General features: G+C 37.2%; 1 pseudogene; it reads left to right on the forward strand.

Moving 5' to 3' along the window:
• The first annotated feature begins 32,163 nt into the window (after positions 1 to 32,163).
• Positions 32,164 to 32,293, forward strand: LOC125777934 (small nucleolar RNA U3; annotated as a pseudogene).
• Positions 32,294 to 72,089: the final 39,796 nt, after the last annotated feature.

The raw sequence follows: 72,089 nt of genomic DNA on the forward strand, positions 1-72,089 counted from the left end.
CAATTATATATAGGCATGTCGTTAATCTGACGATTTAAAAGTGGAAGAATTCTGTTTAGTTCTTGTTTTTGTTACAGGATGTAATAAATAAATATAAATATATTGAAACGTTAATATAATCAGAACATTTCTTTTATTATAAGAATTGAAAGAATAATTTTTTTTTCAACATCACAATTTAATACAATATAATAAATAATCTATTACATTAACACTTACTCGTCTATTGTATCAACAGCCCCTATTATGAAAGTGCTAGGAGTAGATATCTCTACTAACAACAACCACGCTATGGTGATCAGTACACTTGACCTTTTGTCGACGATTTTACCTGTATCGTCCCACGGAAACTGTCAGATTATATGATTTTCGTGATTCTGACAGAATTACCTTTAAAATGAAAAAAAAATCTATCGCGCTCGAGTATTTCAAGGTGACGTTTTTTTCCTCAAACTGTCAGAATATTGAAATATACAATCGTCTTCATGCATTTATCTTACCATCTCTTAATCTCTTAATCTTACCCGAGTTTCCCGAAGGATCGATTTTTTTTCTCTAATCTGACGAACCCGCCCAAACGCACGCCTCCATATTAAGGGCTCATATTTGGTAGGGGTACATAAAAAGGTGCAATGTTTCTCCCCATATAGTTTTCTGACACGCTTAAGTAACTGCAAAAATCCCCTCTTGGGCTCCCCTACTATAAGAATTGCATACGTGCGCAGGTCAGGTCAGGGTTGCAATCTCGCATTCGGCCTTCCTGACTTATTCGTTCGGCCCGAACGAAGGTTTTCATCTCTTGTCATGTAACCAGAATCCTCTACCCTCGCCGACCTTCTCGACCTCATACCTATCGTGTCCTAATACCTTCGAAATATTATATGGACCAAAATATGTTGGCCTTAACCTAAGCCCGCTCCCATACTGAGTCCGCTTAATGGCGACTAATTCGTCCAGTCTGTACTTTGTTGATTCTTTCCTCTTTCTGTAAAAATTTTGTTTGGTTTTCCTTTTGTATAAGTGTAATATTTTCTTTTGCCTGATCCCTTGTCGCTTGTCGGTCTGAATCTAATTCATTCAAGGCAGCGTTTTTTATCAACTCATTTATTTCTGTCGTACCCGAAATCCTCATCTTTATCTCAGTGAATCTCAGTAATCTTTAAAGAAATTTCACGTGAACGCAGCACCTCTATCAGTTAAAATACGCCGTGGGTTACCGAAAACAGCGGCTTGTTTTTCGAGACGATCAACGGCTGCCTCGGCTACAATGGTTTTTACCGGATACCACCACATAAGCTTTGAAAAAGCATCTACCACAACAAGAATATCGTTATACGCTTTCTTCGTCTGTTCCATGGGACCGACATGATCTAAGTGATAAGTGCTTAATGGCTGATCTTCCTTATGTATTGGATTTAATAATCCTTCTTTCCCCTCTGTCTTTGAATCAGTCATGATGCATTCGATGGAATTTTTCACAATTCTAATTACTTTTGAGCCTAACTGAGGAATCAAAAATGTCTTTTGAACTGCTAACTGTGTCTTATTTGCAGAGAAGTGTCCCCGTTTATGCGCCGTCCGAATTGTTTCATCCTCCATCAGCGATGGAACTACTATAAGCTCTCCTGTGGATCCTTGTATAGTAGCCCATGCTTCAAGTAGAAATCTTCGTATTCAGTTGCTTCCAAGACTTTGCACACTGCCCGAACCATTCATCCTGTAAAAGATATACTATCCACTTCTCAAGTGCTTCAGCAATCGCTAACACCTCTAATTCATACGAATGGTAGTTCTCTTCTGCTGGCTTTGTCTTCCGGCATAGACTGGATTGGGTGAAAGGGCAAGTCTTCGCTGTCCTTTTGTAAGAGTACACCACCATATCCATGTATCGAGGCATCCGTATGAACTTTAGTTAGAACCTTCGGATCGTGCAACCGTAATACTGGTGCACTAGCTAGGGCAGCTTTTAGTTTGTTTCGTCGAAAAAAGACCTTCTTTTATGAATTTTTTTAGAAAAAATTATTGCTGTAGGTTTGTTTTACTTATTATTATATGAAAGTACAACATTTGAAGGATACTTAAAAAAAGTTTTATCGAAAAATAGTGAGGATTAACGGATTTATCGTCGATCTCTGCAGGCACCTCGAAAAGAAGTGCGGTGACCAGCCTACAGCATCACTGGATCATCTGAAACCAAAAAATCAAAATGCTTTTTTTAGTTTATTAGTTTATCTTTCAATTGACGTCGAGTTTTTTTTTTAATTTTTCAATTTTTGGTACCATTTTCAAGCCAAAACCTATTTGTTATTATAAAATTGTTAGTAATTAAAATTTTTGGAAAAACTCGACGTCATTCGAATATTATAGAATATTTGTACAAAATTTCTAAACGATCGATGTAGTAGTCTGTAGGCTGGTCACCGACTTTAAAAATGACATATTTGAGAAAATCGATTCAAAGTTTTGTACACTCAGCGCAGGTAGCTGGAAGGCGCGCAAACCTAAGTTAGAGGTACCGTTATTCAACCTGCTTAACTTCGTTAGTTTTTCTCCGAATGACCTGAAACTTTAACACAATATTCTTGAGATGTTGATGGTTCAGAAAAAAGATTTAAAAAAATGGAGAAAAAAAGTTGTGAAACCTTACACAACCCCCCCACCCCCTTAATAGATAATTCTTTGAAAACTACGCTGCCAAGGGGCGCCATTCGCATCAGTTCAAGCGTATTAACCCTTGTACCCTCGTTTTTTACCTCCGTTCTCTTCTTTAGGCACTCTGCAATAGGATGTCCTGACTGATTACACCCAAAACACTTTGATAGTCGTTGCTGTTTGTAAGTATTCCCCAAATGGTCCGCTTCCCCACACCTATAACAATGTTTTATTGTCTTCACGCTTGTTTTGAAATTACTCACATTGGGTTGACGCCCTGAGCGAACTTTTTCATAAACAGGGAATTGAGCTTTTAATTCTTCTATCGAACTTGCCTGATACAAAGTAGCTTTGTTTGGTCTAGTGTTTGGGATCCCTTCTACAAAATATTCGATGAGACTTCTTTCGCCTAGCTTTAGTGGCCTTATTATGTCCATAACGCTATAAAGATACTCGCGGTAATCTTCACTTTCGGGCGCTTTCGCCGATTTCTAAGTGCCCGATGTACTTCGATTGACGATGTTACTACTCCAAATTCTTTTTGCAAACATTGTTTAAGTGTACTCCAACTAGTTATGTCACTTTGACAGCGACCCAAAATTTTCGCGGCACCCTTCAATAATTGTTTCTCGTTTGTAAATCCCCCCAACGAACTGCCATGGCATTAGATTCAAAATCATCGAGCCACTCCTCGACTGGGCGTTGCTCCGTACCACTAAAAGTTGAAGCATATCCTTCGAGATCGCGTAGAGTGAAAACCGGAGACCCGGACCCCATCGGCGGCAACATGTTGTTTTGCACTGAGCTAGTGTCACTGTCTGAGCTATCGTCTTCAGCATCTACAGTCAATCCAAAATGCTCACAAAGTCTCTTCTGTAATGTGGCTTTACCGTCATTTTTCGACAGACCCAGTGCCAACAACTTTTTTTTCAACTCGTTCACTGTCAATAAAAAAATCAGTTGCCTGTTCATATCGAATGTTAACAAAAGCACAGTACAGCATGCTAGAATGGTATAGCATTTTGACTAACGCTCAAATTAAGGGTATTTTCTGGATTTTTTAAGGTTTAAAAAAAGAGCAATCAATTTAAAATTTTTACAGTTTATTTATACACTTATGAAAAGTACAAAAATATTTTTTTGAAGTTATACTTCTTATACGACGCCGGAAAAGGTTGCGATAGATTCTGGTTGCGCAACTTTCCATATAAAAGTAACGCAAAGTTGCGCAACCTTGCAACCTCGCAACCTTGTTAGAACCATCGTATGTTTCTTGCATGCATAACCAAATCATACTTAAGTCAACGCAACCTAAGTGTAGATAAGCGCTTAGATAAATTAAAAGTAAATTCTGTTGGGATTCGAACCAGTGTTCACATCGTCACAGTCTAAGCGCTTATCACCAACACCACCATTGACACTTAGCTTTCGTTGACTTAAGTATGATTTGTAGAACATTTGCTTTCGCAATAAATTTATCACAGCAATATACATATACATAATATGTATATACATATACAACCTTAAATTTATTGCGAAAGCAAATGTTCTACAAATGTATATGTACATATATTCTATACTTAAACAAAATTTTTAGAACCATCGTATGTTTCTTGCATGCATAACCAAATCATACTTAAGTCAACGAAACCTAAGTGTCAATGGTGGTGTTGGTGGTAAGCGCTTGGAAAGTCAAGATGCTACGAGTGCCACAGGTTAGAATCCCGACAGAATAAATTTTTAATTTTTTGCTTTTATTTATTTATTTTTCTTTATTTTAATTTTTAAATTTATCACAGCAATATTATGTATACATATGTATATTATGTATATTGCTGTGATAAATTTAATTTCTATTAGTAAGAAAAATATTTATTTGTATAGTATACGATGTTAAAAGGCATACATCTTCTATCCTATCTTGTGTATCTGCACATGCTCATATGAGTGTATGTATATGCATGTGCGCGTTCAGAAATTGAAATCATATTTTCATCACTTATCAATATACTTATTACATGTGCGCGCATTGACTTGCATGTTCATACATTCATATATACTTATATGTACATATATTTGCATACATTGCCGAAAAAATAATGCACAAGCATACAAACACATAATAAATTTATAAAATGTGAATTTAAGTTTTCTAGTTTTATTTTATACTAAATGATATGCATTTCTGAATATCACTAAGAAGTATAACTTCATCCGCGCGTAGGGACTCCACGCACCTTTTTTTTACATAAAAAAATGGAACAATATTAAAAATGGGGTCCAAAAAAAGCTTTCTTAAAAAATGACTCCCGGTGCCGTTGTTGATTTTGACTCTTCTGAACATCTGGAATATAAAAACCAAATAAATTATTACTACAACCAAAAAAAATTTTGAAAATTAAAAAATTTACGCGCTTTTGAAGTTCAGATTCTTAGAAGCTAAAATAATGTGAATATTCTTCCAAAAATTTAACAGTATATTCTCAAAAGATTTTTTGAAAATTCTAGACCACCGGGACCCCTTAAGACAACTAATTTTCACAATTAATATTTGTGACAACTTAGTTAGATTTTGTTTATTTCAAGGCTTATAATTTGATTTAAAAGTTCATTAAAATTCTTAGTAGTTTTTTTTCTTCGTTTTATAAATGTAATAGTTCACATGGGTTTAGTTTCCCAAAATCTACATATATCTATGTATGTATATAAATAAAAATGAATCGCCAAAATGTATGTACGCTCATCACTTTCATACGACTGAACCAAATTTGATAATTCTTTTTTTAAAATGTTCGTTGAGGGTCAGGGATGGCTTATGCGGAGAAAAAAACTCGAAAAATTGCCGGAAAACCCCTAAAAACGGCCCTTTTCTTTTTCCTATAGAAACGAATGAATGTTTGTTTATTAGCAACGCTAAGGGAACGACTGAACCAATCTTGATGAAATTTGCAGAGAATGTTCTGCGTGGATTGGGGAAGGTTTAGAAATAAAATAACCTATATGCTTTTTTTGAGGAAAAGTCGGAAAATTGGACAATACCAAAAAGTTAATTTTTTCCATACAAATTTTTTTTCAATTTTTTATTGTTTTGTTTTTCAATTATTTGAATCGTTCAAATTTGTCGTTTGCTTCAAAAATTTTTGAAAATTATTCAGTGAAAATGTTATGTGTTTTTCACACAAAGTGATCAATTACAGATTGAAATTTGTCACGATGCCACGAAGAGGTCGCGCTAACATCGGTTGGCGTTCTTTTTGGCGACGATTCTTTCTACCTTCGGTTGCTATTGATAAATGTACGCGGTTCGACTTCATTTTAGTCATTGCGTACTGTGAATGATACGGTGCGTGCAACCTTTTGACAAGCAAGCCAGCAATCACAATGATAATCACTGGAATGCAAATGCCTTCAAAGCCGCGTCTATTATGGGATACGAACAAAAATGGCATTGTCGAAGACATTTTACATCGTATTCGCTAATAATTAGAAATGGGTCAATTCCGGTTGATTCTTCCGGTAGTTTGTTATCAATTCCATCTGCCTCTTATCAATTCACGAAAGACGAACTCATGGCGAATGTTTATCCGAACATTGGCCAAATTATCGTAACTATAATTCCTTAAGTGCACGCGAAATGTTAGCTGCCAAAAATACCGATGTTGATGACTTAAACTGGAATATTTTGATTTGTAAATTATTTGAATTCAATTCAATTTCGGTCGCTTGCTTTTTTATTCCGGCTATTCAAAAGAAAAATTATTGAAAATTATTCAGTGAAAACTTTACGTGTGTTTCACACAAAGAGGTCAATTGCAGGTTGAAATTTGTTACGAAGCCACCAAGAGGTCGCTCTAATATCGGTCCATCAAAGTATGGCAGCCCAAGACAAGGCAAGGCAAGAAGTACTCCCAGGATGCGGTGACATACGTGCGGAATTATGGATCGCGGTCAATAAGCAAGCGATCGTCACGATGTCACAGCACGACTTTTCAAACAACAGTTACGATGTTTCATGGACTTTATCTTGAAGCAACGTACATATATATGGTGCTGTTAGATGCTATATGTACTCTGTTGAGTGGCAAAAGAAAGGTTTGCGCACGCACACATTCTTTTTTGGATGGTGGATGATTGTCACACCAGATCAAATTGATGAAATCATTCAATCATGTGGCAATTCCTGATGCAAAGAAAGATCCAGTATTATACGAAGTGATGAAAACCAATAAGGTACATGGACCTTGCGGACACCACAATCACACTTCGGTTTGTATGTCTGACAATAAATGCACGAAATATTATCCATGTGCTTTTCGGAAACACAAACTGGAAATGATGGATATTCACTCTATCGGCGTTGCTCACCAGACGACAATGGCAGACATTTAGCATTCAATTTAGAGGCGTAAATATCGAAGTTAACAACACATCAAAGTTGACAACACATGGATCGTACCATATTCGCCACTATTGTCTAATTCACATTCTAAAGTCATGTGAATGTTGTGTATTGTAGTTTGGTGTAATCGATAAAATACGTTTGTAAATAGGTCACCATAGGAAGCAACATGGCGGTTAGTGGTTTTGAACGATACGGTCGATACGTGAACTGAAATAAAGCGCTTTATAGGATATTTCTTTTGCAATTCATGAACGTTTTCCGACTGTTGTGCGTCTCGAAGTTAATTTGAAGAATGACCAAAGAGTCTATTTCAACCCAGAGAATACAGTACAGTCAACAGAAACACCACCAGCAACAAAATTAACACTGGCGAGTTTTTTCTCAACTTCCGTCAGTGATCCGTTTGCGAGAACATTGCTCTATTCGAAATACATTGATATTATACATTTGATTCATCATCAAAGAAATAGTTGCGCAGAAAGCAGGGTCATCCAGTAGATAGACATCCAGGTGTGTTCTCAACTAATGCATTAGAACGAATTTACACAATCCACCTTAAACTGGAAAATTCAAAGTCAAATTCCAGGAGACTTGCGGTCATACAAATCGATCGATCGTCTTGACAATGAAGACGACACCGTGAATTACCAGTCGAATTTCTGAATTCTTTGGAGAGGCCTGATATGTCACCGCACCATTGCAATCTGATTGTGACGCACCTATCAAATATAAGGGTCAGAATGCTTGATTCTACGGATTTTTTTTGAGTTCTGATTTGCCATTTCAGTTCATAGGTATTCCGTTTCCAGTGAAAATTGAATTTAAAATGACGATCAACAGGATAGTCGCATAGTGGGTGACATAAATTTGGAAATGCTATGTTTTTCACACGGCCAGATATACGTGGCGTGCTCACGAGTTGGAAAACCATCTTCTCTGTATATTTACGCACCGGAACAGAAACAAAAAAATTTTGTTTATCAAGCTGCGTTACATTGAAGAAAAATGTAGACAAATAGCAAATACATAAATGATTATCAATAAAATATGAATTTTTTTCTTTTCATTTCAAAACACATAATTTCACGCAGGACAACGGCTGCGGGGTCAGCTAGTTTACAAATAAAAATGAATCGCCAAAATGTATGTACGCTCATAACTTTCATACGACTGAACCAAATTTGATTATTCTTTTTTTATAATGTTCGTTGAGGTTCAGGGATGGTTTCTGCGGAGAAAAAAATTCGAATAATTGCCGGAAAACCCCTAAAAATAGCCCTTTTCTTTTTCCCATACAAACGAATGAATGTTTGTTTATTAGTAACGCTGAGAGAACGACTGAACCAATCTTGATGAAATTTTCAGAGAATGTTCTGTGGGGATCGGGAAAGGTTCAGAAATAAAGAACCTGTATGTCTTTCATGAAGAAAAGTCGGAAAATTGAACAATTCCAAAAAGTTAATTTTTTCCATACAAATGTTTTTATTCAATTTTTTTGTTTTGTTTCTCAATTATTTAAATCTTTCAAATTTGGCGTTTGCTTCAAAAATTTTTGAAAATTATTCCGTGAAAATGTTATGTGTTTTTCACACAAAGTGATCAATTACAGCTTGAAATTTGTCACGATGCCATGAAGAGGTCGCGCTATATCGGTGGTCGTTCTTTTTGGCATCAACATACATTAGCAGCCCAAGCCACATGAACGAGTACTCCCAGGATGCGGTGATACACGTGCGGTATTATGGGTCGCGATCAATCAGAAAGCGATCGTCACGATGTTATCTTGAAGCAACGGATATATGGTGCTGTTAGATGCTAGATGTACTCTGTTGAGTTGAAAAAGAGAGGTTTGCCGCACGCACACATTCTTCTTTGGATGGTGAAAGGTGGTTACACCAGATCAAATTGATGAAATCATTCAATAATGCGGCAATTCCTGATACAAAGAAAGATCCAGTATTATACGAAGTGATGAAAACCAATAAGGGTCATGGACCTTGCAGACACCACAACCCCACTTCGGTTTAAATGTCTGTCAATAAATGCACGAAACAGTATCCACGTGCTTTTCTTTCGGAAACACAAACTAGAAATGATGGATATCCACTTTATCGGCGTTGCTCACCAGACGCCAATGGCAGAACATTTAGCATTCAATTTAGAGGCGTGAGTATCGAAGTTGACAACACATGTATCGTACCATATTCGCCACTGTTGTCTAATTCACATTCAAAAGTCATGTCAATGTTGAGTATTGCAGTTTGGGGAAATCGATAAAATACGTTTGTAAGTTCGTCGCCAAAGGAAGCAACATGGCGATTATTGGTCTTGAACGATACGGTCGATACGTGAACTGCAATATAGCGCTTTGTAGGATATTCATTTTTGCAATTCATGAACGTTTTCCGACTGTCGTGCGTCTCGCAGTTAATTTGGAGAATGCCCAAGGAGTTTATTTCAACCCAGGTAATACAATACAGCTGGTGGAAACATCGCCAGCAACAAAATTAACATTGACGAGTTTTTTCTTAACTTTCGTCAGTAATCCGTTTCCGAGAACATAGCTCTATTCGAAAATACCTTGATATTATACATGGAATGCATCGTCGAATAGTTACGCAGAAAGCAAGGCCAACCAGTAGATTGGCATCCAGGTGCCTTATCAACTATTGCATTAGGACGAATTTACACAATCCACCCGAAAAACGCCGATTGTTTCTACCTTCTTCTTCTTCTTCTTTACTGGCGTAGACACCGCTTACGCGATGATAGCCGAGTCAACAATAGCGCGCCAGTCGTTTCTTCTCTTCGCTACGTGGCGCCAATTGGATATTCCAAGCGAAGCCAGGTCCTTTTCCACTTGGTCCTTCCAACGGAGTGGAGGTCTTCTTCTTCCTCTGCTTCCCGCGGCGGGTACTGCGTCGAATACTTACAGAGCTGGAGTGTTTTCATCCATCCGGACAACATGACCTAGCCAGCGTAGCCGCTGTCTCTTAATTCGCTGAACTATGTCAATGTCGTCGTATACCTCGTACAGCTCATCGTTCCATCGAATGCGATATTCGCCGTGGCCAACGCGCAAAGGACCATAAATCTTTCGCAGAACTTTTCTCTCGAAAACTCGCAACGTCGACTCATCGGTTGTTGTCATCGTCCAAGCCTCTGCACCATATAGCAGGACGGGAATTATGAGCGACTTATAGAGTTTGGCTTTTGTTCGTCGAGAGAGGACTTTACTTTTCAATTGCCTACTCAGTCCGAAGTAGCACCTGTTGGCAAGAGTAATCCTGCGTTGGATTACCAGGCTGACACTGTTGGTGGTGTTAATACTGGTTCCTAAATAGACGAAATTATCTACAACTTCAAAGTTATGACTGTCAACAGTGACGTGAGTGCCAAGTCGCGAGTGCGACGACTGTTTGTTTGATGACAGGAGATATTTCGTCTTGCCCTCGTTCACTGCCAGACCCATTTGCGTTGCTTCCTTGTTCAGTCTGGAGAAAGCAGAACTAACGGCGCGGGTGTTGAGACCGATGATATCAATATCATCGGCATACGCCAGCAGCTGTACACTCTTATAAAAGATTGTACCTGCTCGATTCAGTTCTGCAGCTCGAATAATTTTCTCCAGCAGCAGATTGAAAAAGTCGCACGATAGGGAGTCGCCTTGTCTGAAACCTCGTTTGGTATCGAACGGCTCGGAGAGGTCCTTCCCGATCCGGACGGAGCTTTTCGTGTTGCTCAACGTCAGTTTACACAGCCGTATTCGTTTTGCGGGGATACCAAATTCAGACATCGCGGCATAAAGGCAGCTCCTTTTCGTGCTGTCGAAAGCAGCTTTGAAATCGACGAATAAGTGGTGAGTGTCGATTCTCCTTTCACGGGTCTTTTCCAAGATTTGGCGCATGGTGAATATCTGGTCGGTTGTTGATTTACCAGGTCTGAAGCCACACTGATAAGGTCCAATCAGTTTGTTGACGGTGGGCTTTAATCTTTCACACAATACGCTCGACAGAACCTTATATGCGATGTTGAGGAGGCTAATCCCACGGTAGTTGGCGCAGATTGTGGGGTCTCCTTTTTTATGGATTGGGCATAGCACACTTAAATTCCAATCGTTGGGCATACTTTCGTCCGACCATATTTTGCAAAGAAGCTGATGCATGCACCTTATCAGCTCTTCGCCGCCGTATTTGAATAGCTCGGCCGGCAATCCATCGGCCCCTGCCGCTTTGTTGTTTTTCAGTCGGGCAATTGCTATTCGAACTTCTTCATGGTCGGGCAATGGAACGCCTGCTCCATCGTCATCGATTGGGGTATCGGGTTCGCCTTCTCCCGGTGTTGTGCTATCACTGCCATACAGCAGGTTGGAGAAGTGTTCCCTCCATAATTTAAGTATGCTCTGGGCATCGGTAACTAGATCACCTTGGGGGGTTCTACAGGAGTATGCTCCGGTCTTGAAACCTTCTGTAAGCCGCCGCACCTTTTCGTAGAATTTTCGAGCATTACCCCTGTCGGCCAGTTTATCGAGCTGTTCGTACTCACGCATTTCGGCCTCTTTCTTCTTCTGTCTGCAAATGCGTCTCGCTTCCCTCTTCAACTCTCGGTATCTATCCCATCCCGCACGTATTGTGGTCGATCGTAACGTTGCGAGGTATGCAGCCTGTTTTCTCTCCGCTGCGACACGGCACTCCTCGTCGTACCAGCTGTTCTTTTGCACTTTCCGAAAACCAATGGTTTCAGTTGCAGCTATACGTAAGGAGTTTGAAATGCCGTCCCACAGTTCCCTTATACCGAGTTGTTGACGAGTGCTCTCAGAGAGCAGTAGTGCAAGCCGAGTAGAAAATCGTTCGGCTGTCTGTTGTGATTGCAGCTTCTCGACGTCGAACCTTCCTTGTGTTTGTTGGCGTGCGTTTTTTGCTGCACAGAGGCGGGTGCGAATTTTGGCTGCAACAATATAGTGGTCCGAGTCGATGTTAGGACCTCGGAGCGCACGCACATCTAAAACACTGGAAACGTGTCTTCCGTCTATCACAACATGATCGATCTGGTTGGTAGTTTTTCGATCCGGAGACAGCCAGGTAGCTTGATATATCTTCTTATGCTGGAATCTAGTACTACAGATAACCATATTTCGGGCCCCAGCGAAGTCGATCAGCATCAACCCATTTGGGGATGTTTCCTCGTGGAGGCTGAATTTACCGACCGTAGAGCCAAAGATACCTTCTTTGCCCACCCTGGCGTTGAAGTCGCCAAGCACGATTTTGATATCGTGGCGGGGGCATCTCTCATAAGTGCGCTCCAAGCACTCATAAAAGGCATCTTTGGTCACATCGTCCTTCTCTTCCGTCGGGGCATGGGCGCAAATCAGCGATATGTTGAAGAACCTCGCTTTGATACGGATTGTGGCTAGACGTTCATTCTCCGGAGTGAATGATAGTACTCGGCGACGGAGTCTCTCTCCAACCACGAATCCAATACCAAACTTGCGCTCCTTTATATGGCCACTGTAGTAGATGTCACAAGGACCTACTCGTCTCTGTCCTTGTCCCGTCCATCGCATTTCTTGGACGGCGGTTATGTCAGCCTTTATTTTCACGAGGACATCAACCAGCTGGGCAGCGGCACCTTCCCAATTAAGGGACCGGACATTCCAGGTGCATGCCCTCAAATCGTAGTCCTTATTTCGTTTGCCATGGTCGTCATCGAAAGGGGGGTTTCTCATCCGAGGCTTATAGTTAATTTTCATTGGGGGTGTTTTTTTGCGTGGCGGGTCCCAAACCCAGCGCACAACCCTATGCAGGGGATGTTTCGCCTTCTCACGTTAGCTCGCCTTCAAACGGATGTTCTTAGGCTACCCAGAGGATACTTGGTCAAAGACCGGAAGTCGTGAGATGCTTGAGTCACATGTAAAAGTATCGTTTCTGGCCACTCCCAAGTGAATGGCAATCAGAGAACTTTCCTCACTTGCGTGAACTTCTACAAATGACTCCATCCTCCAATCCTTTCTATCTTCGGTTGCTATTTATTAATGTACCCGGTTGAACTTTATTTGAGTCATTGCTTACTGTGAATGGTTCGATGTGTGCAAGTTTTGGAGAAGTAAGCCAGCAATTACAAATGCTGGAACACGTTAATCACTGGAATGGAAATGAAGTTCGCATACTTTTCGATATAAACATTGACATTGTCAAAGACATTTTACATCGTCTTCGCTAAAAATTGGAAATGGTACAATTTCGGTTGATACTTCCGGTGTTTCGATATCAATCCCATCTTCCCTTTATCAATTCACGAAAGAAGAACTCACCACAAATGTTCGGACATTGGCCAAATTAGCGTAACTACGATTCCTTATGTGCACGCGAGTTACGCCATCAGATGACTCCACCACTCCCAAAATATTATTTAATGTAATTTAATACTAATTGTAAATATGTGTATTTTGCAACTTTAAATACATATATACAAAAGTTGCAAAATAGCATAACCAAATACGGTACCATGATCGTGTATATACAAACACACATTTATATATATAAACGAATAAACGTTCTTGGTATCGTATTACCTAAATATTAAATTGATTACTTAAGTTATGCCGGGTCGTTGACAGTAATAATGAAATGTCGAATCAGCACAACGGCCCTAAGTAAATTACGCTGAGCATAGTTTAAGAATGAAATAATAATTTAATAATAAACTGAACGGCAAGCCGCACCGTACGGAAATACCGGAGTTTTTTTATTCAAAATAAAACATTTTCTGTGCCGTCGCAGAGAACGTAACTGGCGCAGTCGGTAGTTCGGTAAATTACGAAAATAATAATGTAATAGAATTAAATTTAAATCAAATATTCAACGACGACGACATACTGTGAGCGTCAAAAATAAGTAAACAGCAATTCTATCAATAAAAGTGTATATTACAAATACATACTGTACATAGCGCAGAAGCGGACAGTACATACTTTATAAAAATAACAGAAAATGCAATGAACATATATAAAAATCAACTTATAATTCAAAGGGCGCAAAGGCAATCAATTACGAAGAAAATAATACATCAAAGGAAAATAAGAAGCATAATAAACGTAACGCAAATTCCATAAATCAACAAGGAGATTAAATTTTTCCAGCTAATTTAAACTTTAAATCAACAATAATAATAACAACATTAACAAAAGCAACAACAACATTACCAAAAACAGCAAGAACATTAACAATAACAACGACACCAGTAACAGTAACAACAAAACAACAACAAAACCAGCAGCACCAACAGCAAGGTAAAATAATATTCAACTACTAATTTAACAACAACAACGACTCCAGTAACAGTAACAACAGTAACAACAACAAAAACAGCAGCTCCAACAGCAAGGTAAAATAATATTCAACTAATAATTTAAGTAGTAGTTTTATTTGAAGTCATTACTTTCTTTGTAAAAAAAAAAAACAAAAAAAGAGTCAACGCAGAAATTATACTCACTAAATGTTTCAATCAATTCAAAAACAATAAAGTTAGAAAAAGAAACGAACAAACGAGAAAAGAAACAAGCTAACAGAGTTGCAATTGTTTTATAATTTTTGTTGCAAAAATAAAATAAAAATAAAAAATATGGCAGAGCAAATAGAAATGCTAACTCGATGCTTGGCATCTTTAACACAGATAACTGCACAAAATGCAGCAATAAATCAACTTACTATTAGGCAAAGAGTCGAAAAAGACTTAAGGTATGTATCTCCCTTTGAAGGAATTGTAAAAAAATTGCCATCTTTCATTGACAGGGTACGAAGGGACTATGTAGGACAGGAAGAAATAGTATTCAGGGTTATTTATGATTTGAAAATTGGTGGATCAGCAAAAAATTTTTTGCAAATAAACCCACCTGAAAATTGGGAAAGTTGCAAAACTAAATTAAGGCAACATTATAGATCCACAAAAAATCAAATGATGATCACGAAAGAAATTTCGGTTCTGAAAGCAAATAGTATAGCGGAATTAAGTAAAAGATTAAACGAAATCGTGGATGATATAACAGAATATAGTGCACTAAGCGAAAATGGTGACACTATGAGAGACATTTTTTCGGGAATGCTAATTCAGCGAATAAAACAATTAGCATCAGGGACATTTGCATATACAGTGCAATCGGTCACATCATTAACGGAAATGGCGAATGAAATTTATAAATTTATTGGGTTGGATGAAGGCAATCTAAATCCTTAATACCAAAAATAATGGTGTTAACAACAAAAATTTTTATCCAGGACAATGTCGTTCACAAAATCAAAATTTTTCTGAACAACAGTATCGTCCAAAATCCGGACAACGTCAAATAAACCTTCATGGACAACAATCCAATCAAGCAAGACAGCCTCGATGGCAAAATCGTACAAACTATTCAGAACAAGTTCGAACAAATCAAAATCATTATAATTATTCACAACAGCAAAGAAATTCAGTAAATAGTAGACAACAAGTACAAAATAGGGGACCAGAACCCATGGACGTGGACACAATGAGTAGGAGAGGTGATCCACAAGAATCAAACACGAACGAGGAGTTTTTTACAAATTAGCCTCGGAATCATCAAACAAAATTATAATAATATTAACATTTTTTGAGAAAAAATTGTATGCTTTGGTCGACCCAGGTTCAACCATAAGTATAATGAAAAAATCGAGTTTCGAAAAATTTAAATTACCAGTGCTTGAAAGGGAAAGCACTTTGGTAAATACTTTAAACGGGATAATTAAAACGCCAAATGTTAAGGTAAAAAGCTCTTGTCACAAAGAATTTAAATACCCGGAAAACGCAAAAATGAGATGGTTATTAATGGATTTTAATAAACCATATGATTTGTTAATAGGAAATGATTTCCTTTTCAAAAACGTTAAAACCATTGATATCGAAAAAATGACAATAATTTTGAAAAATGGTGTGAATCTTCCATTCTATATGAAAACTAGGCAAGAGCAAGTTAATTCATTAGATATAAGTGAAGTAAAGAACATCAACCTCGATCATTTAAAATCAAATGAGAAAGAGGAAATCGAAAAATTATTAAAGTATTTCAATAAACTTATTTATAAAGAAGGGGACAAGCTCACAAATGCAAAAGCATTTAAAACAGTTACGAATCAACAAATAAATTCAAGAATTTATAGATTACCTCCAAAACATGAAGAAGAAGTAAGAAGACAAATTTCTGGATTAGAAGAGCAAGGGATAATTAGAAAAAGTCACAGTAGATATAGCTCACCTATTCTAATAATACCGAAAAAGATAGATAATTCAGGAATACAAAAATTCAGGCTAGTGGTTGATTATAGGAGGTTAAACCAATTGACTGTAGACGATAAGTATCCTCTACCGAATATCGAAGGAATCTTAGATAAATTGGGCAAAGCACGGTACTTTAGCACTATAGATCTAGCAAAAGGTTACCATCAGATTTAAATGGCAGAAAGGGACATCCAGAAAACAGTTTTTGTCACTCCGGCAGGACTATATGAATACGTCCGAATGCCTTTCGGGTTGAAAAATGCCCCAGCTACTTTTCAGAGATTTATGAATGACATATTGAGGGAATATATAAATAAAATATGTGTCGTATATTTAGATGACATATTAATTTTTTCAACTTCATTAGAAGAGCACATAGACTCATTAAAAAAAATTTGTTTGAAACTACAAGAGAATAAATTAAAAATACAGGCAGATAAATGCAGTTTTCTTCAAAGAGAAACTACATTCCTAGGACACATTTTACAAAAGAAGGCATCAAACCTAATCCAGATAAAATTATAGCAATTCAAAAACTACCAATACCAAAAACTGAGAAACAGTTAAAAGGATTTTTAGGAGCTACGGCCTATTATCGAAAATTCATAAAAGATTATTCTAAAATAGCTTACCCCATGATAAAATATTTGAAAAAGGGTAATAAAATAAACGCTAAAGATCCACAATATATTGAAAGCTTTGAAAATTTAAAAGCACTCATTTCATCTCACCCAACTCTCAAATTCCCAGAGTACGACAAAGAATTCAGTATCACAACTGATGCTAGTGACTATGCCATTGGAGCAGTGCTTTCACAGCAAGGCCAACCAGTATGCTATATTTCAAGAACTCTAAATATCATGAGCAAAAATATTCAACTGCAGACAAAAAATTTTTAGCGGTAATTTTCTCTATTACATACATATTTTCGACCATATATATATGGCAATAAATTTAAAATAATAACTGATCACTGTCCGATCAAATATCTTGTTAATAAATATAAAGGAAAAGAATTTTCTCAACGCCATCAGAGATGGTTATTGAAATTGCAAGAATACAACTTTGAAGTAGAATATTTAAATGGAAAACATAATGTTGTAGCTGATTTCTTGAGTCGAATTGAAAACTCACCAAAAATATAAGAAGGTAACGACAATGAATCAAACTTAGAATGGTCGGAAACAATTCATTCAGCAGATGAAGAACTGCTTGAACACTTTCCAATTAAAGAAGAAATTGTAAATAAATATAAAATTAAATTATATTAACATATAGACAAAAAGAGCAAATGCAAAGACTCCATGGAAGAAAAATAATTGAAATAAACCCAATGGATGAAAAAGAAGAGAACAAGGAAACATTAAAAAAATATATAAAAGAAAACGGAATAGTAGGAATATTTTCAGAAGTATCTGAAGCAGATTACCATAAAATACAAAAACTACTTATTGAAATGTTTGCTCAAGATAGAAGTTTAAAATTTATAAAATGCACAAAAAGAGCCTCAGAAATAGAAGAAGAAGAAGAATTACATAAGCAAATATCACTATACCATATAAAAGAATCTATGCATAGTGGCATAAATGAAACCTATAACACATTAAAAGATAAAATATATTTTCCAAAATTCAAAGAAGAAATAAAATTGATAGTAAATAATTGCCAAAAATGCCAACAAATCAAATACGACAGGAAACCCATTAAACCTAAATTTCACCTAACTGAAACTCCAACCAATAAAAATGAGATACTTCATGTAGATATATTTCATTTCAATAAGCAATCATTTGTAACAGTAATTGATAAATTAACAAAATTCGCAGCGGCTTACAGAATAACAGACAGAAATTGGAGAGCTAAAAAGACAATAATTATGGAACATTTTGCGAAATTCGGTAAACCTAAAAAAATTATTATGGATAATGAGTTTAGAGCAGAACAATTAATAGAATATTTAAATGCCGAAAATGTAGAAGTCCATCACACAAAACCAAATAGCCATACAGGAAATGCAGACATTGAGAGACTGCACTCAACCTTGTTGGAAAAACTAACAGGAATTGAGGACTCTAGCCTTTCAACAGAAATGAGAATACAAATTTTTATATGCAACTATAACGATAGGTACCACTCAACTATCAAATGTTCTCCAAGGGACGCCAAAAAAAACATTTGTCCATCCATATTACAAGATAGAATAAATAAAGTAAAACAGAAAACAATAACCAAATTAAATCAAAACAGAGAAGAATATATAGAAAACGGACAAATAGGACCAATTAAAAACTACAAAAGAGTAAGGCATAAAAATCAACCATATTTCAGAATATTTCCCTTACAAAACGTCCATCCGGCAAATATAAAAAGACCAATGAAATTGGCAAACATAGAAAATCCTAATGAGAATGATGACGATACATTTAGTTTAAGGGCATTTAATGGGGATAATAGCACATAAAAAAAAATAAAAGCTGTATATTTTCAAATATTTTCAAATACACTTAACGAAGTAGTGAAACAAACTTCGAGGATAGAAAAATCGCACTAAATAATAATTATGTAATTAAATTTGTAAATTGTAAAATAGAAATTTTAATCTAAAAATAATAAAACAAAGTATATTCATACCTTTGTGTATCTTGTCGAAAGATTAAACCAGAGCTACACACCAAAATTGACATTTTATGATATCGCATTAAAAAATATTGAAAATGGAAAAAAAAATTGAAGAATTAAAATACCATAAAAATGCAACATTTGGTATCAACCTAATATTAATAACTGGCTAAATGAGATAAGCCGCCCCCCCCTAATGCCACTACGCTAATACACCACCAATACACCACACACACAGAACCTACATTCCACTACCCACACGCGAGAGGACATCCACACACATACCACAACTGTCAAAAGGGTCAACTAAAAAGTTTTTTCTTCAGTCTTGTTTTGACCTACATACGGAGCTTACGCATCGCCGCTTGACCTCGCGCCTTTTTCGCTCATCCGCATATCTTTTCAACTTTATAGTAATTAAAATTAACGTTTGCTTTTGATTGCCCCTTATTCCGGCAATACTATTCAAAACCCTCGATTTACCGAATTTGTGAACACGTAAATCAATAGCATCATTAAATTGAATTTGTGAACACATAAATCCATAGCATCATTAAATTACTTGTATACCTTAACCGAGTGGTTTTATTTAAAAGTAAAAGTGGTAAGTGTGCTAAAGGATAGAAGGTGAATGGACACTGCTGCTTTAAACATTGGTCCTTCGAGCCGTAAAGAAAGGCACTATTTGGAAAAAAAAAATATATAAAAAAGAAAGATTCAAGCGGCAAAAGAATTAAAAAGTGACATGTACAAATATCCAAAAACTAAAAGGTGCGGTGACATATAAATATAAATATATACGCATAAAAAAAAATTTCTTAAAAAAAAAAAAAAAACAAAAGTTCCGTGAGGTGAAATATACAAAAAAAAAAAAAACGGTTTGAAAAACGGACACAGTTCCGTTGTGTGACACCCAAATCAAAATCAAAAAAAAAAAAAAAAAAAAAAGTGCAAAAAAAATATAAATATAAATATAAAAACAAAGCAGTGCTTAAAACAAAAAAAAAAAAAACCAAACACCGGGCGCGAAATATTATTTATCAAAAAACAAAAGAAAAAAATCCCCACGGGCGCGAACTTAACATATATTTAAAAATTTGTTTTAAAAAAAAAAATCTAATTTCCTGTGAAAAACCAAAATAAACGTGAAATTAAAAACACCAAAATAAATAATTATAAAAATAATAATAATAAAAAGAACAGCCAACCAACGAAGGAAATCAAACCAACGGGGGAAAGCCAACCAACGAAGAGAAACTTAAACCTGCGGAACAAGCAACCTAAAGGAAAGGAAACAGAGAGGAACCAAATTGGACGCAGTGGCAAACTACTCCCACTTCCCCATTCAAAACTATATATAAAGCCCTCAAACTCCCTTGAAGCGGCACAAAGTGAGTGTATCAACTCCATTTATTTTTTTAAACAATTTATACTTATTTGCATATATGTATGTTAATATTTACAGTTGATCTCTCTAAAACTGTATACGATCCTGTAAATTTTAATAGAACGGTTGCTACCAAACTGTCTGAACTTACGGTTGATTTCCGGGAAACCGAAAACAGTTTGGTACATTATATATGTACATTCAATATATGTATGAACGGTATATAGTATGACATATATGTATATATATATATATATATATATATAGTTATATATACCGGCATATACATATCTGTTAAAAGGCCTACTTAAGCTTACATTTGTGTATCCAAACACACAACATTAAAAAAAAAAAAAAAATCAAAAAACAAAATTTCAAGTATTCACTTGACAAAATTTTCCGGCAATACCCCTTATACTCAAACTAGTATAAGCAGGATTGCGCAAAAAGTAAGCTAGGGCAATTGCGAAATTAAAAAAAAGAAAGTAAAAATAACAAAACCAAACATACATATATGCCAATTTAGTAACCACTTTCATATGTACATACCTTTCATATGTCCGAAACAAAGTGAGAAACGAAATTAATGCGACATACACCCACATGTATGTATAATCAGCAAAACTACAATCAACCAAAAGTGCATACCTGCACTTCACGATTTTCTATTCCCGCGATATCCGTACGGCAAATATTATTTACATACATACATATCAATATACGGCATACAATTTGCCTATGCCGGCATATACAACGTACACAGGGTACTAAATTAAACTAAAATTTTACAATTTTTACAAAATTCCGGAAAAATAAAGCGGCAAATGCGAAATTTTAATTTATTATAAAAATTTTAAAATTTGTTATTTAAACAAAAAAAAAATTAATCACGGACAAATCAAACAAAAAATTTTAAACGTTGGTAGAAAGAAAAAGCAATTAAATACGTATTGCCATTTTCAAGTATTTACACACACTTGCTTATATTCAAAGACCAAATCGGCACCTGTCCAGCAATACCCCTTGTTCTTGTTAAAGCACAAACAAGCAGGATTGCAAACAAAACAAAACAAAAAATCAATTTTTTGCATCTTACGTATGCACATAAACACGCACATATTGTGCAAACTTATATACAAAGGTCATCAACCTTTTTCTCCTTTTTGCATTATCGCTCGTATACGCAAGTATTTGGTAACGAGTACGAAACATTAAATAAAATAAAAAACAAAAACAAGAACAAACTAGTAGCTAAATACATAAGCACCGGGAATAAGTAAACAGAAATACGCGTTCGCTATTTGATACATTGCGTATACAACAAAAAAAAAAAAAAAAAACAAAACCTTTTTATCTTAAAGATTTCACGCGTACTTATTGTTATCAAAAGTACACTGAGAGAATTTTTCTTTTCTCATATATATATTTCAATATTATCACATTGTCTAAATGAACGGAGATTCTAAGGACAACACAATATTTAAAAGTACAAAAAATGATTTCAGAAGAAAAGAGCCCATGTACACCTGCTGATGCTTCACGCTCGAAGCAAGGTGCTACAGAGCAAAAAAAGATGAAAGATATTTCCTATACTAAGTTTATTGCTGAGAGTGACAGTCTATTTTGATACTGCACTCGATTTTCATCTTCACCGATTCAAGATAACTCTGAATCGGTATTAGAAATCAAAAAAGAAAATCTAAGCAATTTCTAGACACGTCACCAAGCTGCGTATGACGCAATTGTAGAATCTGACGAATCAGATCTACCTGAAAATTTCAAATCTTCAGCATACTCCAAATATGAACACTGCTTAGACCAGTACGAGGAAACGAGAGCTATGATCTCCGATCAATTGAGATTAATTAAAGCAATTGCACCTACTCCACAACCGAGAGTAGAGCTGCCACAAGTGCAAAGCCAAGAGGCGAGTTCAGGCATCCACCTCAAGGTGCCCGCCTGTGACACTGAAATTTTTCATGGTGGTTATGAACAATGGCCGTCCTTCCGCGACATGTTCACAGCCGTTTACATAAACCACCCAAAATTATCTAATGCACAAAAATTGTATCACCTCCGATACAAAACAAAAGGTCAAGCAGGGGTATTAGTCAAACAGTTCGCTCTTAATGACGAAAATTTCAATTATGCTTGGGAAGCCCTAAAAGCTCGTTACGAGAACGAAAGGATATTAGTAGACAAACAAGTCACAATATTGATGAATTTACCAAAAATTCAAAAAGAAACAAGTGAAGAATTTATAAAACTTCAATCCACTGTTTCTAATTGCTTGTCGGTTCTAGCGACACAGAATATTCCCACAGACAATTGGGACCCCATTCTGGTAAATATATGCACATCAGCATTACCAGAAAAATCGTTACTTTTGTGGGAGCAATCGCTCTCATCACGAGGAAAGTGCCCAACGTGCAACAAATGAACGATTTCTTAACTACCCAATACGAAATTGCAGAAAGGGTAGATAAAAAAATGGTCAGAACTAAAAACGTTCAACATGACCTAAATCGAAGCTTCAGTAGGCCCCAAGCGAGTAACAACAACAACTTAAATCGTAGTTTTTTCAAAACACAAGCGTTCACCTCCGAACAAAATAAACATACGTCATGCGAACTGTGTAAAGGAGGGCACAGGCTGAAATCTTGCGAGAAATTTAAAAAACTAAACATTAACGAAAGAAACAATTTCGTAAGAACAAAAAAACTTTGTACTAATTGTTTGTCTCATGCGCATGCGCTCAAAGATTGTGAAAGCAAATTTAATTGCGTTTATTGCCATAAACGACATAACTCAATGCTTCACATTACAAATTTTTCCAGCTTAGCTCAAAACAACGCTAATGTTAAAAGAGCTACGGGATTAGTTGCAACAGCAAATCCCGACTTACAAAATTCAGAAAATTGCCACGAAGCACCATGCTGCTCAAAGGCTTTAAAAACTCAGACGCTACACAGCGAAAACCAAAGCAGTGTATTATTACCCACAGCAGTGGTCTCCATCATGCACCGAGGAGAACTGTTTAAACTTAGGGCCTTAATAGACCAAGGATCTCAACGATCCTTTATAGCGTCAAGGGCACAAAGTAGGCTACAACTGCCAACAAAACTAGCTAATTTTGAAATTACGGCAATGGGCGAAAGAGTAGTACAAAACTCAAACAAAATCTGCCCCATTACCCTTATTTCCCCCCAAGCGGATAAGCGCATTCAAGCAGAAGCTATTGTCTTACCGCAACTAACAAACATGCTTCCAAGCTATCATATAAATAGCAAGCATTGGCAAAAGGTTTCACACCTTAAGTTAGCAGACCCCAACTGCAACACTCCCGCTCAAATAGATATTCTATTAGGTAGCAATCTCATACCTCAAATTATTCTCGAAGGTGTTGAGAAAATTACAAAAACACTTCTGGCGCAAAATACCATTTTCGGATGGGTCCTAAGCGGACTAGTTGCGGAACCAGTCACAACAATGACAACTCAAGTTGAGGAAATCTCAAACGAATACCTCAATACACAACTCAGGAAGTTTTGGGAGTTAGAAGAACTTCCCCCCATATCAATCACAACCCCAGAAGATCGATATTGTGAGGATTTTTACAAATCCACAACTACTCGATTAGATAATGGCCGGTACGTCGTTCGACTACCACTAAAGCCAGAATTTCCCCACACACTCGCCTTAGGTCATTCTCGTACCTCTGCTATCCAACAGTTTTTAAGTATGGAAAAAAACCTACTTAAAAAAGGCGAGCTAAAACCAGAATACGATAGGGTTTTAGAAGAATACCTCCATTTAAACCACATGGAGGAAGTCAGCCCTGGCGAAAAAATTATAAAAAGTAAATACAATTCTTTTTACCTGCCACATCATGCAGTAGTAAAGCCAGACAAAAAAACCACAAAGGTAAGAGTTGTCTTTAATGCATCAAAATCATCAAGTTCGGGGAATTCCCTAAATGACATTTTATTTACGGGACCCACGCTTCAGCCAGATTTAATGCTCCTCATACTAAATTGGCGTATATACAAATACGTTTTCAATGGGGATGTTGAGAAAATGTATCGACAAATAGTCGTACATGATGATGATCAAGATTTTCAGCGAATTATTTTCCGAAAATCTCCCAATAGTCCACTACGCGACTTTAAATTAAAAACAGTTACCTTTGGCGTAAACTGTGCCCCATACCTCGCCATTCGTACACTCCACGAGCTGGCAGAAGACACAAAGTCAGAATTTCCTCTGGCAACACAAGTGTTGAAAACACAAACGTATGTAGACGAAATTCTGTCCGGAAGCCACAATCTTCCACAGGCATACGAGTCACTAGCACAAGTGACACAAGCGCTCAATACAGCAGGGTTTCCGTTGAAAAAGATAACGGCGAACCACCCTAATATTTTAAAAGACATACCTAAAGGAAATCTTTTAGACACTAATTTCCTTAAATTCGAAAAGGAAAGCACAACAAAAACTTTGGGGATACAATGAAATGCGATATCTGACCAGTTTTCATACTTTATTGAGTCAATATACGCACTATCAGCTATAACAAAAGGGCAATTTTTATCCTCGCTGGCAAACTTTTCGACCCCGCAAGATGGCTTTCGCCAATTATGATACAAGCAAAAATTCTAATACAAGAATTGTGGCTAGACGGAACTGACTGGGATGAACAAGTAAAACCACTTCGTTTCGAAAAGTGGTCCCAGTTCGCGGGTAATCTGAATGATATCTCACAGATACAAATCCCGCGATGGATAAATTATGCCCCAGAGCACAAAGTCGAACTACATGACTTCTGTGATGCCTCTGAAAAGGCATATTGTGCCACCATCTATGTGCGCACACAATCTGACACAGCGACCACCAGTCACCTACTGGTAGCCAAAGCAAAGGTGGCTCCGCTAAAAACAATAAGTCTGCCACGACTGGAACTATGTGGTGCGCTACTACTAGCCAAACTAGTATCCATGGTGCAAACGCATCTAAATATGACCAAATATAAATTGTATCTCTGGTCTGATTCCGAAATTGTATTAGCCTGGTTAGAAAAACCTCCACATGCATGGAAGACGTATATTTCCAATCGAACGTCTCAAATCCTTGACCTAGTGGGATCAGCCACTTGGCGACACGTGGCCAGTGCTGACAATCCTGCTGACCTAGGTACAAGGGGGTGCAAGCCTCTGCACCTTGCAACCACCACACTTTGGTGGAATGGCCCTCGATGGTTAATAGAATCCCCAGATTCTTGGCCACGATCGCCTATACGCAATATAATTGCCCCCGAAAGTCGGAAAATCGACTCCTTTCACACGGCATTGGATGATACTGACATCCTTGAGCGATTTTCATCATACCCTCGAGCCCTCAGGGTAATCGCTTATATGCTCAACTTCATAGAGCGACTCAAACTTAGAATTAAGGGAATACGCACAGTATATCCCCAAGGCGATACATTGACGCACCTAGACCTAGAAAAGGCAAAGGTCGCTCTTATCACTTATACTCTGTCGCGCCACTTCAGCTGCGAGATGTCACTACTAAGAGAATCGAAGCCGATTGACAAAAAGAGCTCACTCTTAGTACTAAATCCATTTCTGGATACGAAAGGTCTGCTTCGTGCTAATGGTCGGCTTGCTAACTCAAGCCTGACATATAACGAACGCCATCCTCTAATAATACCAGAGAAGTCTCGACTTGCAACATTGTTACTCAAGTATATACATATACTAATGTTGCACGCGGAACATCGCCTAATGCAATATGTAATCCGCCAAGAGTTTTATATTCCCCGACTTAAGCCTCAAATAAAAAAGTGCATTTTCATGTGCAAGATCTGCACTATGCATAAACAGAAGATGAGGACGCAGATTATGGCAGCACTTCCACCGGAACGCTGCAACTTCGCTCTGCCTTTCACTATCACAGGTGTTGATTTTGCTGGGCCTTTTCAGATAAAGGCGTCCATGCTAAGGTCTCCTACCCTAATGAAAGGCTACGTGGCTGTCTTTGTCTGTTTTACGACAAAAGCAGTGCACCTCGAGCTATGTACTAATCTGACAAAAGAGGCTTTACTCGCGGCATTTGCTCGCTTCGTCGGACGACGCGGTTTTCCGTCCAAACTTATGAGCGACAATGGAAAAACCTTTATCGGAGCTCAAAGAGCCACAGAAAAACAGTTTGTGGACTTTATTAAACAAGTCTCCCCTGAGATTGTACAAAAGTACTCCCCCCCAGGAATTAATTGGCAATTCTTCCCCAATAGAGCTCCTCAAATGGGTGGTTTGTGGGAAACAGCTGTAAAAAGCTTCAAATCCCACATAAAAAAGTAGCTGGAAACTACAAATTTAATGACGAAGAATTTACGGCACTATTAATTCGCATTGAAGCCGTTCTCAATTCACGGCCATTAGCAACACTCTCGCAAGTGTTAACCACAGGGTACTTTTTTAAAGGAGCACCCATTCTGGCCACACTTGAGCCAGGCGTGGAGTCGCTATCCTTATTAAATCGGTGAGAGAGAATTAAAATTCTCCATCACAATTTCAGCCGCAGATGGAAAAAAGACTATTTAAAAGATCTCCACAAGAGGCATCGATGGAAAACATCAGAAATGCGCCAAAGCTTGGAGATTGTGTACTTATTAACGATGATTGTCTCCCACCTACCGAGTGGTGACTTGGCCGTATAGAAAAGCTCCATTATGGCTCAGACGGTCACATCCGCGTCGTTGATCTCCGTACTCAAAGCGGAATACTCACCAGACCGCTGGTTAAATTATGCTTTCTACCAACCGCGGATAGTAACGAAAATCCGATACTAAACAATCCGAACATAATGCCGTAACGCAAATGAAAATAAATCAATAAAATCGCAACCCGCAACCAACCGTTAACAATAACAAAAAAATTACAAAAAATGGTCGGTCAGTACGACGACCCAGTCATGCCACATAACATGGCACAATCACACATTCTACTTATATACTACCATGTATATTCAAATACAATTTCTTACAGAGATAAAGATGGACGTGGACATGCCTACAATCCCAACACCAACTGTTCGGTCGGCAACCAACGGGGCACGTACTGGGCCTACTCCTCCACTTCGCCCAACCAATGCGATTGTATCAAATGCCGCTTCTGGTAGTAGCTCACGAGCAGCCCCATCAACGCCATCCGCTCCAGCCGAGCCGCGTCGCATCCGATGCCCGCTATGTCGCCGGAAACATCGACTCCAGCATTGTGGGCTGTTTAAGGAGTTAACGCCAACCCAACGCCAGCGGGTTGCCCAGGCACATGAGCACTGCCTCAACTGCCTGTCGCACACACATGTAACGCAGGAGTGTGCTTCCGACGATTTATGCCACACGTGTGACAGACCGCATCACACGCTGCTGCACAGGACCCCACGACGCGATGTAGGTCGGCCAGCTGCCTCAAGCACGGGTAGATCCAGGCAAGCAAGCCGAACGGTACGACGTCGAACCACTGCAGCCCGGCCTGAGCCCCGTCAATGGCGTCCGCACCATGTTGCACCAACCAGGCGTCGTCCAAAGGCGCCACAGCATCGCCCCGCTACTGGACTCAGCAACGTAGTGGCCACACTCCAACAATTGCAGAGATTACTAGGCTGAATATTCGCCTAGGGGGGCCAGGATGGCTAAATGAGATAAGCCGACCCCCCCTAATGCCACTACGCTAATACACCACCAATACACCACACACACAGAACCTACATTCCACTACCCACACGCGAGAGGACATCCACACACATACCACAACTGTCAAAAGGGTCAACTAAAAATTTTTTTCTTCAGTCTCGTTTTGACCTACATACGGAGCTTACGCATCGCCGCTTGACCTCGCGCCTTTTTCGCTCATCCGCATATCTTTTCAACTTTATAGTAATTAAAATTAAAGTTTGCTTTTGATTGCCCCTTATTCCGGCAATACTATTCAAAACCCTCGATTTACCGAATTTGTGAACACGTAAATCAATAGCATTATTAAATTGAATTTGTGAACACATAAATCCATAGCATCATTAAATTACTTGTATACCTTAACCGAGTGGTTTTATTTAAAAGTGAAAGTGGTAAGTGTGCTAAAGGATAGAAGGTGAATGGACACTGCTGCTTTAAACAATAACAATTAAAATTAATAAACAGTAATCATTGCAAGAATGGTAAAGAAGAAAACAACTAAAATAAAAATTGTAAATACAAGAACACAGGAGAGTTCTAACAGTAACATTGGGGGAGTTACGCCATCAGATGACTCCACCACTCCCAAAATATTATTTAATGTAATTTAATACTAATTGTAAATATGTGTATTTTGCAACTTTAAATACATATATACAAAAGTTGCAAAATAGCATAACCAAATACGGTACCATGATCGTGTATATACAAACACACATTTATATATAAACGAATAAACGTTCTTGGTATCGTATTACCTAAATATTAAATTGATTACTTAAGTTATGCCGGGTCGTTGACAGTAATAATGAAATGTCGAATCAGCACAACGGCCCAACGCTAAGCATAGTTTAAGAATGAAATAATAATTTAATAATAAACTGAACGGCAAGCCGCACCGTACGGAAATACCGGAGTTTTTTTATTCAAAATAAAACATTTTCTATGCCGTCGCAGAAAACGTAACTCGCGCAATGTTAGCTGCCAAAAATACCGATGTTGTTGACTTTAACTGGAAGATTCAAAGTCAAATTCCGGGAGACTTGCGCTCTTATAAATCGGTCGATCGTCTTGACTATGAAGGCGACGCCGTGAATTATCCAATGGTATTCCTAAATTCTTTGGACAGTCTTGGTAAGCCACCGCATCGTTTGCGTCTCAAAATAGGATCCGTCGTTATTATGTTTCCCAATCGCCGAAACTATGGAATGGAATCCGACTGATTGTGACGCACCTATCGAATACAAGGGGACAGAATGCTTGGTCCTACGAATTCCTTTGAGTTCTAACGATTTGCCATTTCAGTTCAAACGTATTTCGTTTCCAGTGAAAATTGAATTTGAGATGACAGTCAACAGGACTTAAAGATAGTCGCATAGTGTGAGGCATAAATTTGGAAATGCTATGTTTTTCACACGGCCGTAGTGTGCTTACAAGTTGGAAAACCATCTTTTCTGTACACCGGAACAGAAATCGAAAAATTTTTTTATAAAGCTGCTTAACATTGAAAAAAAAAATGAAATGAAAAATTTAACTTTCTTTTCATTTTAAACTGTATAATTTCACGCAGGACAACGGCTGCGGGGTCAGCTAGTATAAAATATTAATTTCGGTATTTTATGTTAAGAAAATATTTGATATTACTCTGTAATTTTAAAAAATGCTTCTCTTTTGGCAATTTTTATTACAACTTCTTTCTTTAAATTACCTAACTCATACCTGTCTTCTGCTTATGTTTATATATTGGGATGTCAAAAAAGTCTTGCGGTATTTTTATTGAATCAATTCGTCTGGCACCCATACATCGAGTTTTTTAGTGACTCCAAGTATCTTCAAATGGTTTATAATGGTTTGATGACTACTATGCCGGTCTCTTTCGACCAATTCAAGGATTTTATCGCAATTTTCGACGACAGGCCTTCCGGAGCGTGGCGCATCGTCGACCACCTCTACACCAGAACGAAAACGTTGAAACCATCGTTGTGCGGTGAAAATGGAAACTGCATCGGGTCCATAAACTGCACAAATTTTATTGGCGGCGTGAGATGCATTTTTTCCTTTGTCGTAGTAGTACTGTAAAATATGCCGTATTTTCTCTTTATTTTGCTCCATGTTTGCGACGCTATAACTCATAAACGACTTAAAAGGTACGACAATCAATCAAACACGTGTTAGCGCGTGAAATGAGCTTTCTAAAAAGGTATAGCATGACCCGATGCGACGAATAAAACTAGAACTACGCGCTTTTAGCGCCAACTAGCGAAAATACTGCAGGACTTTTTTGACAACCCAATATATTTATTCTTACTGCTACTGAATCCAATTGCTGGGCACTACAACTGCCTTTACGAAGCTAGCCAGTCAAAAACGCTACTCCCTTTCTTCCTTTTCCTTCCTCATCGGCAAAATGTGTGCACAGTCAAAAACGTGGTAAAAACGCAGAAATCAGCCATCTTTGCTTTGTTTTCATTTGAACATTGTTGCCATTGCTTAATGCGCATATATAGTTTTGAGCGCATCTTTGTTTTCAATTACAATTTTTTACAATATAAAATATCAAAACTAAAAGCAAACTATTAAAAATAGTTTATATATTTATAAATAATAGCATTCAACTCTGATTTTGAGTTATTTTAAGAAAATTTGAAACATATTGAACAGATTGAATTATAAAAGTTGATAATTACTGCAGTATATCGATATTGGCAACCTTGCGTTGTAAGAGAGCAATCAGCTGAGACGTTTGCGACGGCAAAAATCCAAATGTCGCAGATTCTCACGTCAACGTCACGTCAGAGAGAAGGTATTTAGTAGCGTTTTTCACTGTTCAGTTACATTGCGCGCCCATAAGATAGGTCGTCCCAGCTGACACGACCCACGATTCTGCGTTGTTCACTAACCAGCCTATACCACAGCTTCTCTGCTTACAATTTGCTCTCCACTGTCAGGTATCAATAAAAACGCCGCTGCTACGCTGCTCTCAACCGCCGCACTTAAGTCACCTCCAACGCTTCTACACTGCACAGAACAACAACAGCAATTTTTGCCACTAACGCATCACCACACAACTTATCAATAGTTACCAACTGAACACTTTGTTCTTATTACACAAATACAACTTAGCACTATGTCTATATACTCTACTCCAGTGTTGTCCAACGTGACTGTGTGCACGTTATGCTTGTGTTGGTTATTATAGCGTCAACTGATCGCAAAATTCTGCTTTGTTTGCCTACGAAGTTGAATACAGAAGCACAATCGTGCTTTCACAGACACTTGTCGCGACATGTTGGTGTAAGGTGTCTGGCACTGTCCGTGCGCTATTGTGCGCATAGGCCGTGGACAACGCTGCTCTACTCGTTGTGAGAGTATATACTCGCTGCCGTTGATTTTCGCTAGCGTCCTAACGGACCTTGTAACTGCACTGACTAGTAAGGCCACTCCACACGTAAAGTTTCTTTTCTTAGAAACGTAGAAACGTTATGTGCTACAAGGAACAGACAATTTTGCAGTATTTTGGTTTACGTTTTCGTTTTTCACACTGCCTTACTGTAATCCAACTTTGCCGATAACAATTTATTTCACCGGCTCAGTACTTAATTGCATCTCATAAAACTTAACTCCTACGCAATTGCACCTTTTGTTTTTTGAAGTTATAACTACTTCTTATACGACGCCGGAAAAGGTTGCGATAGATTCTGGTTGCGCTACCTTCCATACAAAAGTAACGCAAAGTTACGCAACCTCGCTCCATCCAAATGAATGTAACGCAACCTTGTCTGCGGGGATGTGCGAGCAGCAAGCGAAGCGGTGACAATCGGCGATCGTTTGTTCGTTTCTTTCGGCACAGCTCGGCCGACACGACAACACAACACAATGTTCCATGCTTATGCTGTTGTTGTTTTTGTAGAACAATGTTTCAATTTTTTGTTGGTGACATATTCACATGTGTGCGCATATGTATGTTTGTATGCTTGTGCATTATTGAAGTTATAGTTCTTTTTCTTTCGTTTGCCTTTCTGCGAATTCTCAACTATTTTACGTATGTTTTGGTTGAAATACTCTGCGTTGGCCTTTCAGAATCACACAGAATTATTTCTGTGGTTTTTGAAACTGACCCACGAGGACGAGGTATATGGTTTTATCTGGGAGCGTGAGATTTCAGAAAATCGCTCGCTTACAAGGGATAAAACGACTTCTGAGTGGCGATTTTAATGAATAAATTCACAGAATAATTTCTGTGCTTTTGGAAATCTATACTAATAAATATTTTTTTCTTACTAATAGAAAATAAATTTATCACAGCAATATACATAAACATATACATAATATTGCTGTGATAAATTTAATTTCTATTAGTAAGCAAAAAATTAAAAATAAATTTGTTAAGACTATACTTCTCAGGGCATCATAACAATGTTATGTATATGTATATACATATTATGTATATGTATATTGCTGTGATAAATTTATTGCGAAAGCAAATGTTCTACAAAGTAGGTATATTCTATACTTAAACAAAATTATTAGAACCCATCGTATGTTTCTTGCATTCATAACCAAATCATACTTAAGTCAGCGCAACGTAATTATCAATGGTGGTAAGCGCTTGGAAGGTCAAGATGCTAACATAGGTCCCAGGTTCGAATCCCGACAGAATAAATTTTTAATTTTTTGCTTTTAACATCGTATACTATAAAAATAAATATTTTTCTTTATTTTAATTTCTATTAGTAAGAAAAATATTTATTTGTATAGTATACGATGTTAAAAGGCATACATCTTCTATCCTATCTTGTATATCTGCACATGCTCATATGAGTGTATGTATACGCATGTGCGCGCATTGACTTGCATGTTCATACATTCATATATACTTATATGTACATATATTTGCATACATTGCCGAACAAATAAATCACAAGCATACAAACATACATATGCGTACACATATGAATATGTCACCAACAAAAAATTGATCTTCACAAGTCAATCCGGCAGCCAAATTGGCGAAGAACAAAAGAGAGATGATTACGCTGCATATTCTCTTCCGCAACGAAGAGACGGAACTACTTTCTGAGTCAAAATTCATTCATTTAGACTTTGCTTTATTCTTCATTTTATGTGCATAATAAATTTATAAAATGTGAATTTAAGTTTTCTTTCATACAAAATGATATGCATTTCTGAATATCACTAAGAAGTATAACTTCATCCGCGCGTAGGGACTCCACGCACCTTTTTTTTTTTAAGAACGTATAAATAATTTCTAATTTCTATGCGCATCAAAGTTTTTATACATTAACACTTTTCCTTCAATTCGCGTGCAAATTAAGTCCAACCCACTTCTGACACCACTTGTGGGAAGCAATATTGCAATCAAACACCTCAGTTTTATTTTAGTATTTAAAAGTAGTTTATTTAACAGCACTTGCGGAAAAGTATGGGATTAAACACCTTAGTTATATAATCTTATGTATTAAAATGAATCGCAAAATGTGTTGGTAAGCGCATAACTCAACAACGCCTGGACCAATTTGACTAATTCTTTTTTCTAAATGTTCGCTGAGGTTCAAAGATGGAATATTTGCCGGAAACCCCCTGAAAACAGCCCTTTGCTTTTTTTCCATACAAACGAATGAATGTTGGTTTATTAGTAACGCTAATGGAACGACTGAACCAATCTTGGTGAAATTTTCAGAGAATGTTCTGTGTGGATCGGGGAAGGTTAAGAAATAAAAAACCTGTATATTTTTCGTGAGGAAAAGTCGGAAAATTAGACAATTCCAAAAAGTTAATTTTTGAACAGGGTATATTAAGTTTGTCACGATGTTTGCAACACCCAGAAGCAAGCGTCGGAGACACTATAAAGTATATATATAAATCAGTATATTGAGCAGAGTCGATTTAGCCATGTCCGTCTGTCTGTCCGTCCCCACCTGCGGGGAGGGGGATAGAGAATATTTCCGCGTTAAGGCATGCCTGTCGTAAAAGGCGACTAAAATCCAAATGCACTATGTCCGACATTCACGTGTCTGGTTTAATTGAATATCGGCATGGTCAGAGGTGTCAGAAAAGTGCTATATTGAAATAATATCATATTCTTTAAATGGGTTTGCGATTATATAACAAACACAAAAATGAAATGATGTACAATACATCATACAGCCGGGTCCTTAGGAATTCCTAGGAGTTCTTAGGGTCCCCGACTGGCAGTAGATCACAGGTAACACTGTGGTCTACAGGTCATACCAAAGACTAAAACATGGTACCACGGGGAGCAGTTTGCCCTTGGAGTTCGCTCCAATCTGCTCATTGGGTTCGGCCCTTTGGGGAGATTCGTGGTGGCTGTGGTTTAAACCTAAATGCAGGAAGGACTTTTGTCCAATGTGGAGTCGCATCGCGGCCGGGTGTCGGACCCAGAGTACGGCAGAGGTTTGGGTAGGCCTCGTACCCGACCAAGGTGGCTAGGGTGTTCCTTTGGTTTTCACCCGAACCGATTGGAACCAAGGTATATATGTATGTGCAGCACTATGCTTTGGTTCTCTCATGGTATGGTGTTGTGCATGCACCTGTCCTTGGGGCGTTGATCGGCGCATTATACTGATCTACGTGTTTCTAGCAATAGAAAACACCGTGGATTTGAGCCTACAAGTGGCAGATACTAACGACAAAACACATTGACAGTTGTCTGTCCGTCCGCCTGTCCGTCCGTCTGTCTGTCTGTCTGTTTATATACGAACTAGTCCCTCAGTTTTTAAGATATCGTTTTGAAATTTTGCAAACGTCATTTTCTCTCCAAGAAGCTGCTCACTTGTCGGAACGGCCGATATCGGACCACTATAACATATAGCTGCCATATAAACTGAACGATCGGAATCAAGTTCTTGTAAGGAAAACTTTAACATTTGACAATGTATCTTCACCAAATTTGGTATAGATTATTTCCTAGAGCAACAATGTAATCTCCGAAGAAATTGTTCAGATCGGTTAACTATAGCATATAGCTGTCATACAAACTGAACGATCGGAATCAAGTTCTTGTATGGAAAACTTTCACATTTGACAAGATATAATCACGAAATTTGGTATAGATTATTTTATAAGGCAACTATGTAATTGCCGAAGAAATTGTTTAGATCGGTTAACTATAGCATATAGCTGCCATACAAACTGAACGATCGGAATCAAGTTCTTGTATGGAAAACTTTCACATTTGACAAGATATAATCACGAAATTTGGTATAGATTATTTTCTAAGGCAACTATGTAATTTTCGAAGAAATTGTTCAGATCGAATTACTATAGCATATAGCTGCCATACAAACTGAACAGATAGTTACTAAGAGAAGTGCACCTGTGAAGGGTATTTAGCTTCGTTTTTTCTTGTTTTGGTTTTGTTTTTCAATTATTTGAATCTTTAAAATTTGTCGTTTGCTTCAAAAATTTTTGAAAATTATTCAGTGAAAATATTGCACACAAAGTTATCAATTACATATTGAAATTTGTTACGATGCCACAAAGAGGTCGCACTAATATCGCTCGGCGTTCTTTTTGGCATCAACCCAGGATGCGATGACATACGTGCGGTATTATGGATCGCGGTCAATCAGAAAGCGATGTCACAGCAAGACTTTTAAAGCAACAGCTTCGATGGACTTTATCTTGAAACAACGTACATATATATGGTGCTGTTAGATGCTAAGTAGATGTACTCTGTTGAGTGGCAAAAGAGAGGTTTGCCGCATGCACACATTCTTCTTTGGATGGTGGATGGTGGTTACACCAGATCAAATTGATGAAATCATTCAGTCATGCGGAAATTCCTGATACAGAAAAAGATCCAATATTATACGAAGTGATGAAGACCAATAAGGGTCATGGATCTTGCGGACACCACAATTCCACTTCGGTATATATATCTGACAATAAATGCACGAAACAGTATCCACGTTTCTTTCGGAAACACAAACTAGAAATGATGGATATCCACTCTATCGGCGTCGCCCACCAGAAGACAATGGCAGGACATTCAGCATTCTACACATGAATCGTACTATATTCACCATTATTAGCTAATTCACATTCCAAACTCTTATAAATCTTGAGTATTGCAGTTTGGTGAAATCGATAAAATACGTTTGTAAGTACGTCACCAAAGGAAGAAACATGGCGGTTATTGGTCTTGAACGATATGGTCGATACGTGAACTGCACTAAAGTGCTTTGTAGGATATTTACTTTTGCAATTCAAGAACGTTTTCCGGCTGTTGTGCGTCTCAAAGTTAATTTGGAGAAGGCCAAAGTGTGTACTTCAACCCAGAGAATACAGTACAGCTAGTGGAAATACCGCCAGCAACAAAATTAACATTTACGAGTTTTTGCTCAAATTTCGTCAGAGATCCATTTGCGAGGACATTCGGAAATACCTTGATATTATAAATGGAATGCATCGTTGAAGAAAGAATTACGCTGAAAGCAACGCCAACCAGTAGATGGACATTCAGGTGTGTTATCAACTAATGCATTGGGACAAATTTACACAATCCACCTGAAAATCGACGATTGCTTCTTCCTTCGGTTGCTATTGATAAATGTTCGCCGTTCAACTTCATTTGAGTCATTGCGTACTGTGAATGGTGTGGTGTCTGCAACTTTTTGAGAAGCAAGCCAGCACTTACAATTGCTGGAAAATGATAATCACTGGAATGCAAATGAAGTTCGCACACTTTTCGCAATAATCATTTCGACATATCAGCCTTCAAATCCGTGTCTATTATGCGATACGAACAAAAATGAAATTGCCGAAGACATTTTACATCGTCTTCGCTAAAAATTGGAAATGGATAAATTTCGGATGTTACTTCCGATGGTTTGATATCAATTCCATCTGCCGTTTATCAACTCACGAAAGATAAGTCATCACGAATGTTCGGACATTGGCCAAATTATCGTAACTACGATTCCTTAAGTGTACGCACAATGTTAGCTGCCAAAAATACCGATATTGTTGACTTAAACTGGAAGATTCATTTGCGTCTCAAAGTTGGATCTGTGTTATTATGTTTCGCAATCTGCATGCGCCCAATCTGTGTAATGGAACCTGACTGATTGTGACGCAGCTATCGAATACAAGGGCAGAATGCTTGATTCTACGAATTCCTTTGAGTTCTGTCGATTTGCCATTTCAGTTCAAATGTATTCCGTTTCCAGTGAAAATTGCATTTGAGCTGACAGGACACAAGGATATTCGCATAGTGTGTGGCATAAATTTGAAAATGCTGTGTTTTCACAGATATACGTGGCGTGCTCACAAGTTGGAAAACCATCTTTTCTGTACACCGGAACAGAAACCAAAAAATGTTGTTGTTGCATTGAAAAAAAAAAATGAATTGATAAATTAAGCTTTCTTTTCATTTCAAACCATATTTGTGGAGACTTTCTTAGATGTGTCTACAAGGTAAACGTAAAGATAAAGGTAAAGGTTTTCAGAGTATCAAGTGTAAAAAATATTCTTTCTTTTGACTCTCTCTATTATGAATGTGTATGTACCCAAATAGGCAAGAAAAGTGGAAAAAAGTGTCATATAAATTCGTTTTTGTATGCAGATGGCAATCTTTGCATGCCTGCACAAAAATCTGTTACTCTTCATATATATATATATATATATAATCGTTGTTTTATGGATTACTTGCTTCGTTAGCCATTTCTTTTAATTTCGAATATTTCAGGAATGCAAAGCAGTTGGAGAGCTGAGAAAGAAACAGAAAAAAACAGAAATAGTGCGTTGAAGTTCTGCAATGTAGCTGACCTTAAGTTAATTCCCATTTTGTGCCATTCATATTTGTGTGTGGGAGTGTGGATCTCACCCTAATTTTGTTTTGTTATTCAATAAAGTGTGACTTATAAAAAGAAGGTAAAAGAAGAAGAGACGGCGGTAAATTGAAAAGCAGACACAAGTCACGCACTACTGGCAACACTGTAGAAGTCAATCACAATGATTACACCGGTCAACACGATTTTTGGGTCTGACATCTACATGTTAAATTTTAGTTTCTCCTATGACAAAAATAAGAAAAAAAATTTTTTTCCGGTTAAAGTTTGCTTTCGTAGAAATTATAGCAATTTTTCGATTTTTTTCTTACCTTCTAAAGTATTTTTACAATTAACGCAGGCGAAGTGAGGTACCCAATTTTCATTTTGATTACTGACTTTTAGGTTAAAATAAGCTTCGCAAAGTTTCAAATAGGTTGATAAAGCAAATTTTTTACTTTTAACTTTAATAAATTCACCGCAAATAAAACAGAATAAATCAACATCATTTTTACACTGACTTGATGCTATTTTTTAACTGAAAAATACACTAATATTGTTGTTACAGCTATAATAAACAGGTTAACATTCACTACTGTGCCTCTTACAAATAATAATACTGTTTACTTTCGGGTTAATCAAAGTGCTGCCATCTTTGATTTATGAAATAAATTAAAATATATTTATCGATGTAGATCAGCCCAAAGCAAACTTTAAGAACCAAAGATTAATATTTAAGAGTTTTTCAGTGCCTAGAATTAGAATTCAAGCATGAGAACAGAAACCCCAAAAAAATATTTTTTTTGTTGACCGGTGTTATTGGAATGAATTCAGAAGCAAGAGCGGGGAGGCAAAAAGGAAACATAAAGGGATATAAATGCAGAAATAAAGAATAATTATTTTTTCATATAAAAATATGCACTTAAAATATTTAATTTTTATGGTTTGAATATTTTTTATTCAAATAGGATATTGGTCTATGAACAGGCAAGAAATATGACAACTTCCATTTGGAAGAATAAAAAAAAAAAATTTGGAAACACGAAACAAAATTTGAATACGTAGAAGTTAGTTATTATTTTTGCAGTGAACTCTGCGCCCTCAACAAGGTACACATTTTCTTTGTTGTGTAGATTCCAACTGGCGGTTTTCGATTGAACAGACACGCAGCGAGATCATCCCGGATATATTTGAGAGGATTTGGCAACCCTAGTGTTGCAAACAAAAGATTTATCATTTTTAATGTTATACATAACCAGATCATTTTGACATACGAGGACTATTTGTATTGCTTATAGTAATTTAAAGTACTTATCTCTTCCAAAAAATAGAATTAATGTGGACAACAATATAACAAGCTCTATAAAAGCTAGTATAAAGGACTAATTCATGACAAAAATGACGAAACAATACTTTTAAGGATGGTACTAATAGAGAATGAGGACAGACAAAAAACGCATGGTTTTAAAAGCTCTTTCCAGAAAGCTGAAATTTAATAGAATGAAATAAACTTTCAATCAAATCACTATAAAGTAATATTCTTGTCCGATTGGAAATTAGTAAATATTCAACTAGTCTCTTTCAGAATTTGTTTGTTAAATTTCCTTCCATACAGCATTTAAAGCAAACAGAAAAGCCATATTACTTCGAAAAATATTATATATATATTTCTCTCTTATTTGCAAAATTATGAAGTTCAAAAATTAGAAAATTTTTAGTTGGAAATATGTATCACTGAAGTGGACACATAAATAGCGTACTTGGTTTCCAAATAAAAAAGCTCATATTTATTGAAATAAGCAATAGTTTTGTTTTATAAATTAATAATTTTCATCTAACTTAAGCACAAGAAAACAAAAATTCTACTATTAAAAATATAAATACAATAATATTAATATCCTGGTTTATAAATGGGTAAAGAAGTAAATAGCACAACCTGAAAAGAGTTTACAAAAAACACAAAAATTATGATTAAACAAAGAAGCAAGGACTAAGTTTGGGTGCAACCGAATATTGGTTACTCTTGCAACTTGCAGGAATTAATGCCAAAACGTCAACCAGATGATGGGAATCTAAGAAGTTTTATATATATGTACATACACTCTATATTACTCATACACTAGCCGGCAAATTCGGCATTAGATTTATTAGAAAAACGCAAGTCATTACATGTAGTTGTTCTAGGGTCTTGAACAGAGTTGGTTATATTTTGACAAATTTTGGTCAAAAGGTGCTCTACTGCAAAGTTGTATTGTGTTATATTAATTACTTCTTAATTTATGTACTGGAAAGTAAAAAAATCAAATGGAATTTAAGTAGTAGTCTGATTTTGCCTATTTTCACACTGTAACATAAGAATGTCAGAGAAATAATGCGTACCAAATTTAGTCAAAATCATTTTGGTCAGATCCGAGATATGTGACGCTCATTGTCCGATTTTCACATCAGCTCTCTTAAAGCTTTCTTATACCCCTCCGAGGTAAAATTTAATGTCTCTGGCATAATTAGTTATTGATTTGTATATTGAGCTTTTAGTACTTTTTAACAGTTCCGTTATATGGCGAGTGAACGGGGTTATCCACCGATTTCATCCCTTTTCACACTGTAGGAGTTCTTATAATATTCGAACTTAGGAAATTTAGCTCATGTAGCTTTATTGGCTTAGGAGGTACATATGTACAATTGTTTTTTTTATCAAAGAACTGACATACCAAATTGCATCGAGATATCTCAATTTTTACTCAAGTTACAGCTTGCACAGACGGACGGACGAACATTGATACGTACCATGGCTAGGTGAACAAACCTATAAGACTCTGTAACAACTGGTTGCTATAATATAAACATGTTTTTGTCGTCGTTTCTTTGAGATGGAGTACTAGTAGGCCTCCTAAATCAGCAAAATTGTGAAATTTTTCCTCATTATTTGCTATTATATTCTGCCCCTGTCTTTTCGCAATCCAATACAATTTCCTAATTTTTTATGGTCGAGCCAGAGCGGAACTACCTTTGCGGTGTGTTTCGAACCATTGTCTTGCACAAATGCACTAGAACAACACAGAACATTAAATTCTGAATTGTATTTATATTTTTTGCCAGATAATCCTGAAATATAAAAGCCAATCCGCCTATATAAATTAATGTGAATAGAGAGAACTCTGTTAGTTGCTATCCGTTGGCCGGTTTTGTATTCAGATTTTGTTATACTCATAGCTTCTATTAGAAATGCTTCTGTCGGAGGTCCTATAAATTAAATCTGATGAGCTGAGTTGAATGTCTGCTATACGTCCGTCCTGGTGTGTGTATATGCACGAATTAATCCCTCAGTTTTAGAAAGTCGATCTGAAATTTTACACACGTTCTTTTCTCCTCAAAAAGCAGTTCGTTTGTCGGAACCACAGATATCAGACCACTATAACTTATGTAGCTGCCATACAACCTGAACGGTCGGAATTTCTTGTATGAAAAAAAGAAGTTCTTGTATGAAAAAAACGTTATAATATCAGAAGAAATTTTCCAGATCGAACTACCATGGAATACAGCTGCAATGCAGACCGAACGATAAACATTGAGTTCTTCAAGGAAACTTCTTTATTTTCGGGGTATATCAGTTTCAGTGCAACCGAACTTAATGTTTTCCTTGCTCTTTTTTGGACTCCGTTTTTAATCAAAATATTCCTCCCCAACATTGTTAAACTTTCCACGCAAAGTCAACTAACTTTCGCCAGTCAGCAAACGCAAACAACTAAATTTCAATGTACATAAATATACAAAACTTTTACTCAAAGTGCACATACATATGTATGTAGATATGTTAGTAGATACTGCAGCATAGCTCATGTGAGCATTAGAAAAATATGTTTTTAATATTTTGCAAAAGACTGGCGATATTTCATTTTTTCGGTTGCCAATGGCAGCTTCATTTGCTTAATACTGGTATCTATGTATATGTGTTCATATGAATGTATTTGTGTGGGTTGTATTTCAAAACTCGTTTCGGTTTGTGCTAAGCACTTGCGCGCATAGCATGGCAGCAATGCAAATTTCGAGCGAAACTTGTGCTGCGATTTTTTGTGCTCTTGATAATAATAACAACAAAAATGTCTTTGGTAGACGATTAAAAGTTTTTCATATTAACCGTAATTACTTCCCAGCTCTCTCTCTCGCGTTTGGCTAACAAAATAGACAAAGTTTTCTTCCGCTATTTATTATCTATGAGTTATATTACTTTATTACTGATATGACCGAAAGTATGATAAAACTTTTTATGTTGCCATTTTACATCTCATTACGAGTATATCGATACTTAGCTTATGCGAAATTTTCACGTGTTTCTCGCTGTGCTACGCAAACATCCATCCACTACAACACGTACACACGTTCAATGATGCAATTCATTGTAGTGCGAACTGAGCCATTCGAACTGACTTTTGTGAGAACTGAAAATTTCTCTTTTATGGAAACATACAACTGCAGCATACTTTTTGGCGTTGTGCGCTGTTCGCCTGCAACAATTGTAATTATCATGCACACATTGTTGGCACCGATTTCGCGTGAATTATTATCAAGTTTTCGGTAGCGGAATCCATGGCATGCGATTGCTATCGTCATTTTTGTGTGTATGTATGCGTGCAATTGAGAAAATTATGGCTCGTAGTAATGCGCGAATGGAACGATTGATTACAAAAACGCTTAAACTAATGAAAAGTTGGTGTAAAAGTTTCGGCAGCGGAATCTTAAGCAAATGGTTTATATGTGTGCGGGCAATATGCGAAATTCTTTGCGTCAGGTAGTTGGATGAGCTGCATATGCCTTAGATAAGCAGAGTAACAAAAATTAATGGATAACATAAAATCAAAGCATAATTTTATTGGGAATTGCATTTTAAATAAATTTCATACAAAAGCACATGATTTTAGTTTATATTTTTTGCATAAAATTTATTATTCTTGAATTAGGCCGTTTTTGAAAAGGCGGAAACAACAATTAACAGAATATGAGAATACTCGTAGTTATATTAAGATTCCGTCTCAGGACGCCGAATTTCAGTTTGGCTAAAGAATGTTACCAAATAATAGTCTTTGCTACAAGTTATTCCAACTAAAGCAACACTTGATCCTCACAGACGAAATAGTATGGAACTCATAATCAATCACAAAACTTTACCTAGACTAGGCTAATATAATACCGTTTGATTGGATTTTCACAACTTTCATCATTCTTAGGCAGTTTTAACAGAGCGAATGGTTCTTTCTAAGAAAAGCCGTTGACATAGACAGGGGAAGTGGGAATACAAAGAATCATGTATTCTTCTGTTTATTTTATATTTCTAGTTAGCTTAAGATAGTAGAATATTGAATGTTTAATATAAATGGGGCTCAAAGCATAACTAGCATTAAAAACTCACGTTAAAAAGACAAAAAAAGAAATAGATACTAACAACTTTATATTCAAAGTGTTTATACAAGTTAAGAATTGAAACAAAAGAGCCATTATTAAGCAAAAGTTGGGAATCAAAATAGAAACAAAAATATTAATATAAAAAAGGCTTAATTCAAATGATCTTTGTCGCAAAGTGAAAAGGATTTACTACAATAAAAAAAGTATTACGACTGAGAACAAAACTCTCTCTCGGCATAAATAAGAACAACAACAGTGTAATTCAAAATAGTACTCGCCGTGAATGAAGTGCAAGAAATTAGTCCAAGACAAAAAACAACATAATCTTCGCGATAAACGATTAAATAAGAAGCGACGCAATAAAGAATCGAGAGTGTGTGCTATGCTCAAAGTAATGCATTGTATTATTATTACATTTGATGCAGGGAGAAGTTAAAAACTTTAAATGCTGACTATAGAGAGAACAACATAAACGAACTTAAATGAAGAGTTAGTAAACTTTCATTAGTGCATGCATGCTTGTCTTTGTCACCAGGAAGATTGCCTCTTTGTCTCGGGATCATACTCAAAGATCCATGAGTCGTCCCCTGTGATTACGTTACTCAAAAATTGGGAGTCACTTTCAGATATGCTCAAATTTTCTTCGCACACTTCCACTCGCCGCAATTTTTGATCGTCGGACAGAAAATATAAAAATCAGATTAAAAGGAAAAAGAAAATGTATTGAGTAAATCAAATTTCTAAGTTTACAAGATGTAATATTCATTCATATAAATAAAAATTAACTTAAACAGTGTTAACGTAGCAACTAAGTTTAGAAATATAAAAACAACATGTGTAAGGTTTTTATTTTATGGAACATAAGAATATAAAACTGACAGAAAAAACTTCATATACAATATATAAAATATAAATCTATTGTTATACTTGCACAATTTTAAAGTTGGTAAAGCATTTTAACTCAGGTTCCACTATCTATGTAATAAATACAATACGAACTGTTGTATGTAGAAACTATAGTTTCAACATAAATCGGCCGATAGTGCTGCGATTTCTCTTTCGATAATCGTACGAAGTTCATCAATCGTCACTGGCTTGTTGGCAGAGACCATAGACTTGACATAGCCCCACAGGAAAGAGTCTAACGGCGTCAAATCGCACGATCGAGGCGGCCAATTGAATGGCATTTTCTGAGATAACACGTTCACCAAACTTATTTTTCAATAAATCGGTTGTGACATTCGCTCTATGGCTTATGGCGCCGTCCCGTTGGAACCACATATTGCCCGAGTCCATTTCATCCAATTTGGGACAAAAATATTCGGTTATCATTGAGCGGTACCGATTCCCAGTCACGTACTCGTACCGGTCTTGGTCATTATGGAAAAAGTACGGCTCAATGACGCCGTCGGCCAATAAAGCGCACCAAACCGTAATTTTTCGGGATGAAATGGTGACTCATGGAGTACGTGTAGATTGATACCTGACCAAAAACGCATATTTTGCTTATTATTCAGCCAAAAATGAGCCTCATCGCTTAAAGATGATTTTTCGACGAAAATCCTGATCATTTTCAAGTTGTTGCTGATGATAAAGCGGCTTCAGTTCTTGTGTTGATTTGGTCTTGTAAGACTTTAGGCCACGATCTTTTTACCAAAACTGCCATAACGACGTTACAGAGATGCTCAACGCTTGAGAACGACGTGTGAGGGACAAATTAGGGTCTTCCCAAATTGATGCGCTAGCGGCAGAAGTATTCTCAAGACCGTCGTTTTGTAGCTTTGCTATTGAAATCCCCGTTATACAAGGTCTCGCAAAGTCAGAAGATGATCATGCAGATGCTATAAATTTTGCAATTGTCCTCTAATGTCAGTTCTGTTTTAACATTTGTGTAGTAAACACATGCGAAATACACGTAAATAAAGAATGGTACGCCACACTGCGTGCCACAACCGATATGCTGAAGGATGCATTTCCCGGGCCCCAAATCTCCCGTGTGGGGCTCTTTTGAAGTCGCGGGCTTCTGTCAACAAGCCTCAGACTCTTGCAGCTCTTAAAGACAATATCCGTCAAAAATGTGAGGACCTATCGCCAGAAGTTCTGGCCAAAGTGATGGAAAATACCATAAAAAGGGCTCAAAATGACAACTAACTGTGGCGGCGGCCATTTACGTGATATCATATTCTCGACTTGATGTAAAAAAATTCGAAATACTAACTAAAACTAATCCACAAGCAGAATCAAAGATTTTCATTTTCCAAAAAAACATCGGAAGGTCGTTTTTGCCCAACCTGTTATATAATATTGGGTTGTCAAAAAAGTCTTAAGGTATTTTCGCTAGTTGGCGCTGAAAGCGCGTAGTTCTAGTTTTATTCGTCGCATCAGGTCATGCTATATCTTTTTGGAAAGCTCATTTCACGCACTAACACGTGTTTGATTGATTGTCGTTCGTGAGTTATAGCGTCGCAAACATGGAGCAAAATAAAGAGAAAATACGGCATATTTTACAGTACTACTACGATAAAGGTAAAAATGCATATCAAGCCGCCAATAAAATTTTATGCAGTTTATGGACCCGATACAGTTTCCATTTCCACCGCACAACGATGGTTTCAACGTTTTCGTTCTGGTGTAGAGGTGGTCGAAGATGCGCCACGCTCCGGAAGGCCTGTCGTCGAAAATTGCGATAAAATCGCTGAATTGGTCGAAAGAGACCGGCATAGTAGCAGCCGTAGCATCGGTCAAGAGCTGGGCATGAGTCATCAAAAATTCATTTCAATTTCAATAAAAAAAAAATTCAATAAAAATACCGCAAGACTTTTTTGACAACCCAATATAAACATTTGCTTGCCTTCGGGCGTACTATTTAAACAACAAATCTTTTTTCACCTGTCAAATTGGCTTTCCAAATAGGAATATGCAAGTTTATAAATATAGTTATTGTATAGTGCCCTTCCATACCCAATATGTATGCATAAGGTGGTTTCCAAAGTAAACAGGATTTTTTAGATCTAGCGCCCACTGGTAGCGCCATCTATATGCCAACTGGTGGGTTAGAATCTTTATCGATTTCGGAGTGAATTTCATGACATTTCATAGATTAGAAGTGATGTTATTGCGTTTTAAGTGTCAGTATGTTTGTGTTATCAGCAAAAATTAGGTTCGAACAAAGAGCCAACATTAAATTTTGTTTTAAAATTGGTAAAACTTTTACAGAACCATTTCAATTTATGAAACAAGTTTATGGCGATGATTGCCTATCCCGTAGCAGAGTGCACGAGTGGTTTCAACGTTTTCAAAGTGATCGTGAGGACATAAATGACGATCAATATGTGAGCCAATCAAAATCTGTGATCACCGGAAATTTCATCGAAACTGTGCGTGATTCATCATTGAAATTCATGGGAATGGAATGGGACATCTCCAAAACATCGATTTATCGCATTTTGACCGAAACCGACTGACGACCAAAAATTGCCGTCTCATCGATCGACGCTTGTGACCGATTATTTGACCAAAAATCACATTTTAACCATTAATCACTCCTCGTCTTCACCTGATATGGCACAGTGCGACTTCTTCCTTTTCGAAAAAATGCATTTGCTCATGAAAGGAAGCATTATGCAGACCTAGAAGCCAATCAAAAGGCTTTGACCGGCATACTGGCGGCAATACCGGCCAACGAGCTTAAACACTCGTTCGACATGCTTTCGGACCGTGCAAAAAGCTTTATTGAAGCAAAAGGAGGCTATTTTGAATAAAATAAATTGAATTTGCCGAAAAACCATTTGTTCTGTTTTTTTTTTTATCCTGTTTACTTTGGAAACCACCTTGTATATCAAACATACACACCAACTCTCTGCCGCTGACGTCTGCCGATTGCATTTGCTCAGCCAAAAACGTGCCAAAATGACAAATTACCGAGTGTTAACTTTGCGTTTATTTTGGCTTATATCAATGCGAGATGGCCGCCGTATGGCAAATGGACTGAAATGCCGCTCATACGCAATGACAGTTGGCATTGTTACATTTCGTTCGTATTCAATGGTTTGGACCCGGCAGGATGGTAGTGCTTGCAGCACTTATAGGGTGCTTGTGACGGCCTAAGGCCTAAAAGTAAGCTTTGCTGGGCATACAAAAGGGCCAAAGCCCAAACACTCACATACACTCATATTTCGTGTATTCAGCCAGCAGTTTTAGCTGTACATTTTGTTTCTGTTTCAATTTTTTGTTGTTGCAGTATACATACATATGTCGCAATGATGATTTACTGCTGTAAAATTTGGTTGCAAATGCATGCATGGAATTTGTGAGACTAAAAAGATTGATTTTATACGGATCTCGAATGCAAAAAATAAACAATGTTGACAAATCTCGAATTTTCGTTTTTTCATTCAAACTAAAATTTAACCCACTAATTTTCGTTTCTCAAAAATAACCATCACATACATACATATTCAGAAAGTTCACTTTTCAAACTTTAAAAATTTGTCGAATATAAAAATTAGACAATTAAACATAGTGATTTGATGTTTGGAATTTTTTAAATAAAAATAAAAAAAGTTTCTGAGAATAATAATTTTATCGCAGGAATTTTTAAAGTTTGAAAAGCCAACTTTATGAATATGTGGTGGTTATTTTTGAGAAACGAAAATAAGTTGGTGAAATTTTAGTTTGAATAAAAAACGAAAATTCCTATGTTAAATGTATGGGAACCTAAAAAAAATAGCGACCCGTTAGAGTTAAGCTACAGCGCTGGCTTGAGTTAGGATTTTTTGTTTGTCAATCAGTAACATTTGAGGGGTTAAGAGTTGAAAAAAAATTCAAAAAATTTTTTTGAAGCACTCTAATCTATATTATTACAAAAGTTCTTTCAAGCCTTGGTACAATGTTGGCGCTAGTCTGGCATTACTTTAGGACTAGTTCATGTCCTTTTGGAAGGTAGTTTCATAACATTAATAAAATAAAATAACTTATGTCTTGATGTACGGTCTGACCTTGCACTTCAGTAGTAGTTTAAATACATTTTTTTATTAGTAAATTTGAAGAAAGTAATTTAAAGTTTTGAAATATTAAGACTTCGCATCATGGCTTTAGTAATTGAAAATATGTTCGAGGTTATTTCGGGCTAGTTATCCTACTGTATAAAATATTAAGACAAAACATTTTTTGCTTTCCCATGTACCGGTATGATATTGTCGCCCTAGTGTTAACTTTTTTTTAATTTTTGGTGTTCCAGTAATGTAATTGCGATTATAATCTTTAGAGATAGTGATCCTCTTCGGCCCTCGGGTCGGTGCACATTTGGGCTTTAGGTCGGCCTTTTTAGGTAACTGTTCACAAAAAAGGTAGCGTTAGGCGTTGTACAACTTCCAATCGGCAGTGATGTCTTGTCGGCTTCGTTTGAGTCTTTTGAGGACTTCCACGAAAAACTTGGCATTGAGGATATGTCCAGGAAGAACAAATTCATGGTTGACGATACCTTTTATGTTAAAAGAAGCAATGAGAATCGTTTTCACTTTGGATTTGCTTATTCTTCCGGTCTTCAGCAGCGACCTCTTTTCAGCCCTCCAAAAGGGCCTGGTACCAACGAAACACACCACTTCTTACTAAAACTACATCTAGGTATGCCTGCATGATCATATCAAATGTCCCTATAGCAGATTTACCGACTTTCACACAGAATTGAATCGCGTACCTCTGCTCTAACGAACCCTGCATTTTCGGCTTGCTCCACTCACAGAAACACGTCGCACGAAAATGTTTGTCCTGACTCACCAGGTGCTCGGAGACAAATGACCAGCTGTTCGTTCGTTAGCTAGGAACGCCCTCTACCGATTCCAGTCGGTTCGCGCACGCTCTAAGTACAGTCGCGGCGGAAGTAAATCAGTGCCATTACTTTTCGCACAAACCCTGTATAGCGTTTTTCATCGACTGTAACATTATATCCAGTTTTTGAATAAATATGGATTTACATTGCCCGTAGAGCGTACCAAACCGTGACTTTTTGTAAACATAACGGCATCTCAACAATTGGGATAGGGATTTACTAAACGTCCTGGTTGTTCGATTTCAGTTCGTAAAAGAGTTGCTCACAAACCAAGATTCTTCTTAAAAACCTTCCATAAAGTCAATAGGCACAGCTGTTATTATTGCGCGAATTACGATTTCCTGTGAATGCACAGAAAATGTTTTATTTTGAATGAATGAAACTCCGGTGTTACCGTACAGTGCGGCTTGCCGTTCAGTTTATTATTCATTATCTTATTCTTTATAAAAATCTTATTTGCTAAATTTACTTGAAGCCGTTGTGCTGACTTGACATTCCTCAGCATCAATGACCCGGCATATCTTAAATAAACATATCAAATAAAAACAATGGTATTTGATTTCATAATCATGCTTGCTTATGCATATTATATATTTATGCATGTTAATATGCATGTATGTAGTTGAATCTGAAGATTCAACTTACATTTTATATGAATAAAAAATACTTAAAAAATACTTGTCTTTTTTTTGACAGTGGTGGAGTCGTTTGACGACGCAACTCCCCCAGCGTTACTATTTGAACTCTCCTAAGTTCTTGTATTTACAATTTTTATTTTTGTTGTTTTTTTCTTTAATATTATTACTAGGATTGCTACTACTACCATTACAATGATTATCAATGTTATATTAATACCATATGATACATTTTTATGGTATTTTAATTCTGCAATTTCTTTTGTGTTTTCTATATTTTTTATTGCAATATCATTGAATGTTAATTTTGGTGTGTAGCTTTGGTTTAATTTTTCGGCAGGGTATATAATTGTATGAATATATTCTGTTTTATTATTTTTAAATTCTTGTTTTAAAATTTCCATTTTACAATTTACAAATTTGATTATATAGTTATTTTTTAATACAATTTTTCTGTCATCGCAGTTTTGTTTTATTACATCATTTTTTGCATTTCTTATTAATATTGTGTCATCGCTTATTTCTTGTATTGATGTTTTGTTATTATATTTAAATTCGCAAGTATTTGAAAATATGCAGCTTTTACTCAATTTTAGATTTTTAAATGCTTTATTTTCTACATAATCAAAATAGTTTTCGCCAATTTTTATAACGAATTTTTCTTTTTCAATAATCTGTAATTTATTTCTATTTGGCATTGGGGTTATTAATTGAATCTTAGTTTGAAAAAATGTTCTTGGTATCTGAATTGCGAATATTATTGTATCGTTTCTGTATACTACTACTCCTACTTTTGATAATTTTAGTTTGTAAAAGTCAATCTCATATTTTTCAATTTCTTCCCTAGTTAACATACTTGGATGTACCATATTGTATTTAGCCGCCGCTATATTATTTTGTATTTCTTGAACTTTACTTTCTATGAATTTTAGTTTATTCATTTCATCATTATACAAAATTTGTCTTTCAATTCTATTTTCCTCTTTGTTTATTATATTTAAAGTTTCTATTATTTGTTTCCTATCTGAGTCTATAGTTCCTTTTAATAAATTTAGTGATCTATTCAAATGTTCATTAATTACTATTTGTTTATTTAAATTTACAATGGCATTATGGCCATTTTCTTCAATAATTTTTAAATGGTTCAAAACGTCTTGTTTGTCATCATCATCCATGACTCCAAACATCCATTTATATGCTATTCCTCCTATATTTATCAAGCCTCTTTTATTTCTCTTTTTGATATTTGGTGTTATAGATATGATTTTTGCTTTTATATTTTTTATTTCATCAAACAAAATTTCTTTATTTTCAATATTTAGTTTTTCAATATTTTCTTTAACCTGATCAACTACGTCTGCTATCTTGTTCGGATTTATAGTATGTATAACAGTACTTATTTCGTTAACTATTTCTATGTCCTCTGTTTGTATAATTGTATACCCCTCATCTTCTATTATTGGTGTAATTTGCAAAAGTGCCGTCACCAATGATATGATTATTGTTAAAAAAATAATTATTATCGTCATCTGTAAAAGTAAAAATATATAACCGTTTTAAGTTTTGATTTAAAAAAAAATTAAATTGGATTTTAGTCGCCTCTTACGACAGGCATCTCTTACCATGGGTATATTCTAGAAAGACCCCTTACCCACTGGGGGAAAAAAAAAAAATCATGTATATATATGTAGGAAAAAAAAATTAAATGTTATTGTCTCCATTAAATGCCCTTAGACTGAATGAATCGTCATCATTCTCATTTGGATTTTCTATGTTTGCCAATTTCATTGGTCTTTTTATATTTGCCGGATGGACGTTTTGTAAGGGAAATATTCTGAAATATGGTTGATCTTTATGCCGTACTCTTTTGTAGTTTTTAATTGGTCCTGTTTGTCTGTTTTCTATATATTCTTCTCTGTTTTGATTTACTTTGGCTATTGTTTTCTGTTTTACTGTATTTATTCTATCTTGTAATATGGATGGACAAATGTTTTCTTTGGCGTCCCTTGGAGAACATTTGATAGTTGAGTGGTACCTATCGTTATAGTTGCATATAAAAATTTGTATTCTCATTTCTGTTGAAAGACTAGAATCCTCAATTCCTGTTAGTTTTTCCAACAGGGTTGAGTGCTTTCTCTCAATGTCTGCATTTCCTGTGTGGCTATTTGGTTTTGTGTGGTGGACTTCTATATTTTCGTCATTTAAATATTTTATTAATTGTTCTGCTCTAAACTCATTATCCATAATAATTTTTTTAGGTTTACCGAATTTCGCAAAATGTTCCATAATTATTGTCTTTTTAGCTCTCCAGTTTCTGTCTGTTATTCTGTAAGCCGCTGCGAATTTTGTTAATTTATCAATTACTGTTACAAATGATTGCTTATTGAAATGAAATATATCTACATGAAGTATCTCATTTTTATTGGTTGGAGTTTCAGTTAGGTGAAATTTAGGTTTAATGGGTTTCCTATCGTATTTGATTTGTTGGCATTTTTGGCAATTATTTATTATCAATTGTATTTCTTCTTTGAATTTTGGAAAATATATTTTATCTTTTAATGTATTATAGGTTTCATTTATGCCACTATGCATAGATTCTTTTGTATGGTATAGTGATATTTGCTTATGTAATTCTTCTTCTTCTTCTATTTCTGAGGCTCTTTTTGTGCATTTTATAAATTTTAAACTTCTATCTTGAGCAAACATTTCAATAAGTAGTTTTTGTATTTTATGGTAATCTGCTTCAGATACTTCTGAAAATATTCCTACTATTCCGTTTCCTTTTATATATTTTTTTAATGTTTCCTTGTTCTCTTCTTTTTCATCCATTGGGTTTATTTCAATTATTTTTCTTCCATGGAGTCTTTGCATTTGCTTTTTTTGTCTATATGTTAATATAATTTGAATTTTATATTTAATTGGAAAGTGTTCAAGCAGTTCTTCATCTGCTGAATGAATTGTTTCCGACAATGCTAAGTTTCATTGTCGTTACCTTCTTTTATTTTTGGTGAGTTTTCAATTCGACTCAAGAAATCAGCTACAACATTATTTTTTCCATTCAAAGTTGTATTCTTGCAATTTCAATAACCATCTCTGATGGCGTTGAGAAAACTCTTTTCCTTTATATTTATTAACAAGATATTTGATCGGACAGTGATCAGTTATTATTTTAAATTTATTGCCATATATATATGGTCGAAAATATGTAATAGAGAAAATTACCGCTAAAAATTCTTTGTCTGTAGTTGAATATTTTTGCTCATGATTATTTAGAGTTCTTGAAATATAGCATACTGGTGGGCCTTGCTGTGAAAGCACTGCTCCAATAGCATAGTCACTAGCATCAGTTGTGATACTGAATTCTTTGTCGTACTCTGGGAATTTGAGAGTTGGGTGAGATGAAATGAGTGCTTTTAAATTTTCAAAGCTTTCAATATATTGTGGATCTTTAGCGTTTATTTTATTGCCCTTTTTCAAATATTTTATCATGGGGTAAGCTATTTTAGAATAATCTTTTATGAATTTTCGATAATAGCCCGTTGCTCCTAAAAATCCTTTTAACTGTTTCTCAGTTTTTGGTATTGGTAGCTTTTGAATCGCCATAATTTTATCTGGATTAGGCTTGATGCCTTCTTTTATTAAAATGTGTCCTAGGAATGTAGTTTCTCTTTGAAGAAAACTGCATTTATCTGCCTGTATTTTTAATTTATTCTCTTTTAGTTTCAAAAAATTTTTTTTAATGAGTCTATGTGCTCTTCTAATGAAGTTGAAAAAATTAATATGTCATCTAAATATACGACACATATTTTATTTATATATTCCCTCAATATGTCATTCATAAATCTCTGAAAAGTAGCTGGGGCATTTTTCAACCCGAAAGGCATTCGGACGTATTCATATAGTCCTGCCGGAGTGACAAAAACTGTTTTCTGGATGTCCCTTTCTGCCATTAAAATCTGATGGTAACCTTTTGCAAGATCTATAGTGCTAAAGTACTGTGCTTTGCCTAATTTATCTAAGATTCCATCGATATTCGGTAGAGGATACTTATCGTCTACAGTCAATTGGTTTAACCTCCTATAATCAACCACTAGCCTGAATTTTTGTATTCCTGACTTATCTATCTTTTTCGGTATTATTAGAATAGGTGAGCTATATCTACTGTGACTTTTTCTTATTATCCCTTGCTCTTCTAATTCAGAAATCTGTCTTCTTACTTCTTCTTCATGTTTTGGAGGTAATCTATAAATTCTTGAGTTTATTTGTTGATCCGTAACTGTTTTAATTTCATGAACTACTGCTTTTGCATTTGTGAGTTTGTCCCCTTCTTTATAGATAAGTTTATTGAAATGCTTTAATAATTTTTCGATTTCCTTTTTCTCATTTGATTTTAAATGATCGAGGTTGATGTTCTTTACTTCACTGATGTCTAATGAATAAACTTGCTCTTGCATAGTTTTCATATTGAATGGAAGATTCACACCATTTTTCAAAATTATTGTCATTTTTTCGATATCAATGGTTTTAACGTTTTTAAAAAGGAAATCATTTTCTATTAACAAATCATATGGTTTATTAAAATCCATTAATAACCATCTAATTTTTGCGTTTTCCGAGTATTTAAATTCTTTGGGACAAGGGCTTTTTACCTTAACATTTGGCGTTTTAATTATCCCGTTTAAAGTATTCACCAAAGTGCTTTCACTTTCAAGCACTGGTAATTTAAATTTTTCGAAACTCGATTTTTTCATTATACTTATGGTTGAACCTGGGTCGACCAAAGCATAAAATTTTTTCTCAAAAAATGTTAATATTATTATAATTTTGTTTGATGATTCCGAGACTAATTTGTAAAAAACTCCTCGTTCGTGTTTGATTCTTGTGGATCACCTCTCCTACTCATTGTGTCCACGTCCATGGGTTCTGGTCCCCTATTTTGTACTTGTTGTCTACTATTTACTGAATTTCTTTGCTGTTGTGAATAATTATAATGATTTTGATTTGTTCGAACTTGTTCTGAATAGTTTGTACGATTTTGCCATCGAGGCTGTCTTGCTTGATTGGATTGTTGTCCATGAAGGTTTATTTGACGTTGTCCGGATTTTGGACGATACTGTTGTTCAGAAAAATTTTGATTTTGTGAACGATATTGTCCTGAATAAAAATTTTTGTTGTTAACACCATTATTTTTGGTATTAGCTTGAAAGTTGTTTCCCCCTTTTGTTAGATAAGGATTTAGATTGCCTTCATCCAACCCAATAAATTAATAAATTTCATTCGCCATTTCCGTTAATGATGTGACCGATTGCACTGTATATGCAAATGTCCCTGATGCTAATTGTTTTATTCGCTGAATTAGCATCCCTGAAAAAATTTCTCTCATAGTGTCACCATTTTCGCTTAGTGCACTATATTCTGTTATATCATCCACGATTTCGTTTAATCTTTTACTTAATTCCGCTATACTATTTGCTTTCAGAACCGAAATTTCTTTCGTGATCATCATTTGATTTTTTGTGGATCTATAATGTTGCCTTAATTTAGTTTTACAACTTTCCCAATTTTCAGGTGGGTTTATTTGCAAAAAGTTTTTTGCTGATCCACCAATTTTCAAATCATAAATAACCCTGAATACTATTTCTTCCTGTCCTACATAGTCCCTTCGTACCCTGTCAACTGCTTCAATGAAAGATGGCAATTTTTTTTACAATTCCTTCAAAGGGAGATACATATCTTAAGTCTTTTTCGACTCTTTGCCTAATTGTAAGTTGATTTATTGCTGCATTTTGTGCAGCTATCTGTGTTAAAGATGCCAAGCATCGAGTTAGCATTTCTATTTGCTCTGCCATATTTTTTATTTTTAATTTTTATTTTATTTTTCCAACAAAAATTATAAAACAATTGCAACTCTGTTAGCTTGTTTCTTTTCTCGTTTGTTCGTTTCTTTTTCTAACTTTATTGTTTTTGAATTGATTGAAACATTTAGTGAGTATAATTTCTGCGTTGACTCTTTTTTTTTTCTTTTTTTTTACAAAGAAAGTAATGACTTTAAATAAAACTACTACTTAAATTATTAGTTGAATATTATTTTACCTTGCTGTTGGTGCTGCTGTTTTTGTTGTTGTTTTGTTGTTACAGTTACCTTGCTGTTGGTGCTGCTGGTTTTGTTGTTGTTTTGTTGTTACTGTTACTGGTGTCGTTGTTATTGTTAATGTTGTTGCTGTTTTTGTTGAGTTTGGTGCTACCCCTGTTGTTGTTGTTCTTGCCTCACTTTTACTCCAAATTCTTGCTTATTTTTTAAATTTTAATTTTTTAAATATTTTTTGCTGAATAAGAATTGTTTCACCTTTCAATTTGATCACGGAAAGTTATTAATGTTTCTATATTTATTTATTACTTTTAATGCTTTTTTTCATAGTTTTATTTGCTGAAGAAGAATTGTTGCACCTTTCAATTTTATCACGGAAAGTTATTAATGTTTCTATATTTATTTTTTACTTTTAATGCTTTTTTTCATAGTTTTATTTGCTGAAGAAGAATTGTTTCACCTTTCAATTTTATCACGGAAAGTTATTAATGTTTCTATATTTATTTTTTACTTTTAATGCTTTTTGAAGTTATACTTCTTATACGACGCCGGAAAAGGTTGCGATAGATTCTGGTTGCGCAACCTTCCATATAAAAGTAACGCAAAGTTGCGCAACCTCGCTCCATCCATATGAATGTAACGCAACCTTGTCTGTGGAGATGTGCGAGCAGCAAGCGAAGCGGTGACAATCGGCGATCGTTTGTTCGTTTCTTTCGGCACAGCTCGGCCGACACGACAACACAACACAATGTTCCATGCTTATGCTGTTGTTGTTTTTGTAGAACAATGTTTCAATTTTTGGTTGGTGACATATTCACATGTGTGCGCATATGTATGTTTGTATGCTTGTGCATTATTGAAGTTATACTTCTTTTTCTTTCGTTTGTCTTTCATTTCTGCGAATTCTCAACTATTTTACGTGATAAATTTAATTTCTATTAGTAAGCAAAAAATTAAAAATAAATTTGTTAAGACTATACTTCTCAGGGCATCATAACAATGTTATGTATATGTATATACATATTATGTATATGTATATTGCTGTGATAAATTTATTGCGAAAGCAAATGTTCTACAAAGTAGGTATATTTTATACTTAAACAAAATTATTAGAACCCCTCGTATGTTTCTTGCATTCATAACCAAATCATACTTAAGTCAGCGCAACGTAATTATCAATGGTGGTAAGCGCTTGGAAGGTCAAGATGCTAACACAGGTCCCAGGTTCGAATCTGGACAGAATAAATTTTTAATTTTTTGCTTTTAACATCGTATACTATACAAATTAATATTTTTCTTACTAATAGAAATTAAATTTATCACAGCAATATTATGTATATGTATATATATATTATGTATATGTATATTGCTGTGATACAGTTATATCTGCACATGCTCATATGAGTGTATGAATACGCATGTGCGCGCATTGACTTGCATGTTCATACATTCATATATACTTATATGTACATATATTTGCATACATTGCCGAACAAATAAATCACAAGCATACAAACATACATATGCGTACACATATGAATATGTCACCAACAAAAAATTGATCTTCACAAGTCAATCCGGCAGCCAAATTGGCGAAGAACAAAAGAGAGATGATTACGCTGCATATTCTCTTCCGCAACGAAGAGACGGAACTACTTTCTGAGTCAAAATTCATTCATTTAGACTTTGCTTTATTCTTCATTTTATGTGCATAATAAATTTATAAAATGTGAATTTAAGTTTTCTTTCATACAAAATGATATGCATTTCTGAATATCACTAAGAAGTATAACTTCATCCGCGCGTAGGGACTCCACGCACCTTTTTTTTTTTTTCATATATTTATTTGCGTTCAATTTTCGGTCGCGGTCAAACAAAAACTTGGTTCTTACAAAAGCCGACTGCGCCAATTACGATTTCCTGTGAATGCACAGAAAATGTTTTATTTTGAATGAATGAAACTCCGGTGTTACCGCACAGTGCGGCTTGCCGTTCAGTTTATTATTCATTATCTTATTCTTTATAAAAATCTTATTTGCTAAATTTACTTGAAGCCGTTGTGCTGACTTGACATTCCTCAGCATCAACGACCCGGCATATCTTAAATAAACATATCAAATAAAAACAATGGTATTTGATTTCATAATCATGCTTGCTTATGCATATTATATATTTATGCATGTTAATATGCATGTATGTAGTCGAATCTGAAGATTCAACTAACATTTTATATGAATAAAAAATACTTAAAAAATACTTGTCTTTTTTTTGACAGTGGTGGAGTCGTTTGACGACGCAACTCGCGCGATATCGGATGAGCTCGTGGGACCTTCTTTGATATTATGTTCCATAACAGAGTGGTACACATTGATCGGCGTCTCTGAGGATGCGCATTATCTACTAGATAAAACTTGAAGCAAAACCGATCCATGGCTGATCGAATTATTGACTCTACTATGCGATTATATCGCCCAAATATTGGACGCAGCGCATGATCTGTCGCGCGAACCGAACCTATATTTATACTCTCGCAACAAAGTTGCTAAAGAGAGTATTATAGTTTCCGTGCAAGCTGTAACTTGAGTAAAAATTGAGATATCATGATGAAACTTGGTACACGTATTTCTTGGCTCCATAAGAAGGTTAAGTTCGGAGATGGGCAAAATCGGCCCACTGCCACGCCCACAAAATGGCGGAAACCGAAAACCTATAAAGTGTCATAACTAAGCCATAAATAAAGATATTAAAATGAAATTTGGCACAAAGGATCACATTAGGGAGGGGCATATTTGGGCGTAATTTTTTTGGAAAAGTGGGCGTGGCCCCGTTCCCTACTAACTTTTTTGTACATATCTGAGAAACTACTACAGCTATGTCAACCAAACTCTACAGAGTCGTTTCCTTCACGTATTTCCATATACAGTTCAAAAATGGAAGAAATCGGATAATAACTACTAAGTTTTTTGTACATATCTCGGAAACTGCATTAGCTATTTCAACCAAACTCTACAGAATCATTTCCTTCAGGCATCTCCATATACAGTTCAAAAATGGAAGAAATCGGATAATAACCACGCCCACCTCCCATACAAAGGTTATGTTGAAAATCACTAAAAGTGCCTTAACCGACTAACAAAAAACGTCAGAAACACTAAATTTTACGGAAGAAATGGCAGAAGGAAGCTGCACCCAGACTTTTTTTAAAAATTGAAAATGGGCGTGGCGTCGCCCATTTATGGACCAAAAACCATATCTCAGGAACTACTCGACCGATTTTAATGAAATTCGGTATATAATATTTCCTTAACACCCTGATGACATGTACGAAATATGGGTGAAATCGGTTCACAACCACGCCTTCTTTCAATATAACGCTATTTTGAATTCCATCTGATGCCTTCTCTTTATAATATACACATTAGGAACAAATGATGATAGCGGAATAAAACTTTACACAAATACGGGATTTGAGCTGAGGTATCCCTTGTGGAAAAATTGTCGTGATCGGACTATAACTTTTCAAGGTCCCTTATATCGAACTCGAAGAACTCAGTGCCTAACCTAACCTAACCTAATTTTTCACCGAAAATATCGGTAAATCTCTCAGAATTTTATTCTAATTAATTTTACAGCAAAATAAAAAAATATGTAAATGACGGATAATGAAATCTCGATTATCACTTTATCATGCGAGAGTATAAAATGTTCGGTGACACCCGAACTTAGCCCTTCCTTACTTGTTTGGTAATAAATATGTACAATTTGCAAACGTAAATATGTTTATTATAAAATAACGTTTTCAAGTAACAGCTGTAAAGAGCACCAACTCTGAAAAAGGAATTGCCTCAATGAAAACCACCAGTCTAAGAAAACACCTGTTACTACATGTATGTAGGAGCTTATGATTTTGGCAGGAATCATATTAGGAACACAAGTGAAAAAACTTGGATTTTTCAAACTGGGACAGGCAATTGTTTCTTAAGAACACTTTAGTTAAGAGATCTCTATTTCCTTATTTTACTGTCGAAATTTCAAGCTCAATAAGTGTAAGGCCAGGATATGCGGGAAATCGCGCTCACAGTAGAAGCTGGAAGAGAAAGAAAGCAGGTGATGAATTAAATATTCAACATATGTATCCACTCAGCGAAAAAAAAACCCACGCAGTCGAAAATTGTCTAATATTCCTATTTTGAACTGTCACTCTTTGCTCAAAATTCACTATTTGTCTTATTTAACTGTTTTGTCATGTGACTACATTATTTTCCCTTTATTTTTAAAACCGTTAGCGTCCGCACGTGTTTATCACAGAATTTGCAGCTTTTTCTTTTGGATGAGTTGTGAAAACAAGTTTAGTTGAACGTGGTGGTGTCAATAAAAAAGAAAGCAGAAATCGTAGCTTTATATAAAATAAATTATCCAAAGGTCAAAAAGCTCGTGAAATAGGCATAAGAGAGTGGAACGTGCGTATTATAATTACAAATTATACGTATTTTAATTGAATAGCTCGAAAAAAGGGCAGTGGACGTCTGAAAACAGTAAAACCTCGTCAAAAACGACAAATTAAACGGATGTGCATTAATGATCGCTTTCAACATGCTGGAACAATCAATGCAAAATTTTACGAAGCCACTGGGGTAAAAATAACTACAAGTTCTATACAAAATGTGCTGAATAATCTTGGATTCCGAGCGCGACGTCCAGCCAAAAAGCCACTTCTCATTATACGAATGAAGAAATACCGAATAGAGTGGGTAAAATTACACAAAACTTTGACTACATCAGATTGGGGAAATGTTATTTTTTCCGATGAATCGAAATTTAATTTGTTGGAACCCGACGGAAATGCCACAGTGCGTCGTAGGAAAGGTGGGCGTTTTTTGGAAAGCTGTGTTTGGCCCACCGTAAAGCATTCGCCTTATTTAATGGTGTAGAGAGCTGTAACCAAGTTTGGGTTTGGGCCGCTAATTATTCTAAAAAGATCTGTGAATGCCAAAATATAAATTGGAATTTTGAGAGAAGGAGCCCCTTGTCAAGAACCAAAGCACAAAAATATTGAAATAGATTTTTCACTAATTTATTCCAAGCACTTACAGGTTTCAAAACAAAAAGATTTTTATGGAATAGGGTCTCTCACATGCCCAGGAAACAGTTCAGATCTTAATCCAATTGAGAACTGCTAGCATTATTTGTGCAAAATGGTGGTCAAAATGATAAGAGAAAAGCGTCCAAAAAGTCTAAAAGAAATAGAAAACATTGTTGAAGCTGTGCGGAATGAACAGATTAATTAAAATTATCTTCAACGTTTTTTTGAATCCATGCCTAAACAAATAGCCGACGTTATTAGGAGGAGGGGGTGTTCTACAAAATACTAAGAATTTTTTTATACAAAATATGTTATTTTGATTCGTTATATATTCTAATGCTAAATAAGAAGCATACAAAACATGAAATTTGTAAATAACATGTTTAAAAATTACATTATTGTTCATAACAAAATTTATTTCTGTGGTTTGTTATGTGTGTGTTTTACATTTTTATCTATAACAAGTGTTAAACTATCAGTTTTTTATATAAAAATGCTTGAAACATAAAGTAAATAAAACTGGTTGAATCTCAAAGAAAAATGTTTATCTTAGAATAATAGGAATCCAAGTTTCGCGCTATATAAAAGCACACCGTAGAGTGCGTGGGTTTTTTTTCGCTGAGTGTATATAGTATAGGTGAAAAATGTCAAAATACATGAGGCATTAGAAGAAAAGGCTAAATAATTCACAAAATTCACTTAACAAGAATTAATGGAAAAAATATTAATCAACAAGTAAGGAAGGGCTAATTTCGGGTGTCACCGAACATTTTATAATGTAATCGAGATTTCATTATCCGTCATTTGCATTTCTTTTTTTTGCTGTAAAATTAATTAGATTAGTAGTTCCTGAGATATGGTTTTTGGTCCATTAGTGGGCGACGCCACGCCCATTTTCAATTTAAAAAAAGTCTGGGTGCAGCTTCCTCGTGCCATCGTAAAATTAAGTGTTTCTGACGTTTTTTGTTAGTCGATTAACGCACTTGTAGTGATTTTCAACTTAGCCTTTGTATGGGAGGTGGGCGTGGTTATTATCCGATTTCTTCCATTTTTGAACTATATATGGAGATGCCTGAAGGAAATGATTCTGTAGAGTTTGGTTGACATAGCTATTGCAGTTTCCGAGATATGTACGAAAAACTTAGTAGTTATTATCCGATTTCTTCCATTTTTGAACTGTATATGGAAATACGTGAAGGAAACGACTCTGTAGAGTTTGGTTGACATAGCTGTAGTAGTTTCTCAGATATGTACAAAAAAGTTAGTAGGGAACGGGGCCACGCCCACTTTTCCAAAAGAGTTACGTCCAAATATGCCCCTCCCCAATGCCAAGAAATACGTGTACCAAGTTTCATCATGATATCTCAATTTTTACTCAAGTTACAGCTTGCACGGACGGACGGACGGACAGACAGACATCCGGATTTCAACTCTACTCGTCACCCTGATCACTTTGGTATATATAACCCTATATCTGACTCTTTTAGTTTTAGGACTTACAAACAACCGTTATGTGAACAAAACTATAATACTCTTCTTAGCAACTTTGTTGCGAGAGTATAAAAAAACTATAGAAAGCGAAACTATAGAAACGACAGACGAAAAGTGTGAAAAGAGCCTGCGTTAGCGCCACGAAATGATTTAAGGCGTTCGAGATAATGTGAAAATTTAATGCGAGTCGGCGCTTGTCAAAACGAAAATCAACTGCGGATAAAGTGCTTAAGGTAAGCAGTAAATCGTTGCATACATTTAGGCGTACGCACATTTTCCTCAATTTTGCTTTCGTCATGATTTAGAGCACATGAAAACGCAATTTAATTTGAAAGTGCATAATTTAAGGAAACTTTCCTTTTCAGCGAACAGTTTCAACAAAAGATTTTAATATGGGCGAAAATGTAAAATTCATAAATAATATGTCAAGTATAAGGTCTGTCGCAAAAGAAACAGGACTATTAAAAAAAAAAACAAAAAATTAATATTTCTCAAACGTTATATTTTCTTATTCAAAGTAGTTTCCTTGTGCTTCGATACAGCGGTTAGCCCGGTCAATTAGCATTTCAAATGAGTGTTTAAAATCATTTTTCGGAATGCTCTTGAGAATATCGTCGTCGCCTTTTGGATAGCTCAAATGTCCTGAAACCAGTGTCCTTTCATGGGCAAATGAAGTTTTCCAAATAGGTAAAAATCACAGGGTGCCAGTTCAGGTGAGTAGGGTGAGTGATTAATGGTTAATATGGATTTTTTTGTCAAAATAATCAAAAGCGTCGACCGACGACACGGCGCATTATCGTGTAACAGGCGCCAGAACCCTGCCTCACGGTATTGTGGCCGAGCACGACGAATGCGTGACAAAAGACGCTTCACCAAGGTAAAATACAGCATTAATCGTTTGGCCAGGTGGGACGAACTCTCGGTGTACAATACCCTCGGAATCGTAAAAACAAATCAGCATTGTCTTTATTTTTGACTTCTGAAGACGACTTTTTTCGGTGACTTCTGCTCGTCACAGAGGTCCTCACGACCTTCTTGAAATCGCTTAAACCACTCATGCACATTACTACGGGATAGGCACTGATCACCATAAACTTTTTTCATCATTTGAAATGTTTCAGTAAACGTTTTCCCAAGTTAAAACAAAATTTAATATTTGACCAAAAGCTGCTGTCGCTTTTTGATCGATAACATCGATTGTAGTTATCCAAGATGCAAAGAAACTTGAGAGCGTTCAACGATCTGCGGTCATCAGCATGTGCGGTGCATTAAGGTCCACTCCAACCATCGCACTTAATGCAATCCTGAACATAACGCCGGTGGATATTGCCGGAAGGTGTATGGCCGCAAAGGTGGCTATTAGGCTCAGGGAGTCTGGGTTCCTAAAGGGGCGTGAATCTGAACACTCGGATATCCTCAAAAGATTTATTTCAAGGCGATAAAATATACCTGCGAAAACTTCAAAAAAACTACATAAATATGTACATTTTGTTGGAGAAAAAATTATGACCTAAAGACCCTTGGGAAAATCATTTGGAAATAAATTTGAACATAAATATGTTATGTTGAAGTACCTCTGCGAATGGTAGGCACCTTGCCGTGGTGCAGGGGCTTAGGCGCAAGGCATACTCGGCATCCCCCAAACCGCGTGGTTGGTGCTGATAGGCACCGCCCAGGCGGGATGTCGGGTGCCGCATGCGTGCGCTAACCAAGATCTACCACCTCCTAATCCAGGGTGTCATGCGACCCGTGCCCATTGGATGGTTTGCAGCCAGGAGGTAAATCCGGCTGTATTATAACGGAGCCTCCCCAACACCGGGCCGAATTGGGGTGTAACTGTGGCCTTACCGCGTCAAGGGGCTCTGGCGTGGCTGACCTACCTAGTCCCCATTTAAATAATAGACCTGACGGCTCACCCTGTTTGAGCCTAGGGTCGGAAGACACAGATGGAAACAAACAACAAAACAAACAACAACAACAATAACACGGATTTAAGGCAACAACAACGGAGAACGGACACGGACAACGAGAAGGAAGCTGATGCAGCGCTAGGCAAATCGGGTCAAGGAGCCAGATGGAAGGTGAACTTCTTGGACATTCTCTCGCCGGAGGAACGGGCGCTATTTGAGGAGCATGCAAAGGAGGATAGCGACGACATGCCCTCATGCAGTTGCGCTCGCCTGGCAAAAATGCTTGCGGCCGCTGCAGCAGCCACGAGCACCGCCAAGACCCCCGCCGTAAGGCGGAGCGGGTCGGACTCGGGGGAGTCACATCGGGCAGAGCCTGATGGTGTGCGCAGAAGGAGAAGGAGGCGCATAAGAGGTGGGCAACGCCCTCTCCCAGAAGCTGGCAAGCCCGGAGGGTGCGATGACCCAAAAAGGAGGGGGATGAGCGGCGCCATCATAAGGTGGTACCTACGGTACCTGCGAGAGGGGAAGACTCCTGAAGCGGCGGAGGCTATGGCCAGAAGCAGAGGCAAAGGGAGTAACGCACCCCCAGCAAAGGAGCGTGGCAACATCGGGTCAGCTCGCGCGGAAGGCAGCGGTACCGCACGGCGTGCTGATGGTAGGGCAATGCCCTCTAAAACGTATGCCCAAACAGCAAAGCGGAGTAGCGGCCAAATCACGCCGCAGGAGCCCCCCAGCTCCAAAAGGTCTAGGGGCAACGAACACAAGGAAACCGGTAATCAACAATCCGGACCGGCTCCCCACCGGGTGGAGGAGGGGCGGCGCAGGTATGCCGACGCCGTTAAAGGCATACGCATGGCTGTACTGCCTCAGAACTAGCGGGCGGAGGCGCTGAAGCCGGAGGAGCTTACCGTGCTTCAGAACCTCCTCTTGGACGAGGTCTTCAGAGGAGAGAACTTCGCGGCGTCCTTCTTGGGGGTGGAGTTTAAAGGAGGTGTGCTACTGGTGGAGTGCAAAAACGAGAGGTCTGCCCACTGGCTGCGGGAGTTTGCACCAAAGCTGGGAGGCTGGAAGGGTCCTGCCCTATGCGCGAGGAGGGCGGAGGATTTGCCCGTCATGCATAGCATGACAATGTTCCTCCCCAGAAGTGATGACAAACCCTATGAGTACGCGCTAGGACTGGTGAAAAACCAGAACTTGGGGCTTAGCATTTCATCCTGGCGCGTCGCGAGCAGCAAGATGGAAGAACTAGGTGGAAGGAAGGGATGGAAGCTAAACTTGTACATTGACGACGAGTCTTACTAGTACGTCCGGGGAGAAGGCTTCCGCCTGTATTACAGGTTTAGCACGGTGGTTATGCGGCCCCACAGGCCCGCAGCCACCGGGAGCAAGGGAGCAGCAAGGCCGCGAATCAGGAAGGCGAGAGCATCGGAAAGCAGGCCGCGTCATTGGCGGAAGCAGTGCCGATGCAGGTGGACGAGGCGGCGGATCAGCCCGGCGGAAGTGGGACGGAGAGGGCAGTGCCAGCAACGACCACCGACGTCCCCGTAGAGGACCACTGCGACCAGGGAGCACAGCTCCCCTCAACACAGGAACTCCTAGACGCGCTAGGTGACCCATTGGATGGTGGCGAGATAGACGGCGGGGAAGAGGGAGTGCCCTTCCTCGAACCGGTTTTATGATGACCGTCCATATGGAGATTGCCCAGGTGAACCTGCATCACGCGGCGGCAGCTTCAGCTGTAATAACGAGCAGGTTCACGGCAGAAAAGCTGGGCATACTGCTGGTCCAAGAACCTTGGACCCGCAAAGGAGAGGTTAAAGGCCTCAAAACGGAGTCAAATAAGGTAATCTGGGATCTCACAAGCGTGAGGCCTAGAACTTGCATAGTTGTCAGGAATAACATTGAATTCTTCTGTATTTCAGAGTTCCTCACGCAGGATCTGGTGGTGGTGCAAGCCAGAGACTTTGAGGGCAAAGGCTTCGTCCTGGCTTCAGCCTACTTCCCAAGCATCCACGGCACCCCCAGAGGTGGTGGAACGGCTCGTGGATCACTGTAGCAGACATGGGCTTCCCTTGATTATGGGCTGTGACGCAAACGCCCACCATCTGGAATGGGGCAGCACCAACTGCAACGCAAGGGGTGAGTCTCTTTTAGAATACATAGTAGGTAGTAACTTAGTGATAGAAAATGTTGGGTGTGAGCCCACATTTATAACTATAAATAGAAGGGAGGTGCTGGACATCACCCTGAGTAATGGGCCTGCAAGAGGACTGGTCTCGAGATGGAGAGTCTCGACGGAGCCCTCCCTGTCGGACCACCGAATTGTAAGGTTCTTGCTAGGGGTAGAGGTCAGGCCCCTCCCCCCTAGGCGCAATCCGCGGGGGGCGAATTGGGGCGCCTTCAGGGATTTACTAAGTGAGGAGTTAGGTAGGGGGGAGCAGGCAGATAATGGCACTTCTAGCCTGGGTCTGGAGATTAGGCTATCCGGGCTGAACGAGTCTCTGATTAAAGCCTATCATGGCAGTTGCCCCCTGAAAGTGCCCGGGGACAGACGTAACTGCCCCTGGTGGTCCAGGAAACTAGCAGACCTCCGGAAAAAAGTACGCAGCCTGTTCAACAAGGCGAAGCGTACGGGGGTCTGGGCTGAATATAGGAGCTATCTTACTTTATACAACAAGGAGATAAGGTCTGCAAAGCAGACCAGCTTCAGGAGATTCTGCGAGAATGTCGCCACTACGCCAGAAGCAGCTAGGCTGCATAAAGCTCTGGCAAGGGGCACAAACGACGTAGAAATAGCAATCAAAAGGAACGATGGGACGTTCACGACCAATGCAGAGGACAGAGCCACGGAGCTTCTGCGGGCGCACTTCCCGGAGACAGTTCGGGAGGACCAGTGTCCTCCCATGACCGAACACAGGCCATCCCGTGAGGATTGGAGTATCGCCAGACGGCTGTTTACGGCGGACTCAATCAAATGGGCAATGGCCTCGTTTGAGAGATTCAAGTCTCCGGGGGTGGATGGCATCTTTCCGGCGCTGTTACAACAGGGGGAGCAACTCCTATTGCCCCACCTGTTACGGCTGTTGAGAGAGAGCCTCGCTTTGGCGTACATCCCCGAGATATGGAGGACAGGGAAAGTGATCTTCATACCCAAGGTAGGTAGGAAAGACTATTCATTGGCAAAATCTTACAGGCCAATTAGCCTAACATCTTTCTTACTAAAAACCATGGAGAAGATCGTGGACCAGGAAATAAGGATGAATGCGCTGAGGAGAGCACCGCTGCATCCGGCTCAACATGCCTACAGAGCGGGCAGATCAACGAGCACTGCCCTGTACCAACTGACCTCTGAGATAGAGAGCTCACTAGAGCATGGGGAAGTGATGCTTTGCGCGTTCTTGGATATCGAAGGTGCCTTTGACAATACGTCCCACAAGAGTGTAGCCAGGGCACTGGAGAAAAGGAATGTGGCAGCACCGGTGCGCAGATGGATACAAGCCGTACTGCGCTCCAGGGTTGCGGAGACCACAGTAGGCGATAGAAGGATACGTCTCGGCACAACTAGAGGCTGCCCACAGGGAGGTGTGTTATCCCCCCTACTATGGAGCCTAGTTGTGGACGACCTGTTAGCACTGCTAACGGACAATGGGATCCGCTGCCAGGGGTATGCGGACGACATTGTGATCATGGCCAAAGGCAAATACGAAGACACTCTATGTGACTTGGTCCAAAGAGGTCTAAACCTAGCGAAGGGGTGGTGTAGGGGAGTTGAATTGAATATCAACCCCTCCAAGACGACCGTAGTCCCGTTTACGAGACGCAGGTCCCTACCCGGTCTTAGGAATCTCGCACTTGGGGGAAGTGAAATAGTGATGACCAGCAGTGTCAAATACCTGGGTTTGATGCTTGACTCCACTCTGCGTTGGAAACAACATTTAAACCTGACCTGGTGTGCAATCGGCTGGCGGGAAAGTCCTGGGGCTGTAAGCCAAGGATCGTCAGGTGGTTGTACACCATGATAGTGCTACCGAAAATCACATATGGGGCGGTGGCATGGGCTCCAATAGCGTCTCAAACTTCTGTTAAGACAAGACTGTTGAAGCTACAGCGTTTAGCCTGTGTCTGTATGACGGGTGCAATGCGAAAATCGGATAATACCCACGCCCACCTCCCATGCAAAGGTTATGTTGACAATCACTAAAAGTGCCTTAACCGACTAACAAAAAACGTCAGAAACACTAAATTTTACGGAAGAAATGGCAGAAGGAAGCTGCACCCAGACTTTTTTTAAAAATTGAAAACGGGCGTGGCGTCGCCCATTTATGGACCAAAAACCATATCTCAGGAACTACTCGACCGATTTTAATGAAATTCGGTATATACTATTTTCTTAACACCCTGATGACATGTACGAAATATGGGTGAAATCGGTTCACAACCACGCCTTCTTTCAATATAACGCTATTTTGAATTCCATCTGATGCCTTCTCTTTATAATATACACATTAGGAACAAATGATGATAGCGGAATAAAACTTTACACAAATACGGGATTTGAGCTGAGGTATCCCTTGTGGAAAAATTGTCGTGATCGGACTATAACTTTTCAAGGTCCCTTATATCGAACTCGAAGAACTCAGTGCCTAACTTAACCTAACCTAATTTTTCACCGAAAATATCGGTAAATCTCTCAGAATTTTGTTATAATTAATATTACAGCAAAAAAAAAAAATATGTAAATGACGGATAATGAAATCTCGATTATCACTTTATCATGCGAGAGTATAAAATGTTCGGTGACACCCGAACTTAGCCCTTCCTTACTTGTTTGGTAATAAATATGTACAATTTGCAAACGTAAATATGTTTATTATAAAATAACGTTTTCAAGTAACAGCTGTAAAGAGCACCAACTCTGAAAAAGGAATTGCCTCAATGAAAACCACCAGTCTAAGAAAACACCTGTTACTACATGTATGTAGGAGCTTATGATTTTGGCAGGAATCATATTAGGAACACAAGTGAAAAAACTTGGATTTTTCAAACTGGGACAGGCAATTGTTTCTTAAGAACATTTTAGTTAAGAGATCTCTATTTCCTTATTTTACTGTCGAAATTTCAAGCTCATTAAGTGTAAGGCCAGGATATGCGGGAAATCGCGCTCACAGTAGAAGCTGGAAGAGAAAGAAAGCAGGTGATGAATTAAATATTCAATATATGTATACACTCAGCGAAAAAAAAACTTACGCAGTCGAAAATTTTCTAATATTCCTATTTTGAACTGTCACTGTTTGCTGAAAATTCACTATTTGTCTTATTGAACTGTTTTGTCATGTGACTACATTATTTTCCCTTTATTTTTAAAACCGTTAGCGTCCGCACGTGTTTATCACAGAATTTGCAGCTTTTTCTTTTGGATGAGTTGTGAAAACAAGTTTAGTTGAACGTGGTGGTGTCAATAAAAAAGAAAGCAGAAATCGTAGCTTTATATAAAATAAATTATCCAAAGGTCAAAAAGCTCGTGAAATAGGCATAAGAGAGTGGAACGTGCGTATTATAATTACAAATTATACGTATTTTAATTGAATAGCTCGAAAAAAGGGCAGTGGACGTCTGAAAACAGTAAAACCTCGTCAAAAACGACAAATTAAACGGATGTGCATTAATGATCGCTTTCAACATGCTGGAACAATCAATGCAAAATTTTACGAAGCCACTGGGGTAAAAATAACTACAAGTTCTATACAAAATGTGCTGAATAATCTTGGATTCCGAGCGCGACGTCCAGCCAAAAAGCCACTTCTCATTTAACGAATGAAGAAATACCGACTATAGTGGGCAAAATTACACAAAACTTGGACTACATCAGATTGGGGAAATGTTATTTTTTCCGATGAATCGAAATTTAATTTGTTGGAACCCGACGGAAATGCCACAGTGCGTCGTAGGAAAGGGCGTTTTTTGGAAAGCTGTGTTTGGCCCACCGTAAAGCATTCGCCTTATTTAATGGTGTAGAGAGCTGTAACCAAGTTTGGGTTTGGGCCGCTAATTATTCTAAAAAGATCTGTGAATGCCAAAATATAAATTGGAATTTTGAGAGAAGGAGCCCCTTGTCATAGAGCCAAAGCGGTAACCAAAGCACAAAAATATTGAAATAGATTTTTCACTAATTTATTCCAAACACTTACAGGTTTCAAAACAAAAAGATTTTTATGGAATAGGGTCTCTCACGTGGCCAGGAAACAGTTCAGATCTTAATCCAATTGAGAACTGCTAGCATTATTTGTGCAAAATGGTGGTCAAAATGATAAGAGAAAAGCGTCCAAAAAGTCTAAAAGAAATAGAAAACATTGTTAAAGCTGTGCGGAATGAATAAATTAATTAAAATTATCTTCAACGTTTTTTTTGAATCCATGCCTAAACAAATAGCCGACGTTATTAGGAGGAGGGGGTGTTCTACAAAATACTAAGAATTTGTTTATACAAAATATGTTATTTTGATTCGTTATATTTTCTTATTATAAATAAGAATCTTACAAAAGTTGAATTTTGTAAATAACTTGTTTAAAAATTACATTATTGTTCATAACAAAATTTATTTCTGTGGTTTGTTATGTGTGTGTTTTACATTTTTATCTATAACAAGTGTTAAACTATCAGTTTTTTATATAAAAATGCTTGAAACATAAAGTAAATAAAACTGGTTGAATCTCAAAGAAAAATGTTTATCTTAGAATAATAGGAATCCAAGTTTCGCGCTATATAAAAGCACACCGTAGAGTGCGTGGGTTTTTTTGCGCTGAGTGTATATAAGTAGTATAGGTGAAAAATGTCAAAATACATGAGGCGTTAGAAGAAAAGGCTAAATAATTCACAAAATTCACTTAACAAGAATTAATGGAAAAAATATTAATCAACAAGTAAGGAGGGGCTAATTTCGGGTGTCACCGAACATTTTATACTCTCGCATGATAAAGTGATAATCGAGATTTCATTATCCGTCATTTGCATTTCTTTTTTTTTGCTGTAAAATTAATTAGATTAGTAGTTCCTGAGATATGGTTTTTGGTCCATAAGTGGGCGACGCCACGCCCATTTTCAATTTAAAAAAAAAGTCTGGGTGCAGCTTCCTCGTGCCATCGTAAAATTTAGTGTTTCTGACGTTTTTTGTTAGTCGATTAACGCACTTGTAGTGATTTTCAACTTAGCCTTTGTATGGGAGGTAGGCGTGGTTATTATCCGATTTCTTCCATTTTTGAACTATATATGGAGATGCCTGAAGGAAATGATTCTGTAGAGTTTGGTTGACATAGCTATTGCAGTTTCCGAGATATGTACAAAAAACTTAGTAGTTATTATCCGATTTCTTCCATTTTTGAACTGTATATGGAAATACGTGAAGGAAACGACTCTGTAGAGTTTGGTTGACATAGCTGTAGTAGTTTCTCAGATATGTACAAAAAAGTTAGTAGGGAACGGGGCCACGCCCACTTTTCCAAAAGAGTTACGTCCAAATATGCCCCTCCCCAATGCCAAGAATACGTGTACCAACTTTCATCATGATATCTCATTTTTTACTCAAGTTACAGCTTGCACGGACGGACGGACGGACAGACAGACATCCGGATTTCAACTCTACTCGTCACCCTGATCACTTTGGTATATATAACCCTATATCTGACTCTTTTAGTTTTAGGACTTACAAACAACCGTTATGTGAACAAAACTATAATACTCTTCTTAGCAACTTTGTT

Source organism: Bactrocera dorsalis, chromosome 3, assembly GCF_023373825.1.
Source record: "Bactrocera dorsalis isolate Fly_Bdor chromosome 3, ASM2337382v1, whole genome shotgun sequence".
NCBI lineage: Eukaryota > Metazoa > Arthropoda > Insecta > Diptera > Tephritidae > Bactrocera > Bactrocera dorsalis.